General features: G+C 41.0%; 1 protein-coding gene across 1 annotated transcript; it reads right to left on the reverse strand.

The window, feature by feature from the left end:
• Positions 1–4,641: 4,641 nt before the first annotated feature.
• On the reverse strand, positions 4,642–23,054 carry LOC131229648 (probable carbohydrate esterase At4g34215). Its single transcript, XM_058225637.1, has 2 exons — positions 22,418–23,054; positions 4,642–5,018 (listed from the first exon to the last, which is right to left on the reverse strand). Exons 1-2 carry the CDS (start codon positions 23,024–23,026, stop codon positions 4,812–4,814), a joined length of 816 nt encoding a protein of 271 aa, XP_058081620.1. The 5' UTR covers positions 23,027–23,054; the 3' UTR covers positions 4,642–4,811.
• Positions 23,055–72,089: the final 49,035 nt, after the last annotated feature.

The following is a 72,089-nucleotide window of genomic DNA, read 5'->3' on the forward strand; positions in this document are numbered from 1 at the left end:
AGCGAATCAGACCGAGAAAGATTTCTTAAGAATCTTACTAGGTTGATTACGATCTCATGGTTGCTATATATGAAATGGATGCATTTTATTATGAACACCCCGCATTTATGGCGATTTCTTAAGAATCTTACTAGGTTGAATATGATCTCCCAGTTGCTATATATGAAATGGATGCATTTGATTACGAGCACCCTGCATTCATGGCCAGAAGTCTGTTTTGGGATTCCGCTTACTATTTTGAAAATCTATCCAACTTCTTAAAAATTATTGCCCCTATCACATAAATGGAACAACCATCTCAGCCTCTTTATGAAGCAAGTTATAAACTTATTGTATCTGCTGACCAATTTAGTATCCAAGTTATTAAGAAATTGAACGAGTCTTCTTTACAGGTGTACGACAATCAAAATCCAGTGATGGTTTCCACATTGTGTGGAAAGTATACTACAAAATACATAAGCAATACTATAAGTACATCTAAACCAAACATAACATATAGTAGTACATTAAATAAGTTACATGGTAGTACAATGACAAACTTACACTTTCCCAGGCATGAGACCCATCGATTGAACCCCACATGAGACCTTATGTGGGGCCATTGAATTGTCTTATAGCAGATTTAAGCTGTCCAAATGAAATGAGTTTTAATTTTAGGCCATCAGACGGCATTTGAGGCCATAACTCATCATGGATGAACCACACTAGTAGAAAGGAATTTGAAATTAACGCACAACATTAATACAGTTGTGGGCCATATGCAACTCTAGAAAATATTGAAATGACTCTACTATGGGTTCACGGCTATCAAATTAAAGTGAACAAATCAGATTAGCTGAGGGGTGACCCCAATTGTTGATTTAGCAGGGTCCACACCCCTATTCTCAAAAGGCCCTCCTGACTTACGTGACATGGTAGCGCTGTATGAGGGGACAATTGACACAAGAGCATTTTTATTCTCCGAAAATGCAAAAAGTGCCTACGGGACTAAATAAATAATGGCTTAAGATGTTAAGGTCAATATTTCTATGATGTTATAATTAGGGGTTATTTTAATTAATATGCCATGAGATTTTTATCGTTATAATACTACAAATATATTTATATTGTATGTGGTTTGGCTGGTTCCCCTTATGACATAAGGTTGTAGGATTTATTTGGGTCACGCTCTATGGTCTAAGAGGGGACGAACCTCGATTAGGAAATACCCTCACTGGTAATAAGCTTGGAACAGGCTAGGGCTCTGAGGAGCTCACCATAATGTATGGCTTGCAGGATTTAATTGGGTGTTTGTTTGAAGGCTTTCATCATGCGGTTGATTAATACCTGCAGTCCTTGTATGACTCGCAGATTCTCCCGCAATGCCCCCTAAAATGTCGATGTTATTAAAGGATAATCCCTTAGAGCACCATACATGGGATTGCTATAAGAACCTTAGGGGGCGTTTGGCGCATGGTATTAGATGTGATTAGGTGGGATGGAATTGCATTTGGTCTCGTGCCAATTCCACTCAATGTTTAGGAAGACTAGAAAAGCTTGAAATCAGATTAGATGGAATTGCATTGGGTCCTGCGCCAATTCCACTCAATGTTAGCAAGTTGTGTAGGTCCCACCATGATGTGTGGGCTATATCCACACCATCCACCCATTTTTCGAGATCATTTTAGAGCATGGGCCAAAAAATCAGGTAGATCTAAAGCTCAAGTGGACCCCACTATAGAAAGCAGTGGGGATTGAATACCTATTGTTGAAAACTTCTCTGGGGCCACATAAGTTTTGGATTTGCCTCATTTTTAGGCCCATGCGATAAATGAGGTTACAAAACAGATGAAGGGTTTAGATATAACACATATGTGTTATTCTCAATAGTTTCTAATGATAGTGGGTATATCCATTCAATGTACCACCGTATTACAAACATAGCATGAAATTAAGCTTATCCCATGGTAATAGGGGACAATCCTTCTCATATGTTATAATTATATTTTTTTGAATCCCATCTCACCTAATTCTTTCCAATACCATGCGCCAAGCACCCCCTTAGTTAGATGTCATTGAGCTGAGAAAAAGCCTTACTTTGATACCAACAAACGCATGGAAGAACGTGAAATAGCAATGAAGAAGATCACTATCTTCCTCAAGTAATAAAAGCCTTAATCCATGAAGTAGTTTCTTAAATCTATAAGAAAACAAGAGATAAAACTAAATTATATTGAATAATGTGTAATATCTAATGTGTATGAAATTTCGATTACACCACTAATAAAGAAAATAAAACCTTACTGCGAAATTATTAAAAATCACATAATTCTAACCCTAACAAAAGTTACCCAAAATAGTAAAACTCATCTAAAGCCTATTTTGTCAAGAACTAACAAGTACATATTGGAGGAGTCCTAGCATGATTATAAGTAAATGCTAAAAAAATATAAAAAAAATTAAAACTTTGAAAATAAGAAAATATGATTATATATATATATATATATATATATATATATATATATATATATATATATATATATATATATATATATACTATGCGGTTGAGCTCATGGGAACTTCCCATGAGGTCGAGCTGTGTGGGCCCCACCGTGATGCTTATCGAACATCTACCCCATCAGTCAGATGCACCATTCCATGGTGGGCCTAGGTTTCAAAAATCAAGTCAATCCGTGACTTGTGTGGGCCACACCACATACAGAAGTTAAGAGGGGCTATCCTCCATTAAAAAATTCATAATCATTTGTTGGGCCCACCGAGATGTGGTTTGCAAATCTAGCCCATCCATTATGTGTGTCCCACTTGGATGAGGGTTGGTTGAGACTAAGTTTCAGACGCATCCAAATTTCAGGTGGGCCCCACCAAGTGCTTTTATATGTTTTAGGCATGTCTTCACATGCTTTTAGATGGTATGGCCCACCTGAGTTCCGTATACGGCTGATTTTTGGGATATCCCATAATTTAAAGAGGACCCATCAAATGCACGGTGTTGATTGTCGACAAGCATCACGGTGGAGCCCACACAGCTCGACCTCATGGGAAGTTCCCATGAGCACGACCGCATAGTACCTTTTCCCTATATATATATATATATATATATATATATATATATATATATATTAAGTCTGTTTTTGTACTTAGAAGAGTGTGCTTTCTTGTGAAAGGATTGACACACCCTATTATGTGAGTCGGTTTATGCCTAAGACTTGTCATGATAAAGATTAATACATCATGCATCCTATAATAATATCCAGATCCTAAGTTATGGCTGATTTATTGTTCTCACATTAAACGAGAATTTCTCTATGTACGGATTGAATTTCTTTGATCTAAAACGGTTGGAGCTCAATTACATCATAGCTTATGTTAGATTGGGAGGCCCAATTACATATCATGGCTTACGTAAGATTGGGCCCTATAGGACTGACCTCAGTTTGATCTTCTTTTAGTCTAGCCATGATAGGAATGCACCTATGCCATGTTCTGCAAAAGCATGCCATTGCCGATGGCGATGGTACGATTCTGTTTCTTAAGTGCCCTTTAATTTTAAATGGTGGTGATTCGTAGAGTGTATATGTTGCATGTGTATAACAATCTAGACCGTCCAAGTCATCGGCCTCATCATCAATGTGGCATGTCCCCAAAGTCACATGATCCAACGATGCTAACCAATCTGAAATCGGCTGCGTAATTTGGACGGTTGATTATTCTATTTTCAAGTATCCATGTTATAGAGACTAATTTGATTGTCAGAACAGTTGGATGATGCTAATCCCTGTGAGTTATATCCATGTGGGCCCCACCATAATGTGTGTGTTTCATCCATTCCATTCATCCATTTTTACAGATCATTTTACGGCTTGATCCCAAAAATGAGAGGGATATAACTCTCAGTTCGACCACACCACAGGAAAACAATAGTGATTGGATATCCACAATTAAAATCCTCTTAAGGCCCAATGTACTGTTTATTTGACATCCAATCTGTTGATTGGGTCATACACACCCAGATGAAGGGAAAAACAAAGATCAGCTTGATCCAAAACTTTTATGGCCCCCAAAAAGTTTTTAATGGTCAACGTTCAGTCCACACTGTTTCATGTAATGTGGTCCACTTGAGATTGGAATATACAAAGTCTTTCTTACCATACCATAAAATGATCTAGAAAAATAGATGGACGGCATGGATGAAATACATACATTATGGTGGGGCCCACAGAGCACCGACCGTGGTGGGTGGCAGGGGAGTAGCCAATCCATTCCCAGGCGATGGGATGCCAACCATATGTCTGCGTGTGAGGCCATCTTGGTGTGTATCTTTCCTCAATCCGGTTAATTAGGTGTAACTCAGCTATAATGAAGAGAAGATACAAGAATCAGCCTGATACAAAACTCAGGTGGGCCACACCGTGTGAACGTTGCAGATTTTCCTATTGATGGGTCCATGTTAGTTTTTAATCGAACTACTCGTATGTGTATACCCGTAAAAATAATCGTTCTCACCTGATGGATGGATTAGATTTCACATACAGAACATGCATCCATAGGGCTTATCTATTTTGGCGCCACATGCATAAAACAGGTATGGTACGTGATTTCCAAAAATGATATGCTATGAAAGCCTGAAAACCTCTTATCTGATAAAGGTATGGTTTTTTTTATATTTTATTTTCCATTTGTTCCATAATAATAATAAGTCATGGATCCAACATGGCCCTTCAATATTGTCAGGAACATACATGCTATAAAATACAAGTGACCCATGTCTTATGTTGGGCCCAAAAATCAGGTGTATCAAAAGAAAGTGTAGATTAGAAGTGGGGATTTGCAAAATGGGTTAAGTAGGCAAGAGCCAACATCCTGCCAAGGAGGATCTGAGAATGTGTGTATAGATGTAGGTGGTCCTCATTCAATGGCAATCCCTGGGCATCGACCCACATAACATTTGGAAGAGTGATGCTTTTCTGAGCTTCTCTTACCTTCTCTATGTAAGGACCTTCACCTGATGCAAGAGCTACCTGCATGCATTCAAATGCAGTGGAGTCAGTGAAAATACTAGGCTAGTCTAATGATAATTACAAAAGGGTCTTTGTTATATATAATACATGGAAAGTGGGAGTTTGCAGTTTTGATTAAATGTCATTCATGTGCCGTGAGTGCACTCTTGTGTAGGGTTTTTAATGTGTTTGATATCTATGCTGATCTGAAGTAAGCATGTCGGGCCCAGAAATGGAGGGGATGGACATGCATCTTTTTTAGAACTCTGATAAATTCTCTCTCGTTTGTTGGTTTGTTTTGTTGTCAGATGCCTTTAATCCGGCATATTTGTGCTGCTCGACTGGTCGAGAGCTTGGCTCGACCGGTCGAGTGAGCCGCTCGACTAGTCGAGCACTGCTCGACTCAAAGTTCAGCATGCTATTATTTTTGGTGTCCGAGCTGCTCGACTGGTAGAGGGGGTCCCTCGACCAGTCGAGGCCTTGGCTCGACTAGTACAGGTTACGCAGATCCTGCGCAGACTACGTAAATTTGAGGCAATTTTCGAACTTTTCCAAAGGAGGTGTGTAAATAGAGTTTCCTAAACTATAAATAGGGGTCCCTAGGGCTATTCTAAAGTATTTTAAGGCTTTCTAAAAATTTTTCAAGGGTTCCTAAAAGGGTTTTAGGGTTATTAAAGGGTGTAGTAAGGGTAGGATTTGAGGTTGTTCGAATCGGGTAAGTCCTCTCTCTTGTAATTTCTATTTCATAGTGGATTTCTATCGCTTTGTGCCGTGGTTTTTTCCCACAAGGGTTTTCCACGTTAAATCTTCGTGTTCTCTTGTGAATGCTTAACATTATTAGATTGCTATCCTAGATCTAGATCTGTGTGATTCCGCAACACAAATCCCAACAAGTGGTATCAGAGCAATCGTTGGGGCATATATCTGAATATGAGGGATTAGTAATAATGGCAAGCACTAGGTATGATATTGAGAAGTACTCAAGGAAAAATAATTTTGAGTTATGGAAGATCAAGATGATCAGTTCCTTAATCAAGGAAGGCGAAGATGGTCCTCTTGAGGAGCGAAAGTCTACTATGACTGATGATGAATGAAATACTCTTGATGAGAAGACTTTATCATCGATTTGTTTATGTCTCACGGATAAGGTTCTCTACAACGTCATGAGGGAGAAAACTGCGGCTAAATTATGGACGAATTTAGAGGATGTCTATGCAAAAAAATCCTCTAAAAATCGCCTACACTTAAAGCGGCAGTGGTATAACTTCAAGATGGCAGAGGGTGGAGATCTAAAGGCTCACATCAGTAACTTTAATAAATTAGCTTGTAAATTACTGGTATGAAGGAAGTGATGAAAGATGAAGAATAAACATGTATATTGTTGAATTCTCTTCCGGCATCATATGAGTCATTCAAGGACACTATGTGCAGCACGAATAAAACCCTTGAGTATCGACACCATTATCTCAACCCTTCAAGGGAAGGCCATGAGAAAGCTTAACGTCGACATTGAGATATCTTTTGAGGCACTGATTACGAGGGGTAGGAATTCTGAACAAGGTAAAGATTCTTTAGGTTCTAGATCCAAATCTAGGGGCAAGGGTAAAGGAAAGGTAAAGTGCTGGAATTGTGAGATGGAAGGACATGTGAAGAAGGATTATGAAAATCCTAAATCCAAGAAAGAAGATTCTGAAGCTTCGTATATGGAGGTCAATGCTGCTACGTCAGATGGATCGAGTGGATGTGATGGTAATGCTTTGTCTATGTCTACGATCAGGTGGCTATACGATGATCGTAAGGACGAGTGGATGCTAGACACAGGGGCATCTTTGCACATGACTCCTTATCGAAGTTGGTTCATCAGCTACAGGGAGTGTAATGGTGGACAAGTATTTATGGGCAATGGCATTGCCTGTAATGTTGTGGCTGTTGGTTCGATCCGCATTAGGATGTTTGATGGGGTGGAGCGTAACTTGACTAATGTCAGGCACGTTCCTGATTTGAAGCAAAATCTGATTTCTCTTAGTGTACTTGAGGTAAAAAGATACAAGTACACTGGTATTGATAGTGCTCTTAAGGTATCTAAGGGGGCATGGGTAGTCATGAAAGCATAACGACTTGATCAGGTTTACAGGTTGATCGGGAGCACTTTAAAAGGTGGAGCTGCAATGGCTATAGCCGATTTCACTTCTGTATGTGTGTGGTATGACCACATGAGCGAGCAGGGTAGGAAGGCTGAGACACGTGGACAGAGATATAGAGCAAGTGGAGCAGCCACCTGTGTGAAGAATCACACGGCATAATCGCGGGATATCGGCGAGGTACATGGATGACTCCAATATCACTGGGGATTCTTCAGATGACTCTAGGTGAGCTTGGTGCTGAGAAGTGAAAGGTGATTATGGGCGATGTGATGGACTCGTTGTACCAGACCGACACATGGGAGCTGGTGGAGCTTCCAGTGGGCCGAGAAGCGGTTGGATGTAGGTGGATCTTCAGGAGGACATAGCATAGATACAGAGCGAGGTTAGTACGAAGGGCTATACTTAGAGAGAAGGGATCGACTTCTTAGAAATATTCACACCGACGGTATATTAGATCCGTAATTGGCGCTGGTTGGCTAATGTGATATTGAGATAGAAGGATGAATGTAGAGTTTGCACTTCTGCAAGGAAAAGTGAAGAGTAGATCTAATTGAAGCAACTAGAGTTGTTCGAAGTTAAAGGGGCTGAGAAAAAAGTTTGTAGGAGGTCGTGGTTCGACTTGTCGCCTAAGTAGTGGTTTGATTCCTTCATGGTGAGTCAGGAATTGATGACATGTAGATCGCCAATTATGACATGTCTGAAGTTAATGTACTGAAGACTCGGTTAAGTGAGACATTTAAAATAAAGGATTGGGGGGTTGTAAAGAAAGTTCTTGGCATTAAGACTGAAGGAGGAGTAGGCTTTGGTTATTGCAAACAGAATACCTTAGGTAGGCATTGATTAAGGATGTGATGAACCAGGCAAAGCCGGGGAGCGTTCCCTACATCTCTCTCCTCAAGTTTTCCTCAGGACATGTCCTAAAACAGATGAGGAAAAGTAGGATATCTTATGAGTCTTATTCGAATACGGTTGGCAGTGTATGTCATGGTCTGGATTAGATCGGTTATTTCACAGGCTATTAGTATTGTGAGCAAGTACCCCGGCAAGCAATATTGGATAGCGGTGAGATGGTAAGAAGACTACGTCTTTCCTTTTGAGAAGACAGGAGCAAAGGTGGTTGGGCACGTGGATTCAGATCCAACAGGCATGTTCACCTAGATCATTACTATAGAGAAGTTCAAATTCTGTGCAACTTCTCTAGGCTTGGCGATAACGCAAAAGAAGGACGGAGTGTGCACGAGAAGCATTGATTGAAGCTATGATATGATGCAGATATGAGAGAAGATGGTAGCAAGATACACGGTTGAAGATTGAAAGCATGGTGGAGATTGTTGTTAGATGCCTTTAATCTGGCATATTTGCGCTGCTCGACTGGTCGAGTGAGCCGCTCGACTAGTTGAGCACTGCTCGACTCAAAGTCCAGCATGCTATTATTTTTGGTATCCGGGCTGCTTGACTAGTCGAGGGGATGGCTCGACCGGTCGAGGGGGTTAGGCAGATTCTGCACGGACTGCGTAAATTTGAGGCAATTTTCAGACTTTTCCAAAAGAGGTGCGTAAATGGAGTTTCCTAAACTATAAATAGGGGTCCTTAGGGTAATTCTAAAGTATTCTAAGGCTTTTTAAAAGTTTTACAAGGGTTCCTAAAAAGGTTTTGGGGTTATCAAAGGGTGTAGTAAGGGTGAGATTCGAGGTTGTTCGAATCGGGTAAGTCCTCTCTCTTGTAATTTCTATTTCATAGTGGATTTCTGTCGCTTTGTACCATGGTTTTTTCCCACAAGGGTTTTCCACGTTAAATCTTTGTATTCTCTTATGAATGCTTGACGTTATTGGATTGTTATCATATATCTAGATCTGTGTAATTCCGCAGTACAAATCCCTAACATGTTTCACAATCTGAAGACAATCAAACAAGCTCACATGTTTGATTTCATTGTATATGGAATTTTAGACAGTGTAGATCTTTTGTCTTTTCAAGAAAATGAGTTGTCTTGTACCTGCGTGTAGGCATGCTTTGAACGGATGCGGATTGCGTCCTTACCCGCCTGTCTCTAGCCACGAATGGGTAGTGGCAAGCCCACCTTGATGTATCTATTTATCCACACCGTCCATCCATTCTATTAGATCATTTTAAGGCATGTGCATAAAAATGAGGCAAATCCAACTCTCAAGTAGATCAAACCAAATAATAAGCTTAGGTTGCATTAAATGCACAAAGCATTAAACGACAGTTGCATTAAATGAAAGAGTCATTTGTGTAGTCCACTTGATCGTTGAATCTGCCTCATTTTTGTGCCTATACCTTAGAATGATTTGAGAGAAGGGATGAACAGCGTGGATAAACAGATATGGGCCTGCCAACAGAACTGCCCGTTCGTGGCTAGAGATGGTCGGGGTAGGACGCATCCCGCGTCCGCTTTGAACAGGGCTAGACTATTTAATTAGTGATGTACCGTTTTCAAAATCGGGGTAGCTCATCTCTTCCATGGCTGCTAATTTATATAAAAAAAAAAAGCTAGCTATGAAAACCATTGAAATTCTGGTCTAGGATGGAGAGTATCTCTAAAACCATAATTATCAAGTGGTCCTAACCATTCATTTTTAGTGGCTATCAATTGCATAGTTAAATGTAAAATTCTGCATGGTTCAAATTCAAAGGGAAAATTAAAAAGATTAATCATCTTGGTGTAGATTCTGGGTCAATCTCCATCTACAGTTGGTCAGCGATTTAAACGATCAGGATTCTTGACTATGACATGCGTAGGTTGAAGAGTCGCCACCATCTTTTAAAGGGTTCTTAACTAAGGCCCTGTTTGTTAACGCTGAATTTTTGCACTTAATGCAGAATGGGGAAAATATTCTGTGTTTAGTGGTGTTTGTTAATACATCATTAACGCGGAAGAAGGAAAGCGCTAAGAGGTTTTTCACTAAATTCTTTCCGTGATAGGAGTCTGGCTTAATGGTGAACACGGAATGCGCTCAGTGAATTTTTCATTAAACAAAAAATTTTGCTTCCAAAATTACCCCTTTCCAAGTTACTACGACAATTTTTTCTCTTTAAATTGTTTGTGCAATACAAAATCACCTTTTAACCTATGAAACTTCACTATGCCCCTACCATAATGCATGTGTTTCATCCATTTTTAAAGATCATTTTAGGGCTTGATACCAAAAATGAGAGGAATATAAATCTGCGATAGACCATACCACAGGAAAACAATAGTGATTGGATATCCACTATTAAAATTCTCCTAAGGCCCAATGTACTGTTTATTTGACATCCAATCTGTTGATTAGGTCATATAAACCTAGACAAATGGAAAAAACAAAGATCAACTTGATCCAAAAATTTTATGGCCCCCAAAAAGTTTTTAATGGTCGACATTCATTCAATACTATTTTCCTGTAATGTGGTCCACTTGAGATTAGGATATACCTCATTTTTGGTCTCATACCATAAAATGATCTATAAACATAGATGGGTGGCATGGATGAAACACACATCATGGTGGGGCCCACATAGCACCGACCATCAGCCATTGGCTGGTGGCAGGGGAGTAGCCATTCTGTTTCCGCGGACGCAGATTGGATACTGACAGGTTGAGTAGCGAGACTTGCCACCGAAGTTACATCACCAAGTTATGTGGGCCCCATCATGACATATGTTTTGTATCCCCGCCGTCCATCCATTTGGAAATATAATTTTAGGTAAAGATCAAAAGAACGAGTCAAATCCAAACCTCCAGTGGACCTCACCACAGAAAACAGTGGGGAGAGTGACGCCCACCATTAAAAACTTAAATAAGCTACAAAAGTTTTTGATCAAGCTGATATTTGTTTTTCCCTTCTTTCATGTCCGTGTTAACTTGTGAACAGGTTAGATTTGGATTTCAAATAAAAATAATGGTGAGCCTTAAGAAGGTTCCAACGGTAGGCATCAATCTCGCCATTGGATCAACTACATATTTGGATCTACCTAAAATTAAATCTCCAAATAGATGGACGGTGTAGACAAAGCACATCCATCATAGTGGGCCCATAGAATTTGATGATGTCACTTCGGTAGCCAAATTCAACCTGTAAGTAGCTAATCCATGTCCAAGTAGGATGCGGATTGGTTGGTGTACCTCAGACTAGGTATATAGCTGCTGTATTGACATCAACAAGTTAATGGGTCCCATCATGAGGTATGTGTTATATCCAAACCATCCATCCATTTGGCAAGCTCATATTAAAGCTTGAGACGAAAAATAAGTTGCAAAAAGCGACGGGGGATTGAACGTCTACCATTGAAACCCTTTTTGGGGTTATAGAAGTTTTAGATCAATATGATTATTTGTTTTCCAGTTTGGATAGCATATAAATATAAGATGGGCTTATTTGAAGGTTTTGTTGCTACTGGTGTTCAATCCTATAAAATCTTCCTGCTAAGAGGAATTGAGGGCCTTATGATGATTTTTAGTTTTTTTATTAAGTATTTTAGTTTATTTAAATTAAATATAATGATTTTATTTTCATTTCATAAAAAGTAATTTCTTTATAATGTAAAACATTTCCAAATGAGAGATAGGGACAAATGTGTCAAATTAACATATTTCAGACATTTAAGATGTTTGTTAACAAATAGTTTGTTTAAGATTCAGTACTTAATTTTTAGACTTCAGCCATAATTATCAAACAAGTTTTTTTACTTCAGATTTCAGATTCAGGCTTTAGATTTTAGATTCAAGCTTCAGATTTCAAATTCAGTCTTTAGACTTTAGATTTAACAAATGGGGCCTAACTCTCCACACATTGCGCCTCTTTATGCACGTGCCACATACACTAGTATGTGTGTGAGAGAAAATGATAGTGTGGAAAATTGTCGTGCAAATGACTTCTATAAGCTCCACCATGATGCATTGATGACATTGATTCCCTCCAACCATAATGCATGCGCTTTAATGTTTATCTATGGGTCTAAAAATCATGCAAATTCATGACTTATATGGGCCACACCAGGAACACTTGAGCTTCTCCTTTTAGATCAAGCTTCATGGCTCAATGATAGACTGACTATATTTCCACACAGAGATTAGGGCTGTACACGAACCAAGTTAGTTCTGTTAGCTCGCTCGACTCAACTCAAAAAAGCTCAATTCGAAATTGAGTTTGAGCTGAGCTGATTTTTTGAGCTCAAAAAAGTTTTGAACCGAGTTCGAGCTTGCCCGAGCTCGACTTGACTCAGATTGAACCCAACTCGAATTGAACCAGTTCGGTGACTCAGTTACTTGATATTGATGTTGCTCACCAAGTGTTTGATGAAATGACCCCACGAAGTGTGGCTGGTGGCAAGGAAGGTATGTATATGAAATAAATATCCTTTTTTTCTTGATTTTTATGTTGCTTACAAGGTGTTTGATGAAATACCTATAAAACCACAGCTACTGTTTTACATACAATGAGATTTTAAAGTTGTAGTTCATGTGTTTGTGAAAATGCTGCACAGGCGAACTCGGCTGGATCTTGTCTCGAACTGGGCTCGAACTGGCCCGAGCTGCTGATCGAACCGAGCTGAGTTAGCCAATCAGGCTTGAGGACCGAGCCCACCCGAGTTCAAGCTGGGGTATCTTCCTGGCCAAGTCGAATTGAGTTGGGCAAAGCTCCACTTGGATCGACTCGTGGACACCTCTAACTGAGATTATGGGATCGAGTACCATGTAGTGTGGTTGTGTATAGTGTAGGTGTATGTATTTATAATAAAAAATAAAAAAAATAAAAAAATGGACATACCCTCTCACTCCCAAATGTTTTTGCTTGTGTGTCCCAAGTTGGCCTGATTTTTGGGCCCAAAGGTAAACTAGGATAGCACACAAGATAGTCAAGATGGATGCCATGAACATATCATTGTGGGTTCCACACAACTCAAGAGCAGTATGATTATAATGAAAAAATTTGCATTACATCATAATAGACATGTGTAGGTGAGCACACATGCAAAAATGTTTTAATTAACCACATTGTAGCGATAACAAGTGGTTGTGGGCCCATTATAATTTTTTAGGATATTCACTCCAACCATTATGCACACCCTACCATGTTTAACCATGAGCCTAGAAACCAGGCCCATATATACATCACACGTTTATCATGGATGTACTTTGCATATTTGTATATAAATAGGACTCACCCAACTTCCAACAAATATCACCATGACTCAAGAAAAGCTTGCTTTTGCCAATACTCAGTCAAAGCTTGAACAGGACTTGAGAAAACTCTGAAAAAAATTAATTCAACAGAACTCGAAAATAAATTGACAAAACTCAAACATGCCAAGACTTGACAATGTTTATCTATTTTTATTTTTTGAATATAAATATTATTGAAGGAAAATCAGTAAAGAACTTGAAGAAGCTTGTACTTTGGTTGATCCAAGATATGGCACTGTCACTTGAAACTTGCTTGATTGGATGATTTGAACCATGGAAAAAACAGTTATGTTCATTAGTTGGACTGCGACCATAATTTTAGCCCAAAAAGTTAAATAAAAGGCTAGAGTTATATTGACTATTCACGTAATGGGACTTCCCAAGGCAGTTTTTTCATGGTTCAAAGATTATCAAACAGGTGGAGAGTCTGATGAATAGCCTGGATCATCGTTGAGGGTTGGTGATGGTTAATGATTTTTGTCAAAGCAGTGAAAATTAAAATCTCTCTCTACACACACTCCTTTATTAGGCTCCGTTTGGTTCCACCTAATTAGAATGATTAATCATCAGAAATCATGATATTTTATGATATTTTGGCATAGCAGGCAAATAATTTCTAGGGTTTTTCAGATTTGGTGAGAGATCAAGCTTCAAGAAATGGTGAATGGTCTTATCCAGGCATGGTAGAAATGGGGGAGAAATAATAGATCATTGTCTTCATGGTAGGGCCACACCCATTTCTACCACACACGTTTGGTATCATGGTAAACAATCTACTTAGTGGCTAAAAAGTAAAAAAGCATGTTTTGTTCTAATATCATATAAATATTTATATCTCAAGTTTGTTCAATTCACCGTCCATCATGTAGGGCCAACCTTTATGTGGACCGTTCATGGTGTGGGCCCCACCTTTGATGTGAGCCATCCATCATGCATGGTCATAGATGTGAGTTTTTCATCATTAGGGGCCAACCTTTTATTTGCACTATCCATTATGTAGGGCCCAACTTTGATGTTGGTCATCCATCATGTGGGGCCATCATAAATGTTATTGTCCATCATGTGGGATTCACCTTCAATATCCACCACCTATCTTGTGGACTCTCCATCATGTGGGCCCCACCTCTGATGTGGGCCACTCATCATTAGGGTTGACCTTTGATGTGGACCGTCCATCATGTGGGTCCACCTTAATGTGGACCACTCATCATTAAACCCTACGTTTAATATGGATCGTCCACCATGTGGGGCCACCTTCAATGTGAAATGTACATCGTGTGGGCCCCACCTTCAATGTGGGTTGTACATCATTTGGACCGTCCATCATTTGAGGGCCACCTTGATGTGGGCCATCCATCATGTGGGGCCCTACTTCAATGTCCACCACCCATCATGCGGAGCCCACCTTTGATATGAACCGTCCATCACGTAGGCCCCACCTTTGAAGTGGGTTGTCTATTATACTGGCTCACTTTGGATGTAGGCTATTTATCATTTGGGACTGACCTTTCATGTGGACCATCCTTTATATGGGCCCACATTAATATGGATCATCCATCATGGGGGGCCCACCCTTGATGTGGACTTTTCATCATGTGGCCGCAACTTCGATGGGGACAGTCCATGTAGGGCCTCTTTTGCTAAGGATGGTGAGTGAGAGCCTCCTTTGACATGCATGGACCTTGATCGAGAGAGAAAAAGTAGAAATGTAATAAGTCAAAAAACTTAATAAATAAATAAATTATTTAAATAAGTAGCTTAATGCATCGATAAGTTACTTTTATAATGCAACCATAAGTTTCAACATTGAGGTCTTGGTATCGATTCCTAAGTGGGGTGTGGCTAACCATGATGTGTGTGGTAATTACATGCTAACTAATAATAATAATAATAATAATAATAATTAAAAAAAGAAGAAGAAGAAGAAGAAGAAGAAGAAGAAACTTTTATAATAGTTCTTACCAAACTAACTGAAGTGAAAAAAGTAATTTAATAGCTTAAAAAAGTTAAAAAGTAACTTATTTTGTGGTACCCAAATAGGCCTTTAATATGACTTACATAATCCATAAATCTTAAATTGGTAACTTTCATGAAACATTAAATGAAATGGTAAAATTTAGCCTGACTCAAACTTTTTCACGTAACTTATTAAACTTCTTCAAAATCTAAAACAATCTAAATGTAACAATAATCATAACTTGGTAGAAATAGTAAACTTTGACTAAAAACTCACCTTGACCCTTAAAACAACTTTATTTTGAATGACGGTTGAGAACCAATTGTCTTTGGCATCGGTTAATATATGGAACTAGTGAATAGCTTTCCAATGATATATTATACACGCAAAGTTGTGGCTACGGAAGCTATAGCACAAGCTATGCCCTTGATCAAATGGGTTGGCTTGCCCCAGTCCCAGTCGGGGCTAAGTCCAGCCCTGCTTTTGACTGCACTTGGTCTTAGTTTCAAGGACCATGGACTTGACTGGTCACATATGCCTAAAGGCCCAACAAATAGACCTGACCCAGTTCAGAATAGTGGGCTGAGTATTTAGATACTGAGACAGGCTCAGCCGAACTCAGATTCCTTAGTTCAGTGGCTGGCTTAGGCTTTGGACTGAGGTCCATAGTTCATAGGCTGGACTTGGACGCATAAAATGAGTTGATCTCATTTCAGTAAACAGTGATATTGTACTATAGATCTTGATTTCTACTAAATGATCATCGTTAACATGAACTCATTATCTCCTGGAGATCAAAGATCTGTAGTACATAGTGTTAACTAAAACGAGATCAACTCATTTTGATGTAGCAACTCATTTTGATGTAGGACGTGGCATGGATACATTCGTAGCATGGGGGGATCAAAAGAATGTGACATTGTAAATTAGCCATAACTTTTGATCTGGATATCATTACGGGGCACGCAACCTGTCAATCTTTCCTGTAGCGGGTCATTCGGGATGAACCAACTCACAAGGTGGGTCGCGTCAATTCGTTTTGCAAGAAAACACGCGTTGCCAGTTCATAAGTGAGATTTTAGAAAAATTTATTAATTTTAGTAATTCTATTATGTTTTCTTATTTTTAGAGTTTTACATTTTAAATTTTTTTTTTTTTTTTAGAAATTTCTCCTAATCATACTAGGACTCCTTTAGTAAGGTTTATCTAGATTTATTATTTTGGCCAAATTTACTATTTTGGGTAAATTTAATTTTAGTTTAATTAAAACTCTTAATTAGGGTTAGGAATTTTCTATTTTTGGTCATTACGGATTATGGTTTATTTTTCTTATTTATTAGTGTGATGTAATTGGGTAATCAGGGACAATTACACATTATTTAAATAAAAAAATTTATTTGGATTTTATTTGTTTTTTTCCTTGTGGATTCAAGAAAATACACTATGGATTTAAGGTTCTAATCACTTTAGGAAGACAATGATCTTTCTCATTATCCCTTCATGCTCTTCCCTACGTCACATTTTTAGGTGTATGCTAGATAGGGCCTACAGCTAAAAAAAACTAATAAGAAATTCTCCAGCTTCGCAAGTTATAGTGCTCCTAGTTGCATCAGTTCAATTAGATGATACAACTGATTGTATTGATAGTTTTCCCTCCCCATTAAGTCTAGAACACATTTCCAAGGCTACCATATAAAGATCGCCCTAATTCGATGGTCCAATCTATCCTTCATTTGGCCTTATTTTTTATTGTGTCTGAGCTATTAATGGAATGGCCAGGGTGCCTAACAAAAGTAAATCCTTAGAATCATAAGCAACCAAGATGGTACCTAACAAAAATATATAGATCAAATTGTTGGTTAGACCTATTTTTGTGTAAATGATCTTCACCATCCATATTAAAGACCCTTGATAAAATGGTTGATATTGGGCAGATTAGTGCAATGTTTACATGGTTGCCCACGAAATATGGGTTGGACCTAGTGGACAGTCTAGATCAATGGATTGGATAGTCAAAACATCCCAATGCAATTAAATGCAACTAGGAGCACTATAACCTACAGTGCTCTTAGAGCACTTAGGGATGTTTGAGGGAAGCATAGTTTCATGAAGCAAATTGGAAACATCTGGGATAACACCCATGAGGCCTGTATATGCTTTGGTATTCAGTTGTACAAGTGAGGCTTATGGATTAGTGGTCCATACTCCATAACATGCTTTTAGTGCAGGAACATGCCTTTTTAGGGCCCTGTGATGGATGGACCATGGGATAAAGACAATCCTAACATGTAGATTTGTTGCCTGAAAGTCGATGAACATTAAGAAAAACCCAACAATTATCCACATTCTACTCAAAAAGTCGCAAGACTGGTGGACAAGATTTTCCAATCTGCGCCACCCATTGTCCATTCACAGTTACGGCTTCAATGGGCCCAACCCGATCGAATAGTTCAAAATCCGGGCCTAACCGACCCAAGCGTGGTTAATTGAGAGAGAGAGAGAGAGAGAGAGAGAGAGAGAGAGAGAGAGAGAGGCAGGCAGATATTGGTAGGTGATCTAATGTCAGGTTAGGTGATTGGTGGGGTCCACCGGTTGGTAACCGGAGAAATGATAGCATGGACACAGGAGCACCATAATGCAGTGGTCTTGAGCATGCCTAACATACACTTTTCACATGCGTAGCAAAAGGTTACTGTTCAATGAGTGGGGTTCACTTTAGATGGGACAAAGTCCGAATGCTTCACTGGTGTAATGATCTTAGGATAGGTATTGAAACTTATTCGTTACCACCTCCAATGCTAAGGCCTTCCCATTCCTTAAGCCTTTAGTTTAGCCCAAGACTCTTAATCATTCCTCATTCCTATGCCAAGAGAAAGAGTTCTCTCACCACCTTAACCTCTAACCCTAGCCAAGCCTTCAACCCTTACCCCTTTAGCAACCTAGCCTAACCCTTAAGCTTTAGTTACTCTCTACCCCACGCCCACCCTCTGTGAGAATCCTATAAAGTGGGCCTTGTTAATTGACTGTCTAGATTTACCTAAAGGTTGGATAGTGTGATCGGGTGCACCAATGGGCCCTACTAAGTTGTGATACATTTTGAAATTCATATAAAGGGTGGAGTGCTACAACTGTGATATGCACATGATGTTTCATAAGAACTGGGATTACTAATTTGTGTGGAGCCTTGGAGAGAGGAGTTTTGATGGGTTCAAGCTCCTCACCCCTCTAACTTATATTAACAGGGCTGTGTCCCCAATCCAACACCACCGAGAGAAGTCTAATCCCATCGCAGATTCTCTAAAGGGTAAGGAAACGAATACTACGGCAATCCGATTCTACAATAATGGCGTGACAGAAAGGTAAGCCATCTACTCCCTTTGATCTCCCTATCAAATGCACAGTAAGATCCTATTGACATTCCGCAAAAGAATCTGGCATCCTCAACATTCATCCACGTTCATCCGTTCTACTATACCCATTTCACCATTCTTAATACCTAGCTGTCCTAGCAATCCAACAATCACCCATGTGTGCCATCAAGCAAGTCTAACCATCTAAACCATTGAGATCTCTTCTTAACCAAATTGAAGCGTCCATTCATCTCAAGCAATGGAATAGAGTGAGGATCAAGAGCTCCAATCATCTCTTTTTCTGTAAGATACCCTGATCCATAGCTCGAGTGGTAGACTGAGTGAAAAGTACCTTGTTTCAACACTGAGGTCTTGGTATCGATCCCTAGTGGGGGTGGCTAACAGTGAAGTGTGAACTGACAGTGTTGTGTACTAACAAGCTATAAATAAATAATAAAAAAATCTCTTTTCTGTAAGAGTGCCGGGTTTATTCCTCCATCAACTCACCTCTCTGTCAAGCTTCAAGTGGAGCACTAGCTTGTCATTTCATTCATTGCATCTCCATCTCATACTTCTCCAACCCCCTTTCTTTTTTAGAGGTTTTTAAGCATATGTTTTGTGGCTTGCTGGTTTCCCTCGATTGTCCCACATTCAAAACTTAGTCCTTTTTTGTTTCCTTTTAAAAATAAAAACAGTCCTTGATAGCAATTGATGTGAGGTACAACCATCCATTGCTATTTTTAAGTTAAGCCTCCCTCGTGGGCCTTGAATCTTGTTTGAGACCAACTACATAATAAAACTATTCTAAAGCTTGCAATCTATTAAAATCCCACGTATGCCACAAAGTAGAGACCATGTTTCATGCTGTTAGAGGGTGCTTAACTTCTTCCCTCTCTCTCATCGAGGTCCCTTATTTAGAATTTCCATGTTGCAAATCAATAGCATGGGTCATTGCACGACAAGGACTCTTTGGATTCCTTGATCTCGACAATTATGTAAGGTCTAGCTGACCGTTGAATTCTGAGCCATAAAGAGCCCGTAAACGGCCCTGGACACAATTCCCTAAAATGAGTAGTTGGTATCGATATACGATACCTATAACAACGTGGGCCTCACGGTCAGGAATGGGAATGCACCTGATCCGCCCCCGGATATATAGCCTTGAGAAATGCTCCAGTGCTCTCACAGCACTATTAAGTACTAATGCTCCTAATTGCAACAGTTAACTTGTAAAGTCAAATTGATTAATCTGAACCATCCATTAAGTTCAGAAAACGTGTTATGGGCTACCATGTAAAAATCACACGCAAACCGATCGAGTAATCAAATGTCCAGAAAATGTGTTATGGGCTATCACGTAAAAAAGAAAAAAAAAAAGAAAAAAAAAAGACAAAAAAAAGAAAGGCGTGATAAGCTATCATATAAAAATCACGCTAATAGAATAATAAAATCAGTCCTTGATTTGGTCCATGGTTGGGATAATTAAGGCTGCTTAACAAAAGTAGTTCTTCATAAACATAAGTAATCCATGGTGCTCCCAACGAATAGATGGATTTAATTGTTGATTTGGGCTTATTTTTGTATAATGATCTTGACCGTCCAAACAAAAGTCTAAGTACTTGGATGATTACTATTGTCTAGTCAGTATGATATTTACATGGTAGCCTAAGAAATGTGTGCCCGAGCTAATGGACAGATGATCAATCAATTAGACTGCCTCAGTGTCCAGTACAACTGAGGAGCATTGGAACATTTCTCTACAACCTTTAATCCTGACAAGAGGCAGAAAAGAAAGGTAAAGTATAGCGTGTTGATTTCTAATAGCCTCATTGAAGGAAGGACTCTATGGTCCCTGCCGTGCACCCACCGGAAGTTCCTATAGGCAGTAGCTTTGTGGCCCCACAGAAATGTCCATGAAAAATCCATTCTGTCCATCAGTTTGGCAAGCTCACAATATGACAGGAGTCCAAAAATGAGACAAGATAGAAAACTCAGGTGAATACATGAGAGGAATCAACGGGGATTGAAGGCCCACCATTAAAACCTTCGTACGGCCACAAAAGTCTAGAATCGCGCTGAATTACTTGGATGACATATAAACATCACGGTAGGCTCTTGGAATGTTTCAATGGTGGGCGTTTCCATTCTAAATGTTTTTATCATGTCGCCCACCTGAGTTTTGGCTGTCTCTCCAGTCTTATCGTGATCATGTGAAACCGATGAACAGACTGGATTTCTCACATACATCACGGGTGGGCCCCACATAGCTTCTCCTTACAAGAACTTTATGGTTACAGGGGCACAGACAATTCACGCGCGTCCGCTGTTGACCGTCTCCAATATCATAGTCCAAGTCAGTCTTTATATATTATATTTTCTACCGCCGTTGTAAAACGTGATCATTTCAACTAGTTCACGTGTTCGTGCATCTCCACCGTCCAAAACTTTAAGAATCTGATGATCCTAACCAATATTAGGTAAGTGGCCTTATCGATGCTATTACAAATAAAAAGAAAAACCATCATCAATGGAAAATCTATTGGCGAGGATGGAGGATAAGTATGGACTGAGAGGTGGACCCCATTTGATTATCATGATCATAGGACAATGCTATCATTTATATTTAATTAATGACAATATGTGCAACTAACAATTTTAGTGGGTATCAATGTTAGTGGGCCAAAGACAAAAAAGCAAAGGGAAAAAAATAAAATAATAATTGAGTCCGCAATCTTGACCGTCCAATGGGAGATAATATCATTCAAGTGTGGGTTGTTGCCTTTTATTTGGGAGATAATATCATTGAAGTGTGGGTTCTTGCCTTTTATTTTTAAAGACTGTTCCCAGTCTCACCCTAACATGAACGTGGGGTTTTATTTTTAAAGACTGTCCCCAGTCTAACCCCAACGTGAACGTGGGGTTTTACCTCCTAGGTAAAAGTGTTTCGTCAAAACAGATTTCTAAATAGCAAAGACCGAATGACATCATTCAAAATGAATTTTTGACTAGTAAAACTGAATAATTTCATCCCAAAAGGTATCTAATGAGTTAATTATTATAAGAATATAACAACATGTAATCAATGTAAGCAACCCAAAACATAAAAGAAAATTATCAATGAAAGCTATAAAAATTAAACCAAAACAAGAAACATGAGGCACATAAATTTACATGATTAGACAATATACTTACTTCCCTAGGATATCAATGGAAATTTTTTATTTGCTAAAAATAAGAGAAATAAAAATAAAAGACTAGGACAGCATAGGACCTGTACAAAGAGTGACTTACGACTGATGCACTATTTGATAGGTCAGGAAAAATTAAAATATTTATTAACGTATTTAGCATTTAGCAATAACAATAGTGGTTGTATATGATACAAGCCATAAGAAGCTCCTTTTATTTTCTTGCCTTATTTATTTATTTAATTGTATCGACCCTAACGGCTATTAGAGGCCATTTTAAGGGCCAATAATATATAATGTTTGCCACTGTTACTATTATATAATAACTTGTATTTTCAAGTACCTTGAATCTTTTAGGAAATAACTTGTATTTTTTAAGTACCTTGAATCTTTTAGGAAATAACTTGTATTTTTAACTACCTTGAATCTTTTAGGAAATAACTTGTATTTTTAACTACCTTGAATCTTTTAGGAAATAAAGTATATGCCTGTGAATCGAGACCCAAACTGACCTACATACGAACAGGACCCCACCCAAAGTGCCGGGACTCAAAACCCAAAATCCCTACTAATGAAGGAATCAAAGAATCAAACCTGGATTACTGGAAGCAGAGGCATCCCTAGATCGGAACGTACATCTTGGATGAGTTTCTCCATGTTCGACTTGTATGCATCCGCATCCTCCTCTGTTATGGTATCCGACTCACCTTGGTACCAAAGAAGAGCATTGATCATCCCTCCTTCCTTCACAGACTCCTTCGCCCTTCTAACCATATTCTCATATAGCACCTCACCTCGCTCCCACAGCTTGATCTTGGTCCCTCCAATGGCACATGGAACCAGACCCACAAGAGGAACGTTCCACTGAGATCTGATGGCATTAGCGAAGGCCATGCCAGGGCCCACACCACACGCCTTGTTGACATCGATATCAGCGTGGAGCGGTTCATGGGCCTTCTCCCATTGAAGCTGGGAGTTCAACCGGACGATGGATGGGTCTAACCGGGACTCGCAGGGAATGTACCCATCCCATGTACCGTTGTGGACCCCTCCTCTGCCGGCCATGTTGCTCTGACCGGCTAAGATGAATATGTGTTTATGTACAGGACGTGGGCCTAAGTGATGTGGGAATGGGCTGCTTTCAATCTGGCCGTTGAAAACAAGGAACAACAGCAAGACGAAGAGATACATGGCTTTCACCATTTGGTAGGTTTTTCTTTCTTAAGAAAGAGAAAACACGGGTGTATTTTATTTTATATAGGGAATTTGACCGTACTAGCCTCGGAGTTTGAGCAAATTACTTAGAAAGCTAGGACATTCCATATATGCTAAGAGTGACCTCCTGACAGGCCTACGAAACTTACTTGGACCAAAATGCCTTTATTTTGTTTCAGTAGTGGCATGGTTTTCTAGGGAATAAGAAGTTATGTCGTATTTAATGCCAATAAAATGATGCGTATGGAACTCTTTTTTGTGCGTGGGCAAGGTTCAAACTCGTGGGGCCCATATTAATGTATGTGTATAATCCATGTCGTCCATCCTTTTTGCCATGTCATTTTAGGACTAGGGCCCAAATATCAGCCTGATCTAGAGCTCGTGTGGGTCACATAATAGAAAATAATGGTGACAATGGAACCCATTGTTGAAACTTTCCAAGCTCATTGTGATGTTTATTAGAAATGGACATTGCCTAAGTCAGGACTTTTGGGCCCACGCCGAGCTGGCCGACAAGGTGGACGGAACGGATCTCCCCATTGTTGGTTATCCTTTCATTTAGTAGTAAAGGAAGTGAACATGTAACAACCGCGACCCATATAACATGGGAACCATGACCCATATAACATTATAACTATGACCCATGACAACCACGAACCATATAACATGAGAACCACGACCCATATAACATGATAACCATGACCCATGACAACTACGACCCTTACTACATTACAACCACGACCCTTACCACATTACAACCATGACCCAGGTATGGGTCGTGGTTGTCATGAGGAAAGGGTCGTGGCTATCATGAAGTAAGGGTCGTAGTTGTCATGCTATGCGGGTTATAGTCTTCATTTTATAGGCCTTGACAAGGACCAACTAGTGGGGCCTACACTGATGTATGTGAATAATATATGCCGCCCATCCTTTTTGTCGTATCATTTTAGGGCTAGGTTCCAAATATCATCCTGATCCGGAGCTTGTGTGGGCCACATAATAGAAAATAATTGTGACAATGACACCGACCGTTGATATTTCAGCCCTCATGAGCTCTAGATTAGGCTTATATTTGGGTCCTAGCCCTAAAATGACATGACAAAAAGGATGGGCGGCATAGATTATTCACATACATCAATGTAGGCCCTACTAGATGGTCCTTCCAAAGGCCTATAAAAGGAAGACTATAACCCATATAGCATGACAACCACGACCCTTTCCTCATGACAACCACGACCTATATAACATGGCAACCACGACCCATACCTGGGTCGTGGTTGTAATGTAGTAAGGGTCATAATTATCATGAGTCGTGGTTCTCATGTTATATGGGTCGTGGTTGTCCACGACCTATATAACATGAGAACCATGACCTATATAACATGAAAACCACGACCCATGACAACTACGACCCTTATTATATTACAACCACAACCCTTAACACATTACAACTACGACCTAGATATGGGTGGTGGTTGCCACGTTATTGTTGCGTAGCGCGCCAAGAACGCAGTGAACCGAAATCCAATCTCCAGTCTCACCCACAAATGATAAACAAGAAGAAATATAAACTAAGAAAAGAATCAAAGTATTTCAAACAAACCATAAGAAAAGATATACATGGAAAAACTCCAAACAAGGGTAAAAAACCACGGATGCAAACTTTCACTATGAAAAACGAAGATTACAATGCAATATACTAACCTCTCTCTTGGAAGTACAGAGAAAATCCTTTGCCCACACCTTAAAATAACTCTCATAATACCTAGAAAAGCCATAGGGACCCCTATTTATAGTTTAGGCAACTTCCTTTTCGCACTTTTGCGAAAACCGACTCAAAAATCTGCAGTCCGCATCAAATCCGAAAATGAATCTGTATAATCTCGATTGGTCGAGCAGGGTGCTCGATTGGTCGAGCGGACCCTCGACTGGTCGAGCATGGGCCTCGACCTGTCGAGTATCGTGGAACTAAAAAACCGATGCTCGCTGGACTTTGAGTCGAGCCAGTCACGACTGGTCGAGTGGGCCACTCGATCGGTCGAGCAGGGCACTCAACTGGTCGAGCGGCCGTCCAAATGTGGCTCCAAATCTTAACAATCTCTTACTTAGAGACACATCGCCATAAACCTTTGTCTTTTACATTTGGAGTGCACCACCTCCCCGTCTTCAAACCTGAAAACCAATCAAATTTGAACAGAGCTTCAGCTTCTCTCGTGTAACCACCTTGGTCAACATATCCGTAGGATTCTCACTTGTATGAATCTTCTCCAGAACAATAGATCCATCTTCCAGTAATGAACGTATGAAGTGATATCTGATGTCAATATGCTCGATCCTTGAATGAAAGGCTGAATTCTTAGCCAAGTATATTGCACTCCGACTATCACTGTACGGCTTGCAATCTGCTTACTTCTTACCCAACTCTTCTATAAAACCTTGCATCCACACCATCTCCTTGCACGCTTCTGTAGCCGCAACATATTTTACTTCCGTCGTACTGATAGATACTATCTTCTGTAACTGAGAGACCCAACTGACTGCAGTACTACCCAGAGTAAAGACATAACTTGTAGTGTTTCTTCTGCTGTCGATGTCTCCTGCCAAATCTGAATCTACATAGCCTTGTAGCTTGATTTTCGATCCACCATAGCACAACCCTACATCCTTAGTACCTACTAGGTATATAAGGATCCATTTCACAGCTTCCCAATGTTTCTTCCCGAGGTTGTTCATGAACTTACTAATGACTCTCACTGCTTGAGTAATGTCTGGCCTCGTGCTCACCATAACATACATGAGACTCCCAATAGTTGACGCATATGAGACTTTAGCCATATAGTCATGTTCCTCCTGCGTCTTTGCCCCTTACTCCTTAGATAGCTTGAAGTGGTTGACTAGTGGAGTGCTAACCGGCTTAGCACCTCCTATATTAAATCGATCAAGTACTTTGGCTATTTACTCTACCTGTGACAAAACCAGTTTCTTGTTTTCCCTGTCACGCTTTATTCTCATGCCTAAGATTTGTTTTGCAGCTCCTAAATCCTTCATAGAAAATTCTCTAGATAGTTGTCTTTTGAGATCTGAGATGTCCTTTATGCTTGAATCGGCCACAAGCATATCATCAACGTACAGAAGAAGGATGATGTACGACGTATCAAACTTTTTCGATTAACAATATTAGTCTGCATGACATCTCCTAAAACCGTTTCCTGACATGAAACTGTTGAACTTCTTTTACCACTGCCTCGAGGCCTGCTTCAGGCATATAAACTCTTTTTCAGTCTGCACATCTTGTTCTCCTTTCTTGGTGCCACGTATCCAGTCGGCTGATGCATATATATCTCTTCTTCAAGGTTCCCATGAAGAAAGGCTATCATAATATCTAACTGCTCTAGATGTAAGTCCTTTGTAGCCACTATACTCAAGACCATGCGAATCGTAGACATTTTCACTACCGGTGAAAATATTTCTGTGAAATCGATATCTGCCTTTTGTTGAAACCCTTTCACAACCAATCTAGCATTGTACCGTTTCAAACCATCGTGATCCTCCTTCAGTCTATAAACCCACTTGTTATGAAGAACTTTCTTACCCTTAGGTAGAGTGACTAGCTCCCATGTACGATTAGACTCAAGAGAGTCCATCTCATCATCCATAGCCTACTCCCACTTAACCCATGTATCTAACTGTAATGCCTCTTCAAAACACTCTGGTTCACCATTATCTGTTAGCAGTAGATAATGTAAGGATGGTGAGTATCAGTCCATGGGTTTCCTCTCCCGAGTAGACCTCCTTGTAACCGGTGTCTGTGGCTCTGCCTCATAATGCTCCTGTGCCTGATCATCTTACGGCGCTATAACACCCGTGTTCGGTAACTCTTCCAACTTTACGAATTCTTTCTCCTTGGCCTTATTTTCCTGCACACTGTCCTTATGCATCACTTTTTCATTGAAGATTACATCTTTACTTCTGATGATTTTTCTATTTTCTGTATCCCAAAACCTGTATCTAAAATCATGCTACACGTAGCCTATAAATGTGCACCTCTTGAACTTCACATCCAGCTTGTTTCTGTGGTCTGCATCAATGTGAACATATGAAGTGCAATCGAACACTCTGAGATGTGCAAAGTTCACTTCTTTCCCAATCCACGTTTCTTCTGGTAGCCCACCATCCAATGGTGCCAAGGGACTTCTATTGATGAGATATGTGGCAGTATTCACAGCATCTTCCCAAAACGTCTTAGGCAACCCTACATATAACTTCATGCTCCTGGCGTGCTTAAGGATAGTCTTTTTAATGCACTCAACCACACCATTCTGCTGTAGTATCCCTAAAATCATTTTCTGATATTTGATTCCATTTGCTGCACAATACTCTTCAAATTTCTTATCAAAGTACTCTCCCCCATTATCAGATCTAAGACATTTTACTATTTTACCTGTCTCGTTTTCTACTAGCATCATCAATAAAAGAAACAAAATAACGTGAACCATGAAGAGATGATACGTGTGCCGGTCCCCACACATCAGTGTATACAAGCTCTAAAAGATACGTTTTTGGAGCACATTCTGTCTTCTTGAAACTTACTGTAACACCTCGAATTTTTGTCAACTTGGAGTTAGGCGTCCTTATGCAATGGGTCGATCCTAATAGCTTATTAACTTCTCAAAAAAAAAAAATCCCAAAGTCCAAAATCCCTTCTTTACCCATTTCCTTCAAAATCTCACTTTTCACTACCTTATTCTTCAAATTTTTCCTAGTACTTTTATATTAGACATGAATTCTAAAGTTTAGGTTAGAAAGAACAATACTTAAACTAAAACTTACTATAAATAGTAAATAAATAAATAAAATAAATTTTTAACTATTAAATTTTTAGAATCTCATGATATAAATAAGTTATTTGGATAGATTAGCTTCTCCTACCCTAAAATCATATATTGCACGTCGCGTAACCCATTCCAGATTGAAAGATGCTCCTGTTTCAAATCTTGGATCGGCGAAACCACATCAAACGGAGTCGGGGGCCCAAACAACGCAAATCGGGGGGACCCGGGGTGGGTCTCGCACATTCCCGGCACCCCCGGGGGGGATGGCATCGCCCCTGGGGTGAGCCATCGCCCCAAGGTCCTGCAAGCGGTGATGCCCTCATTGGATCGGCGAGGCCTCGCTGGCCAGCGGGCTGCAGCGCATCGGGCGGCCCGTTTTCTGCATTTTTTGTCCAACTTCAAAAAGTCATCTCTCCCTTGTCATAACTCTGATTTAGGTGATTCAAAAGCAAGATTGAAGCTAAATGAGTATAGTTTCATGTAAAAATAAGTACAAAACATAATAAAATATTTAATATAGTTAAAAGTAGGTCATTGTGACAACTGTCCGAAAATCATTCGTTGGACAGCTGCTGCTTCTGGAATTTTTAGAATTTTTCTACAACACAAAAACTCATAAAATTTGGTGGAGACAAAGTAAACTTGATGATGAACTATTAGAAAAATAATTAAAATAATATACTAACTAGAAGTGTCAAAAATGGTGCACAGAATTGCCCCAGGACCTTATTTTGTCATAATTAGGGCGGAGTTTGGTTAAGTACTGAACTAAACAATCGATGAATTTATCTTGAACCACTTTCTATACAAACTGTAAGACTTAAAACTAGTAGAATTACTAACTCAACATTATCTAAAAATCTAGGATCAACTTCAAAACCCAGTTGCTCTCGAGAGCATCATGAAACTCCATATCGGACCTGGACTGCACGTTGAAAGTCCGATTACCCCAAAACTATATGATTATGACCGCCTTACTGGACTTGACAACCACCTCAGAAATCAAGTCCTAACAGTACCCAGAAACGCACAACTTGAGCTCGGAGCGAAGTGTGTGAGAAACATGAATATCTTTAGAAAGTGAACTGGGACTTAAGTGAATTGAGTTGGTTCATTTGCAGTCCAAATCTAAGGATTCTAACCTCGGAATCTGACTCAATTACACCCTCGGATCAGGAAAAATTGCCAACATAGGTCAGAGTACTTGTGGCCCTGATCGAGTACCCGTGACCGTCGAACTGAAACTGGTCCGCTACAGTCGATTTGCAAACCCGATCGGACTGAAAACTTAGCCTGACCTAGATCCATGGCCAGGGAGCTTAAGTCCAACGTCATTCAGCAAAGGGGCCTCCAGAAGTGCTCCGTTGGATCGGAACAGACATTATTTGGCTGTAACCTAAGTATACCTTGGCCCTGAGGCCATTCACATCACTTCTGAGCCTATGTAAAGGGCTTAAACCCTCTCTCTCTCTCTCTCTCTCTCTCTCTCTCTCTCTCTCTCTCTCTCTTTCCATACGAATTTGGAAAACCCTAAGGGAGAGAAGAGAGAAAAGAGAAGGAAAGAGAGAGAAAGTGAGGGTGAGAGTTGGAGTTCGTTCCTGGGACTAACTCCCGCCGCTCCACGTGCTTAACCACCATTCCTGTATCGCTATACGGGCGATTCTGATTCCGTTCTTAGCTAAGAAAACCTAACTCTAACCTGTTTTAGGGTTTCAAATAGTGTAAGTGATGAAATAACTAACCTATTTCATGCTATAGTTTGCCATGGTGCTGTAGACAAAGACGTAATGTTCAAACCGAGCTCGGTACGAGTTTACCAGTGAAAGGTGCGGACTATAAATGTTTAGGTTATGGTTTTCAAGGCTTTCAATGTCAGTAATGATTTATGACTGGCTTGATTGCTATCACATGTGCTTAGATACGAGGGTTTCCATATAATACACATATATGTGAACTATGTTGATTTTAAATACATTCCATGTATTTGTTGAAATGTCTGAATGAGTATGGAATTATGATTTGTGCTTGCCATGATTTCTGATTAGGAATACTTGATTGTTGTACGTAGGACAACTCCTATATGGAAGGATTTTCTATAATATGTGTTATAACAAATATATTACATGTATGTAATATGTGTAGTCTAAGTGTTTGATAAAATGCCTGAATGAGAAAATGCTTGATGTAATGTATCTAATAAGGGTGTTGAGATAGGATTTTCGATCCCCTCATACGTAGTTACAGTTTCTTGTGTGAAACCTATCTTACTACTATGTGATTATAGATGAAATACTTCTGTGTGATAACATGTATATGATGTGGTTGTTTAAATGCTTAAGTAAGATTTATATTTACACTGGTTGTCATATGCTGTTTTGGATTATTATATGTCAGTGTGATTGTTTGGAATGTGAGTGGGGCTACGATGTAGTCTAGGCAATTGGTAACAGGTCCTAGGTTGGTGACTGAGGTTGTTTCGCCACACCGGACGTGTTCAACGAATGCAAGTTGTACGTCGTTTGACAGCAATGGTTAGGCCACGCGGAATGCTTACGCACTCCATGTCGATCAAGTCAATGTGTGCTCGTACCAGTCGAGCTCGTCAAGTAACCCGATTGACCTAATGTATGTTCACCATGTATGGACGTTACTACTTGAATCTAAGATACCAAACTCACCAGTGAAAACCCGTTAAACCATGGTACCTCGATCCGCTAAGACTCATGAGCGAGACATGGTGGTATGGGACACCGTGGTCGAGCTGTTAGCCTTCGCTGGGGTGACGAGCCTCCCCGTAGTGTCCAGTGAGCAACCCAAACTCGTGAGCCGAATACGATGATATGGGATACTGTTGCGAGCTGTCGGCCTACATCTAGGTGACGAGCCATTCGTAGTGACCTCGAGCATACTCTAAGACTGCACAGAGATGATGAGTCTTTCCTTAGCAACTAGAGTATAAACTATGCCTACATTGATCAGGTGACGAGCCTTTTGTAGTGACCTAGAACCGCAACATCGTATGAGATTTGTTAGGACCGACGACCCTAGAATGGATCATTGTTTGGGAATTGATATAAAGGAGGTACCTTAGCTTCCCAATTCTGTTGTATGAATAAACCTAAGTAAGCAACCTGGCAAATCACGTTTATGTACCGCATTACGTTTACGTTTGGCGTAACAGGTCAAGCACTGAGGAAGTGTTTCATGTCGCGATCGTGAGATAAAGTTGCTGAGGGAGCGCAGGCGAGGGCATGCATCATTATTTCATATTATTCTTACATTAACAAGAGTACGTAGGACCTGATTGTTGTATTGCGTTATCATTACTGCTTGACTGAATTGATAACATGTTAACCTTTGCTTTATTGTTCCACTGAGTTGATCACTCACTCCCACGTTATGGGACGGTGTTTTAAACACCAACTAGACCCTATTATAGTTTTAGATGATGGCGCAGCTTATGAGGCGGAGCTGGACTTTGAGGATGATGAGGAGGCATTCTCATATATGTAGTATTGCGGTGGGTTTCTATAGACCATGTTCTGATCAACGAGTTACAGGGATGCTGATTAGATGCCATTATACTTGCTATTTTGTACCTTTGGAACACCCATGTATCTTCATTTTGTTCATTTTTGGAGTATACATGTATATATTTAACCTGGAATCATGTTCATACTCTGGAGACTTACAACGGTTTATATATTTTATATATTTATTACAGTCTTCCGCTTGCGAAAGTTAATTATCTCTGGAGTATGATATGCTGTTTTGGTATAATCCCACTCATGTTTAATGCACTAATATGAATAACATTCAATCATCATTATCTATGTTGCATAAGTGATGTATTAGAACTTGGGAGCTGAGCTTCTGCTCGACCCTCGATTTTCAGGGCGTTACACTTACCCTCTTCTACTTGCCATACATGCAGTCCTCACAGAAATCTAAGTCAATAGACTTCAGTCATGGTAGCTTCCCTTTTGACAATATCACTTTCATCCATTTCTCACTCATATGTCCCAACCTTTAATACCATAACTGCCCATTCACTCTAGTTGATGCGACTGCGAGTGAACTATACGATCCTGAAGTCATGTATAAAGTACTTTCCTTCTTGCCTCGAGATATCATCAAGGCACCTTTTGTAATCTTCCAGGAATCACTGGTGAATGTCGTAACATATCCGGTATCGGCCAACTGCCCCACTGAGAGCAAGTTCCATCTCAAACTCAATACATGTCTGACATCCTTCAATTTCAACATTGTTCCATCCTTTTGATTTATATGAACGTCTCCCTTTTCAACAATACTGCACGGCCTATCATCACCCATGTAGACTCTCCCGAAGTCACCTGATTCATAATTACGCAGAACTTCCTTACATGAAGTGGCATGAAATGAAGCACCCGAGTCTATAACCCAAGACTCATTCCTCGCATCAAGAGACAAGATCAACGTCTCTGTGTCACTCTCCTCAGATAGATTCATTGAATCCTTCCCACATTAAGAACTTCCTTCTTGTTTCTTAAGCGTTCTACAATAACATTTCATGTACCCCTTCTTGCCATAATGCCAACACCCGTCTTTGTCTTTCGGTCCCTTGAACTTCTTCCTCGACTTAGAACGCCCGTGTTTATTGCCTCCTTTGTTCAGCGATCTTTTCTCTTCCTTCAACGTTTAGAGCATTCCCTAAATCCCCTGAAACTCCTGATGACTTTCTTTTAGATTCTTCGCTGAGAATTATACCGGTCACATCATCAAATTTCAGCTTTATCGACCCTGAAGAATTACTCACAACAATCACCAAACCATCTCAACTGTCTAGCAAACTGGACAAGATAAATAACGCCCTGACTTCATCTTCAAAAACAATGCTAACGGATTCTAATTGTCTCGTGACTGTATTGAATTCATTTAGATGTTCAGTCACACTCCCACCATCCGACATCTTTATGTTGAATAGCTGTTTCATAAGATGAACCTTGTTGGACGTTGAAGTTTTTTCATACATCGTAACTAGGGCTTCCATTAATTATTTTGTGGTCTTTACCTTAGATATATTGAAGGTGACGCTCTTAGACAAAGAGAGTCAGATCGTTCCTAAAGCCTTTCGATCCAATAAAAACTATTCATCATCTGTCATCTTTTCTAGTTTCTTTTATTTTCTTCATAGAGGAATATAGAGTTCCTTCTTATACAGATAATCCTCCATCTGCATCTTCCAGAAGACAAAGTTTGAACCATCAAACTTCTCAATTCTAGTCTTCCCTTCTTTCGTCATCGCTCCCAATAGAGCTAAACCAATAGCTCTGATACTAGTTGTTGCGCAGCACGCTAACAACGCAGTGAACCGAGATCCAATCTCCAATCTCACCCACAAACGATAAACAAGAAGAAATATAAACTAAGAAAAGAATCAAAGTATTCCAAACAAACAACAAGACAATATATACGTGGAAAATTTCCAAACAAGGGTAAAAAATCATGGATGCAAACTTCCACTATGAAAAACGAAGATTATAAGGCAATATACTAACCTCTCCCTTGGAAGTACAGAGAAAATCTTTTGCCCATACCTTAGAATAATTCTCATAATACGTAGAAACTCCCTAGGGACCCTTATTTATAGTTTAGGCAACTTCTCTTTTGCACATTTGTGAAAACTGACTCAAAAATTCGCAGTCCACATCAAATCCGGAAATGAATCTGCGTAACCTCGACAGCTCAAGCAGGGTGCTCGACTGGTCGAGCGGACCCTCAACTGGTCGAGCATAGGCCTCGACCGGTCGAGTACCGCAGAACCAAAAAACCAATGCTCGTTGGACTTTGAGTCGAGCTAGTCCATGACTGGTCGAGTGGGCCACTCGACCGGTCGAGCAGGGCACTCGACTGGTCGAGTGGCCGTCTAGATGTGGCTCCACATCTCAACAGTTATATGGGTCATGGTTGTCATAAGGAAAGGGTCGTGGTTGTCACGAGGTAAGGGTCATGGTTATCATGTTATGTGGGTTATACTCTTCATTTTATAGGCCTCTGCAAGGACCATCTAGTGAGGTATATATTGATATAAGTGAATAATTTATGCAGCCTATCCTTTTTGTCGTGTCATTTGAGGGATAGGACCCAAATATCAGCCTAATCTAGAGCTCGTGAGGACTGAAATATCAACGGTGGGTGTCATTGTCACCATTATTTTCTATTATGTGGCCCACACGAGCCTTGGATTTGGTTAGTATTTGGAACCTAGCCCTAAAATGACACAACAAAAAAGGATGTGTTGCATAGATTATTCACATACATCGATGTAGGCTCCACTAGTTGGTCCTTGCAAAGGCCTATAAAATGAAGACTATAACTTGCATAGCATGACAACCATAACCCCTACCTCGTGACAACCATGACCCTTTCCTTATGACAACCATGGCCCATATAACATGGCAACCACCACCCATACCTGGGTCGTGGTTGTAATGTGGTAAGGGTTGTGGTTGTAATGTAGTATGGGTCGTAGTTGTCATGGGTTGTGATTATCATGTTATATGGGTCGTGGTTCTTATATTATATGGTTCGTGGTTGTCATGAGTTATAATTATAATGTTATATGGGTCGTGGTTCCCATGTTATATGGGTCGCGATTGTTACATGTTCACTTCCTTTACTACCAAATGAAAGGATAGCCATTAGTACAATAGCCTAAGGCTAATAATGAGGAGATCCGTTCCGTCCACTTTGTCGGCCAGCTTGACATGGGCTAAAAAAGTCCTGACTTGGGCAATGTTCACTTTTAATAAACATCACAGTGAGCTTGGAAAGTTTCAACAGTAGGTTCTATTTTCACCATTATTTTCTATTATGTGACCCACACAAGCTCTGGATCAGGCTGATATTTAGGCTCTAGCCTTAAAATGACATGGCAAAAAGGATGGACGACATGAATTATATACATACATCAATATGGGCCCCACGAGTTTGGTCCTTGTCCACACACAAAAATAGGTTCCACATACATCACTTTATTGGCATTAAATACAACGTAACTTCTCGTTCCTTACCATTCAACTACTGAAACAAGAATAAGGGTATTTTGGTCCAAGTAATTTTCATAAGCTTGTCTGAAGACCACTCTTAGGATATATGAAATGTGGTTGCTTTCTAAGTAATTTGCCCAAACTTTGAGGCTATTATGGTAAAATTCCCTTACAGAGAGGGAATCAGATTGCATACTGAGTTACTCAGTACGCTCTTATCGTACTAAGTAAACCACATGGTTTACTCAGTACGCAATCCGCTTCCTACAGAGAGAGAGAGAGAGAGAGAGAGAGAGAAGTATCCTTGATACGTACGAACCTTAATAACGTCTTGATTCATCTACTTTGTAATACTGGGGACTTGTTTCATTGATCTAGACTGTTGGTGTGATTAAGACCATTCTAGATTAGATTACCCATGTATGGATTTTATTATGGACGGTTGTTTGTTTCCTTTCTAACTATTTATGATTTATCCAATATTTTCAATATATCATTTCGCAGAATTTTTTATGATCCACTCCACTCTTGGCTGTTTCTTCATATTATCGGTCTCGATCAGTGAATCATAGGCCTACTTGTTCAAACGGCGCACAAAGACACTCACCTTGGGGTGCGTGATGCTGTAATTCGTTCTTATCAACAAAATGGGACTCAACGTTGCGAGTCCTAATTGCAATAAATTACAAACAGTGAAGGGAAGCTATTTGATATTCCGACTGTGTATGAAAGTTGATACGCATGCACTAAAAAGTTGTACACGTGGCATAAATTAACTCAAAAATTAAACCGACTAAATTGTTGATCTCGCTGCGTGTTGAATTCCCAAAATCAGTTTGGTTAATGCTATCTTCTGATTCGTGGACACTTGTTTGTTTAAATAAGACCATTGGATATTGCTCGTTTCCAACCGTCCAATGGTTGTCCACCAACCTGATAATTCTACAATCAGATTAGACTAAACTTTGGGTCATGATCTAAAGTGGGACCCATAATATTGTTAGTTTAACTTGAGTACTTGTAGTCTAAGTACACAAGTTTTTATTAAATTTTAATTGTGTGTATCATCCACCGCACTTTATCAGAGTTTTTAAAATAATAAAACAAAAGAGAGAGACGAAAGGTTCCAGGCGGCATAAGAGAGAGAAAAACGGGAATGTTAATCGACTGATCGCTTCATTAGACAAAAGGCTGCTGAAGTGATGTGGTAAAACACCGCTGGTTAGATACCAATGGTATATGCTCCCTTGGTGTAAATGCTGTCCGCTAGATCCGTTAACTGATTTTTCTCCGTTTCCGCCGTGAACCCACTCGGCCACGAAATCGGATTGTCATCCTGAGTAAATTCAGTTGGGCCCATCGTGAATTTATGTGATTTATCCACACCTTCCATCTGTTTTTCCATCTAATTTTAGGCGTTGAGCCCAAAATTGTAGCTTATAAAAATCTCAAGTGGACCATACCACAGAAAACAATGGAAATAATGATTTCTACCGTTGAAACCTTTCCAGGCCCCACAGTGATGTTTATTTTTCATCCAAACTGTTCAAAAGATCAAAAAAACATGGATGAAGATAAAAACCAAATATAATCTTGATACAAAACTTCTGTGGCCCCCAAGAATTTTTCAACAGAGTAAATTCAATTCACACTGTGTGGCGTCCAATCGGTGCAGCAAATGCCTCCTCCCATGAAATTGGGACACGCACAAATTGCCTCGTCCATAAGTCAAAGTGAGGACACCACGAGGGGATCCTGACTGTGGGCCCATCTTGATGTATATTTCTTACTGTGGGTCCCACCTTGATCACAAACTTACTGGGTTGAAGACCCTTCTATATTACCACAAGGCTTCAGTGGGATCCTGACTGTGGGGCCCACCTTGATGTATATTCCTTACATCCATGCCTTCTATCAGTTTTGAAAGGTCATTTCAGGGATTGATCCCAAAACATGAAGCAGATACAAATCTCAGGTGGACCCCACAGAGTTTACTGTGTACACAATCCGCTTCCCTTGGCCACATATCGGTAAACTCCATTTTCAGGTTTTTTTTTTTTCCCTTCATTCTCTCTCAATTTTCTTACTACCCACCTTGCATCCTAATCTCCATGCACTGATCACTGTATTATCTCTCCTTTCTTTTATTTCTTTCTATCTAGGCTCTTGGCGACGCTCACCTACTGTTTGTCCAAATCAGGTTCATGCGTGTGATACATGAGAGGGGACTCCATTTATGTTGATGATTCAATCCATGCCAACCAATGATGGGACGCATTGGATCACATTTTCTTGGGTATGCGATGTCTGCACCTACACTAAAAAAGCATTGTTCCTCTTAAGTGGGATCCATTCATTTACAATGTGGTTTTTTTTATTATTTTTATTTTTTAAGGCCCTTTTCTTAATGTAGATATATGTTGAAGGTAAGCCAATGGAAGCTTTGAAACTAGCGAAATGCCTGCGGTGCAACCCGCACAATAGAAAAGGGAGCAATTTCAACCCTTTTGAACATGTCAATGACACAAAAACACATCGCAAAATCCAAGCGCGACCTACACAATAGAGAAGGGAGCAATTTCAGCCCTTTCGACCTGCACAATAGAGAATGGAGCAATTTCAGCCATTTCAAACACGTCAATGGCACAAGAACACATCGCAAAAGTGCAAATAAAAGCAGTTGTTCTTTCTTCTGTTAGACTTAGTTTTCTTTTAGCATACATTAGTTATAAACTATTGTTTATATTTAGGAAATAATGCCCCTAAATTGTTTCTACTGACTTTCATTGACAAAGTCACGAAAAAATGTTCCTTATAGTCTCTCTCTCTCTCTCTCTCTCTCTCTCTCCCCTGTTTAGGTATGTTGTAAGTGAAATTCTCTCATTCAAGCCATTCTCATCAAGTAAATGAGACTAGGATGACTCTGTTTTTACTGGCCCGAATAATCAAAACTGTCTATATTTTTTTCAGGGACTGTGATATCCAACATATAACAAGGCATAGACAAGGCCTATATAAGAAAAAACTTAAATTGTGCGCTCAACTTTTGGTGCTACCAATGAAAAATGAGAAATCAAAGATCACTGCAATCTGAGAGCCCTAGTAGTGTATTTTTCATGATGGCCCATGCAAAAGTGATTTTAATACCATTTGGATAGCTAATTTGATTGTCCACATTTTTCAAAGCACCAGAGTGGACAATCTCTCCATCTGCCTAATGGCTAGAGAGAAATCCATGTGCAAGTAACTGCCACATGAGCTTATGGATACTTGTTTGTTCATGCCATTTTAGCATGTGGACCCACCAAATAATATAACTGGACTGTCCATCAGGTTCACCCTATTTGTAATGAACCTGAAAATGAAAAAAGAAAAGAAAAAAGAAGCAAGGCAAAGGATGGAAGGATTGACTGTTAAAACAAGAAATGATCCATCTTGAATCAAATACCAAACTAATGGCATTTTCATAAATATGCTGCTATCGAGAATCAAGATACCACCTATAAGGGTCATTTGGTAACTTATATTATAGAACCTTATTATAGAAAAAAAAAAAAAAAAAAGTCTTTGCCGCATCCCACTCAGATATGTAAACAATCTACATTCTTCAACATTCAATCCACATGTACAAAAAATTCACTTCTATTCCATAATTGACACATAGAAAAAAATTGAACAATAATAGTAATAATAATCCATGTTCTTTCCACACTAGTCTATCTATATATAATACCAACCATTCAAGGTAGGCATAAAAAAAAAAAAAAAAAAACCGAGGCCATGCCTATTATATGTATCTAGCGAAAGAAAATGCATAAAAAAAGAGAGCAATCTATCTAACCATTTAGACGACCATAAAAAAGACAAAAAGAAAAAAAGAAACGAAAAAAGAAAAAAAGAAAAAAGAAAAGAGGAGGAGGCACCATGCCTATCATTTATATCTGATTGAAGAAATTACCCAAAAAGAAGTATATATCCAATTATTCGGGTAGGTGCTAAAAAAAAAAAAACTGGAGCCACACCCCTGGCTAAGCCGAGGGACCCTCAGATGCCTAAGTCAGGCTAGGGAATCTGGGTCTATGTTGAATGTAGAGAGAGGGTACGAGATATTGTGTACCTATAGCAATGGGGTCCCCTGGTATTTATACCCGCGGGTTGGATGATCTGTGTCCATTAATCTCAGTACAATTCACTCAATCAGTGGGATATTGTGTTCATGGAGATTTCGTCCGTAATCCATGGATTATGTAGCATATCGTGTCTTAAGAGAGCGTATCCGCGGGCGAGATATTCGGTCATGTCCGTGTATGGTAATTTCCTAGTTTGGCACTTGGAATATCCACATCTGGTCTCAACCTCGGCCTTACTCAGCCCGAGGCCGAGTGATAGTAATTGGGACTGGTCGAATACCCTTTGCTTTGGCTCTGGACCTCAGACTAAGATGGCCTCAGCTCCAAGCCTCGGACCAAGACTAGTACGTAGATTGACCTTTGTCAAGTTATTAAACGAGAATAGCGGCTCGGAGCCAAGATGTGCCGAGAGGGGACTCGGTCCTGCTTATCATTCATACATTCCTGAGGTCTCCCCTCCAAGCCCTAAGGTTCGTGGCTGGTTTGACTTGTCGAGTTGGATTTCCACAACAAAAGCCCCCTACTCTTTTAGTCCGAGCTCAGACTTAAAGAGTAAATGCCTGGGGCAACGAGACGACGCCTTCGTATCCCTGCTCATGATGTCGATTGGGAGGATCGGCGCGCAATTAATGCGATTCACACATCTTTGATCTCGGGTGCGGCGCATCGGCCGCATCCCTTCGGCTTCCGTCCTCTCAGTAAAGGACACGTGGCGACGATTACGTTTTGCAGACGGCGGGAAGAAGGAAATGGAGCCACATGTGTTAGAGGAGCGAGGAAGCGCCTGCGTCTTTAATGACATTAAATGCTGAGAAAATTCCGACCTTGAAGCACGGGTTCGGAAGTATCACACTCCCCCACGTGTCCCTTTGCACCAGTACCGAGTTGTATTAGCTTCTAGAACGGTCGCTTGCAATGAGGCGGCTATGTAAACCCCTCATTTCCCAGCTTTCACACTTCTCGCGTTTTCATTTTCTCTACTCCCTCCTTCCGAATCGCTTTTCCCCAGAAATCACCCTTGCCGAAAATCGCCCTACACCGGAAATCGCCTTTTACCGGAGAAAGCATTTTTATTGTCGGATAAAGGATTCCCGACCATCAGAGGGGAGACTCAACCTAGCAGAAGACGTCAGAAGAAATCGCTTGCAACGCTGTGAGTCTTCTAACACTTAACCCATTTTTCCTTTATGTCGAGCGGCTCTGATGAGATGAGTTCAGTCCGAGGAGTTGGTTCAGAGTCCGAACCAGAGACTTTTGTCTCGGGATTCGAGGAGTCCGAAGGTCCTCTTGAGGCCGTACCCCTTAACACTTCAGCCCCGACCCAAAGAACCGCAAGTTAGAGGGCTAAAAGTAGAGGTAAGAGGCCAAAGAGGACACTCATAGATCCCGCTGGGTGATCCAAGACAGGTCCTTTGGGAGGAAGATCAAAACTATTAGTCCCTGAGGGCTCGATCCTGGTCGAGTCTCAGATGGCTCAGCTTCGTAAAGATTACCAAATCCTTGACTCAATTCATATTCGAGCCCCTATCCCCACAGACCAAGCAGACTCTCCAGCTGAGCAGACTCTCCAGCTGAGGGGGAGATCGCCATTTTATCTGTGCCCTCCAGTGTGGGCTCTAATTTCCCATCCATCCATTTTTTGCGTGAGCTGACAGCGCAGCTGAGAATTGCACCGGGGTAGATAGTGAACTCTTGGAGAATCCTCGCCACCACTTTTATCCTCTGGCATTGGGCAAGGAACCAAAGGCTGGCGCTGGAAGAGTTCTTATTCTTGTACATGGCCAAGTTCGATAGATCGGATAAAGCCTAGTGGTACTTCTCGGCTAAGTCTCCATGCATCCCAGGTTTGGTAACTCAACTTCCTTCTTCCAATAAGGATTGGAAGGGGAAGTGGTTCTGGGCATCGGGGGAATGGGAGGCCCCTGCCTCTGAGCTGGACAGACTGTGGGTTCAAGTCCCTACCAAATTCACCAACCCAGGTTGGACACTTCTTTTGGTCGTATTACATCCTTGATTCTCCTTTCATGTTCTAACACCTCACTTTTGCTTACAACTCAGTCGAAGGGGGCCCCCGACCACTCCGCCTTATATAAGCAGTAGGTTGACTGGGTCCGAGTGATCCTTGTAAACCAGTGTGCCTAGTTTAACCTTATTAACTAGGAGAATTTGGTATCGTCAGGCTTTTGCAGAGTCCGGCCCACTCTCTTTGCCTTAGGTAAGCGGGGTTAGGGCCTTCGGAGATTAATTCGCTGACCATCCATTCTATGGACCTTACTAGGCCGATTCCTCTTTTTCTTTTTACAGGGATGGAAGCAGGTGGTTCAAAGAGGAGAAGGCCCCCCGCGCCCTCCGATGGATGTCATCCTCTCCTCCGAACTAAGGACGAAGGTGACGTCGAGAAAGAGGAAGGCTTATGAGGCCGAGGCTGAGGCTGCCCCAGCTGTCGGGCCAGCTGGAATTGAACTTACCATAGCCTCTTCTGAGGCTGTTCCCGCCATTGCTTCGACTCTTACCCCTGAAGCACGAGCTCCGGAGGCTCCTGCCCGAGCCGTGCCCATTACGATTTCGTCGCCTTCAGCAAAGGAGCGAGCCCCCGAAGTTCCGCCTTCTATGGTTGTGGGCCCTTCTGGGGCAGGGAGAGAAGTAGTGGAGGAGACTCTCGGCACAGTTGCCCCCGCGCGATCTGCAATCCCCCCTGCTGAGGCCGAGCCCATGGTCGGCCATGCTGATGCCCTTGTCAGGTATGCGAACACACCCGAGGCGGCTACCCAAGCTTCCACAGCTAGCGGGGTCGGAGGAGCTTCTGCACCCTCTTCAAGGGGAGGAGCTTTAGCACCCTCTCTAAGGGAAGGAGCTTCCACACCCTCTCTAGGGGTCCTACCTCCTGGTTTTCATATGGCTCAACTAAACCCTTGGGCAGCTAAGCATGTGCCAGAGGCACAGATAGTTGACACGCTCTCCCACAGCCATGTCAACTTCATAAACGACTATGCGGCTGTATGTTACCAGTCGCTGCTAATGACGCTGGAGGTGAAGGAGAGGCTGAAGGAGATGGAATGGCTCGAAGCAGAGCGGGCCAAGTTCGTGGTGGAGAAAGCAGAGCAAGATGCACGATGGTTGCGCTTGAGAAGGACCTGGAAGCTTCAGTTGCAGAACAAGAGGAGCTGAGGAGGGCTGTTACGGACGGTCGGGCGAGAGAGCTCGTGCTTCAGGGTGAGGTCAACCATCTCCAAGCCCGCCTGGACGTGGCTGAACCCTAAGTCATTCGTCTTCAGGAGTCTATCAGACTTCTGAAGATAAATATTGAGGATGCAATGGATGAGCTTTACGACTGGAGAAACAACTCGATCTGGTGAAGCGTGAAGCCGCTGAGGGGTTGATTCAGCAGCGGGCTGTTCTCGAGGCTACGGCTATTGCTGACCGAGACAATTTGTGAAGTGAGCTTGAGGCCCGAGCTACTTCGCAGGCTACTGCGGCTGTGATTGCTTATAAGGAGTCTGCCGAGAGGGTCAAGGAGCTAGACAAATTGTATTACTTCGGCTATGACATAGGATATGATGCTTGCCTAGCCGAGGTCTGAAAGCTTCATCCAACTCTTGACCTTGGTGCTCTCGCAGCAGGTGATGCCGGTGGTGCCGAACCGATCGAAGCCGACGAGCTCGAGAACGCCCCTCCTGTCGCCGAAGTCACCACCGACGCTCAACCCCCCAGCTCAGTAGCCGGTCCCTCTACTCAGAGGGAGTGAGACTTATGTTTTCTTTTTTCTTTTTATGTATGTATACAATTCTGGATGACAGATTTTTTTGATGATAACTTTTTTGACCAATGATGATTACTGGCCGATGGCTTGTTTGCATGTGTTGATTGTCGTGATGATTCTTAGATGTTAATGTTTAAGGATCGACCCCTTGAGGGGCCAACCATCATGAACGACGTGCTCAGTCGTTTTCATAGATTAGTCGTTGCGTGATAAGCCGACTCCTTTTTCAGGGAATCGGGTCATCTTTGGGCTTTTCCCCTGTGTGTGAGGGGATCCCTATGTAGATTTTCGTGGGTTTAACACCCTGACCCTTTCTTGAAGGAATCGGTCCGTTAAGTTAACCACTACTTATGAGAGGTAACTTCTTCCGTTTGTAGATAATTTAAGACAAATTATGCAAGTAGACGATGCAGAAAAGGAACTTTTATTAGAGGCCCTAAGAGGCCAGTAGCTTCGAGCAATATATTTATTGACGGCTTCAGTGGCCAGTAGTCTTTACGGATAGTAGATCTTCAAGTGTTCGACATTCCAGGGATGGGGAGCTATTGTCCCTCGAGGTCTTCCAAGTGATAGGAGCCTGAATGGGTTGATCTGATCACATGGTAAGGCTTTTCCCAGTTGGGCCCGAGCGTCCCGGCCCCCGATTTAGCTGTATTTTGGAAGACGCGACGCAAAACCAAGTCCCTTGGTCGGAACCGCCTTGTCTTGACCCTTGAGCTGTAGAATCGTGTTACTTAATGATGCCTAGCAGCAACTCGGAGTCGGGCGATATCTCTAGCTTCTTCGAGCAAGTCGAGACTTGTTGCAATCTGCTTTGCATTCTGATCTTCCTGGTAGTTTCTGACCCGAGCCGTTGGAAGGCCAATCTCAACTAGAACAATCACCTCCGAGCCATAAGATAGCGAAATGAGGGTCTCCCAGGTAGATGACTGGGTTGTAGTCCTATAGGCCCAAAGGACAAATGGGATCTCTTCTGGCTAGTTACCTTTCTCTTTTTCCAACTTTATCTTAAGATGGTGCTTAATGACTTTGTTCATGGCCTCCACCTGTCCACTGGACTGCGGATGCAGAGGTGAGGAATAAGCGATAGAGATGCCGAGCCCCTTGCACATGCCTCTAAACTTATCATTGTCGAACTGCTTGCCGTTGTCAGAAACGATGGTGCGCAGGATTCTAAATTGACAAATGATATTCTTCCATACAAAGTCAAGCACTTTTTATTTGGTAATCTTGGCTACCAGCTCAACCTTAGCCCATTTAGTGAAATAGTCGACTGCGATAATAGAAAACTTCACCTGTCCTTTCCCTGTGTGCAGAGGTCCAATGATGTTGATCCCCCATTGAGCGAACTGCCACGGCCCGCTCATGGGGGTCATCTCTTCTGCGGGCTGCCTCGGTATTGTTGCAAACCTCTGACATTTGTCACACCTTTGGACATAGTCTTTCGAATCCTCTTGGATAGTCGGCAAGAAGTACCCTTTGCGGAGTATCTTCAGAGCTAAGGCTCGGTCACCGGAGTGATTATCGCAGATGCCCTCATGGATCTCTCGTTTCACGTAATCCACTTCTTTGGGTCGAAGGCTTCTGAGGTAGGACTGTGAGTACCCCTTCTTATATAAACCTCATTCAGGATAATGTATCAGGTTGCTCTGATCTTCAGCCATCGAGCCTCCATCTTGTCATGGGGGACTCACCAGATTCAAGGTAGTCGTAGATTGGGTCCATCTAACTTGGCATAGTCTTGACAAGGTTGACCGCTTCTCATTCTACTTGGTTGATGCTTGGGCTCTCCATGAATTCTACGGGAATGATCCGAGGAATCTTTCCTTCCGTGGCCGAGGCTAAACTTGCTAGAGCATCGACCCAAGAGTTCTCTGCTCTCGAAACCTGGTTGATGGTGCAACTTCAGAACCTTTCGATTAATTTCTGGCTTTCTACCAAATAAGCCACCATCCTAGTTTCGTACTCGGTAGAGATATGGTTTACCACAAGTTGAGAATCACATCGCACTTCAAGGGACTGAACCCCGAGACTCGCGGCCAGCCTGAGTCCTGCCAACATAGCCTCATATTCTGCTTCGTTATTGGAGGCTCTAAAGCCGAGCCTAATGGCATACTAGATAGTTGTAGAGTCGGGTGCGACTAAGACAATTCCCGCCCCAACTTGCTTGGCGTTGGAAGACTCGTCAACATTAAGGACCCACCTCTGCCCTGACTCTAGATCTTTGGCAGGCGATGAAACTGGTGGGGTCGGCGAGGCTTCTTCTGCTTTGGTATTGTCACTCAAGATGGTGAACTCGGTTATGAAGTCAACTACAGCTTGGCCCTTGATAGCAGTCCTCGGACGATATTGAATGTCGAAATCCTCGAGTTCCACTGCCCATTTTGTAAGCCGTCTGGAGACATCTGGTTTCTGAAGGACTTGCCTGAGGGGAGAGTCGGTCAGGACAACGATGATGTGTGCTTGGAAGTACGGACGAAGCCTATGCTAAAAAAACCAAGCCGAGCGCCAACTTTTCAATGCTCGGGTATCTAGTTTCAGCGAGCACCATTGCTTTGCTTGTGTAGTAAACGGGATACTATTTATTTTCCACCTCCCTGATGAGGGCAGAGCTGACGGCCGAAGCCGAGACCGCCAAGTACAAGAGTAGGGGCTCACCCTCTTCTAGTTTTGACGGTAAGGGAGGCGAACCCAGGTATTGCTTCAGCTCCTGGAATGCCTGCTCGCATTCAAAAGTCCACTCAGCCTTCTTATGACCTATCAGTTGCTGGAAGAAGGGGAGACACCTATCGATGACTCTGGAGATAAATCGTCTGAGCGCTGCTACTCGGCCAGTTAGGCATTGGATTTCTTTCGTTGTTCGCGGGGAGCTCATGTCGAGTAGCGCTCTTATCTTATCAGGATTCACCTTGATACCTCTCTGGCTGACTTGAAACATAAGGAACTTACCAGAATTGACTCCGAAGATGCATTTGGTTGGGTTCAGCTTCATGCGATACTCGCGGAGGATTGAAAACATCACTTCAAAGTCTGCGAGGTGGTCGAATGCTCTGACGCTCTTGACGAGCATGTCATCAATGTTAACTTCTATTATTTGTCCGATCTACTTGGCAAACATCTGATTCACCTATCTCTGGTATATTGTCCCAATTTTTTTCAGGCCAAAAGGCATGACCCGGTAACAGTAGAGCCCTTTGTCGGTGACGAAGGTAATCTTTTACTTGTCTGGGGGATGCATCGGGATCTGATTGTACCTGGAATAGACATCCAGGAAGGAGAGGCATTCGTGACCAACCGTGATGTCGACCAGTTGATCGATTCGAGGTAATGGGAAACTATCCTCCTAACATGCCTCGTTCAAATCTAAGTAGTCGACATAGACTCGCCATTTCCTGCTTTCTTTCTTCATTAGGACCACATTGGCGATCCAGTCTGGATAATGGATTTCTTCAATGAAACTGACGCTGAGGAGCTTAGAAAGTTCATCGGCTATGGCTGCATACCTCTCAGCATTGAACGCTCTTCTTTTCTACTTAACTGGCTTATGATCCGGATCCATATTCAGCCTGTGGACCATAACATCGGGAGAGATTCTCGGCATATCTTCATGTGACCACGCGAATACGTCTCTGTGCTGTTGTAGGAAAGTCAGCATCGGAGATCTCTACTCGAAATTCAATGATGTCTCGAGTTGAACAGTTTTGCTCAGGTCGGCTTCCTCGAGTGTAACAATCTCCAAGTCCTCGGGGGAATCTTCTGTGGTGTCGAGAACGTTGACGGTGAGGGCCTTTTTTGACCATTTTCTTACAGTTATTACATAACATCTCCAAGCTTGACACTGGTCTCCTCGAAGGTACCCGACCCCACCTTTGGTGGGGAACTTCATCATCAAGTGGTATATGGACACAACTGCCCTCATTGCATTAAGGGAGGGTCGACCCAAAATAACATTATGCACCGATGGCATATTGACGACCAGAAAGTCCACTAGAAGTGTGACTTGGTGTTGTGCTTCTCCCACTGTTACTGGGAGGGAGATGACTCCCTTGGAGATTACCTTATCCCCGGTAAAGCCATGTAGAGGAGTCTTCATAGGTCAGAGGCGTGACCTACCGATACTCATTCAATCGAATGCCTCAGAGTAAATGATGTCGGCTAAGCTCCATGTGCCAACCAGGATGTGGAAGACTTTGTGGTTAGTTATGGTCATAGCCACCACGAGGGCATCATCGTGCGAATGTTGGATTCCGCGTGCGTCATCCTCTGTGAAAGTCAAGCTGCAGGGGTTGACACGGAGCTCTTTCTTTGGCCTTTCGGCCAAATTGACATAGTTCTCTGGGTCTGAACTCCGAGAGTGGACTTTACGAGCTCTGTTCGAGTCACCTCCACTAGATGAGCTACTATAAATAGTTCAAATTTCCGCAGGACAATGCCAAATAAAACTTATAACTGCGAATTAAAAAGAAAATGATAGTCAAAGTAAATCACAATGCAGAAAGTAAAATAGCCTCAAAATTCAGATCTTAAGTGGTTGATACAAATGTTGTTCTAAGGACAACCTTACACCAAAAACTAGAGTTTATGGTAGGACAACCTTATTTCTAGAAAGATCTTTGTATCAAATCTCAAACCGAAGAGGAATACAAAAATAAATACAAACTGAATTGAAATAAATTGTAATCAAAAATGTATTGTTCTAGGGACAGCCATACACCATAAAAATGGCAGGGCAACCTTGCTGGAACAACTTTCAAATGAAATTGAAAATCAAGCTGATAAAGGAATAGCTGAAAATAAATTCTAAACTATTACAAAATTTTCACAAAGCTTGAATTAAATGATTACAACATTCACCACCATACATACATCCCACAAAAGAATAATTAATGATTAGAAGAATAAATCATTCAACCACAACACAAGGGTTTATAGTGGTTCGCCTGTGTGTTCACCAACTGTTAAAAAACAGCCACACAAAATGCTACTCCACTCCTAATATCCTCACACAGGGGATATTAGCGTTCACTAACAAAATAGGTTTTCCCAGGTTCACCCAAAACCTTTACAATTGTGTCTTTGTCTGTGGGCTTACACAATTAAAAAAATCCCACTTCTGAGTTTTCCTGGCTCTCCTCAGAAAACCAATACAACAAGATTTTTCTGGCAAATCTTGAAAGAAACCAAAATAGAAAGGGATTTACAATTAAATGTAAAATACCTGATTATCTCCTTCGTTATAGCAGCCCGGTAGAACCAAATCAGAGTAGATGATTGAATGTCCAAGTTCAATGTCCAGTACTCAATTACAATGGTTCTAATTCTAATAGATTTTAAATTAAACCAAATAGGGCTTGCCTTAATTGATTTTGATTCCAAAGAAAGGGAATAACAATTCCTCTTATCAAATCAGATTGGACTAACCGAAACAAAATCAATTAAAATAAAGCTAAGGAAAGAGAATATTAAATAAGCACACTTAGCTTAGATGGAGCACGAAATTATCTCTCGAAGTTCAACGAAGATTGGCTTGAATGGATTAATTAATTCGATGATTTCTTCCGAGATTCATGCACTATTTATAAGTAAGAAGATCGGGTCTTCGACTGTCTATAGTGCTCTTCGACTAGTCGAAGCAATAATGATATTTGAAAAATTCGGCGGGATATGCTTTGACCGCTCTACGACGGTCGAAGGTCTCTTACGACGGTCGTAGTCACGCGATCGGTCGTAGGTTTCTTTCGACCGGTCGTAGGTCTCTCACGCATTGCTCGAATTCGAGTCGAAGATGTTCGATCGTCGTAGATCCGGTCGACACTGCTCCTACGATCGGTCGAATGCATTCTGGACTAGTCGAAGCCTAATGAAATTTATCCGTAATTTGTAACAAACTCACGATTGATCGAGGAATTTCTTAGATCGGTCGAAGCAAGTCTAGGACGAGTTGAAGAAGGCCTAGGACTAGTCAAAGAACAGACCAATCTCATGTAAAATAACATTCGACTTATGTATCCAAAATGACCTACTTCTAAGGTCAACCTATGGTCAGTCAAACCTCAATCATGAAGTATGGACATTGAAACATTAGGAACAAGTGACCTTGAAGAATGAGCCTTGAAGTCTTGATGTAGAACAATCTTAAAATCTTGATGTAACTCAATCTTGAAAGGGTCTTGAGTTCTTTACCAACTGCCTTGTACTCTTCAGCTTGAGTCTTGTCTTGTGAGCTTAGCTTGTTCATGAATGTTGATCCTTGAGAGAGCTTCACTTATGCAAGTTATATATAACATAACAGTGATTTTGGCACCACAAATTTGACAACAGACAGGGATATAAACTATAGCACTTACAATCTCCCCCTTTGTCAAATTAGTGACAAAACACATAACCAAGATAAACAAAAGTAAAACAACTGGTTAATACCTGCAAATCAATATTCAATATTCAATATTCAACATTCAACCAGTTTTCATTCAACAAGCTCAAACATACTCCCCTTGACTCCCCCTGAGTAACATAACCAATGCTACTCCTCTCACAATCACATTAAGAACAAACCATTCTCCCCCTTTTTGTCACAATATAACAAAGGAGAACTAAATAAAGGAATATATGAGAGTAAACATGAGGAGGTAAGAGAATATAGCAAAAGAGTGATAGAGATACTCAGCATAGCATCACATAGAATAAATATCCAGCATAAAACATAAATAGAATCCAACTCAAAATCAGCCAAGTGCTAAGTTATAAAGTTATTACAGACCAGAAGTCTCATAAAAACTACTCAGAACTAGAACTTGATGACGGAGCAGGAATAGAGGGATCAAGTTGGTGCATGCCTTTGTTCAAGCGCCTAAGATATTTACGCATGTACTTGAATTGCAAATCATGAGCAAGACATGCTTTCCAACTTAACATTTATATTCTCAACTTTACCCTCTAATGCACTCAGACGTGCATCAACATCAGATGGTACAAAATCTGGATCATTTGCTGAGTCAGAATCCAGTTCCTCAAAAATGTCATCCATATTAATGTCAACACCAGCTTCTTCATGACCACCACCACCACCACCACCTTGTTCAGGAAGCAGATCCAACTTCATCTTATTGATATTAGTATTGTTGAAGATCAGATGATGGATTGGTGCCTCATCAACAGGCATATCGACTAACATATGAGTAGCCAATACAGTCATAAAATAGGCAAAAGGAATGTCACTATAACCAGGATGGAGTCTGAACTGAAGAATGAAATGACAGATTAAGGATGGCAAACAAATCTGAATACCATTGGAAATAGCATGGATAACACAAACCATAAACGAAGTCAAGTCAGATTTATTACCCGAACGAGGATACAGATTAGACACAAAGATTCTGTGGAGAATTCTGTATTTGGGTAACAAATACCTTGCGGGAAGCGCATTCCCTTTTTGAGTCCATTGAACATCCATGTTGCACAAGTCTCTAGTGAGCATGCGTTTTTCAGACATTGAGGGTTTATCAATTAAGTTATGGATAGGAATACCCTCATCATTCATAGGAATTTCTATAAGGGCTGAAATTAAATGACGATCAACATCAAAAGGCCCTTCTCTAGTAGAAATTTGAAAAGTTAAATTATCCTGTGAAAAAGCACTAATACATGTAAACATGGATTGGGCAATGGACCGGTATGCAGGCCCACCCCAATGCAATAAGTTAACCCAACCTACAGCTTCAAGCATAGGAAGGATGTCAAAAGGTGCAATATGATTAACATCAACAGGATGTTCAACAATAACATTACGTGATCTAATGTCCCTAACATATGATGGATCATCATTGGGAACAAGAAGATGACGTTTAGAGATAGCGGTCGATCTGGAGGAAGAAGAAGGACCACGGGAAGTAGTTTTTCTACCTCTAGAAGCCATTTGCAACAAGGATTTCAAGAAAATAGGAAGTTGCAAAGGATTGAGAAGTGGGTTTACTCAAAACAGATTTTTCAAAATCCAAACCCCAAATCTCAATGATTTTCAAAATAGAAAGCTTTAAGAGAGAAAAGGAAACAATCTAGACATAAATCTGCAAAAAAAAATGGGATTTGGAACACTAACCTTGAAGAACTTGAAGAATGGGTTCGACAAGTCGAAGCTCGGCTCCAAGGAGAAGAAAGAAGAAATGAGGAAGAAAGGAAAAAAATTTCCAATTTAAGTGAAACCCGAGTTCCACGACTGGTCGTGGGTTTCTACGACCGGTCGTAGGACGACTGGTCATGTATACTCACGACTGGTCGAAGAAACCCCAAAAATTCAAATTACTTGCAATTTAAACAAAAATTAGAATTCAATCTAGCAAATATATACACTATGATACAAGAAGGCATAAATTATCAATTTAAAATGCACATGCCAAGATCAAATTTCATCTTTTTGAACTTGCTTTTATCGAGAGGTTTTGTGAAAATATCAGCTCGTTGATCTTCAGTAGGAATATATTCTAGAGATATAACTTTTTCTTCTACTAATTTCCTTATATAATGAAATCTAATGTCAATGTGCTTAGTACGAGAATGCTGAATAGGATTTTTTGAAATATTTATCGCACTGGAATTATCACAATGTAATAACATAGAATCCTGTTTAATTCCATAATCACTTAGCATTCGTTGCATCCAAACAAGCTGTGTACATGCATTACCAGCTACGATATACTCAGCTTCAGCTGTTGAAAGTGATATAGAATTTTGTTTCTTACTAAACCAGGAAACTAGACAATTTCCAATAAAAAAACAACCACCACTGGTTGATTTTCTATCATCTAGATTACCAGCCCAGTCAGCATCCGAGTACCCAACTAATTGGACATTGGTTTCATGAGGATACCAGAGACTAAGATTTACAGTACTTGCGACATATCTAATAATTCACTTGACAACAATCAAGTGAGATTCTTTTAGATCAGATTGATATCTTGCGCAAATACCAACACTTAGGGAAATATCAACTCGTACTTAAATATAACAAACTACCAATCATACTCCGATAAAGTTTTGAGTCAATATTTTTACCATTAGAGTCATTTGATAGTTTCAGGGTAGTACTCATAGGAGTATCGAAAATTTTGCCATTCTCAAATCCAAATCTTTTTATTAGATTCAAGACATACTTAGATTGAGAAATGAATATTCCTTCAGGTTGTTGCTTTACTTGCAATCCAAGGAAATAAGTCAATTCCCCAACCATGCTCATTTCGAACTGTGATTTCATCAAATCTGCAAACTCAGTAGTCAAGTCAGTACAAGTTGATCCATAAATGATATCATCAACATAAATCTGCACCATTAAGATATGATCATTATGTTTCTTAACAAACAGAGTTTTATCAACAGATCCCATTTGAAAATTATGACTTAAAAGAAATTTCGTTAGTTTCTCATACCATGCCATAGGAGCTTGTTTTAATCCATAAAGTGCCTTTTTAAGCCGATATACATAATTAGTATTTTTGGAATCTTCAAAACCCATTGGTTGTTCAACATAGACTTCTTCATGTAAATTGCCATTTAGAAAAGCACTTTCACATCCATCTGATAGATCTTTATCTTTCTAAAACATGCAATGGATATAAATAGTCTGATAGATTCAAGACGTGCTACTGGTGCAAAAGTTTCATCGAAATCGATCGCTTCAATTTGAGTATAACCTTGTACCACTAGTCTAACCTTGTTTCTAATTATATTTCCACACTCGTCAGACTTATTTTTGAAAATCCATTTTGTTCCAATGATGTGTTTATCTTTAGGTCTTGGTACGAGATACCAAACATCATTTCTTATGAATTGGTTGAGTTCATCTTGCATCGCAACAATCCAGTTCTCATCAGCAAGAGCTTCTTTTACGTTAGATGGTTCAATTTGGGATGTAAAACATACATAATTACATATATCCTCAAGTTGTCTACGGGTGCGAACACCGGTGAGAGGGTTTCCAAGAATTTGTGTGGTTGGATGATCTTTAATAGTCCTCAACTCAGAATCAATCCGATTCGATGAAGTATCGGGTTTATCAATGATTAGTACTTCATCATTATCGAATTAGAACTTGGTGTGTTTAAGTGATCATCAATGACAACATTAATGGATTCTTGAATCACACCAATCCTTTTGTTCAGAACTCTTAAGCTCGATTGTTTAAAGAATATCCTAGAAAAATACCTTCATCACTCTTCGTATCAAATTTTCTCAAATTTTCATGATCACGTAAAATATAGCACTTACCTGCCAAAAACTCGAAAGTATTTAATAGTAGGCTTTTTATTGAACCATAATTCGTAAGCCGTTTTATTATTATCTTTTCTAGTGTAGACTCGGTTAATAATATAGCAAGCTGTGTTGACTGCTTTGACCCAAAGATTTTTAGAGAGCTTCATGCTATTCAACATGACATTAGCCATTTCTTGAAGCACCCTATTCTTTCTTTCTACAATTCCATTTTGTTGTGGAGTTTTGGGAGCAGAGAATTCATGTAATATGCCGTCGCCGGTCCAGCACTTCTCAAAATTGCTATTCTCAAATTCAAATCCATGATCACTACGAATTTTACTGATTTGAGAAGATTTTTCAATTTGAATCCTTTTGAGAACTTTTCTTACTTCTTCAAGGGTTTCGATTTATCCCTTAAGAAGACTACTCAAGTGAATCGTAAAGTCATCAACTATTACCAAGATATACTTTTACTACCACGACTTTCCGTTCGGTAGGTCCTATCGGATCCATGTGGAGAAGTTCAAGTGGTCTTGAGTGGTATTTGAATTCACCTTTTTGTGTGAGTTCTTTGTTTGTTTGCCTATCCGGCACTCACCACATATTTTATCTAATTTCAAGTTTGGGTAAACCTCTTACAAGTTCTCGTTTGCTCAATCGATATAAATTTCGATAATGTACATGTCCAAGACGTTTGTGCCATAAATCTGTCTCGTCTGTATGGACCATGTAACATGTTTGATTAGATGAGCTGGATTCACTAATAATATAGCAATTTTCAGACGTTCTACGTCCAGTTAATATTACAGAACCCTTATTGTTTAGTATTTCACAGCTTTAATTAGTAAACCGAACATTATGGTTATTATCACATATTTGTGATATACTAAGCAAGTTATGTTTTAAGCCTTCAACATATAAAACATTTTTAAACACAAGAAGATTAAAAAGTTGAACCGTACCTTGGCTTATAATCTTGCAGTTGCTACCATCACCAAATGTGATTGAACCATCAGTCATATCTTTCAGATCCGTGAATAAAGCTTTGTCACCTGTCATATGCCTGGAGCATCCACCGTCTAGGTACTACTTTGAATGACTTGTTGCTTTGAAAGCAGTGTGAGCAACCAAGCAGGTAACTTTAGGAACCCATTTCATAACTGTTTTGGGTTTAGGAATATAGTTGGTCTTCTTTTGTGTACATTTGTAGGAATGACCTATAGAGTTAGATTTTAAGAGCTCCTTGAGTAAATCAACTATCTTTTCAGCTAGTGGATTTCGTTTCTGATTAAAGTTGACATGGCCGCTTCTAGGTTTTTGAAAAGTTTTTGAATTTCTAGAAAAATCTTGATAAGTACTTTTCCCTTTTGAGTTTGAGGACTCTCCTTTAACAAACATAGGAGGAGTATACTTTTGTTTAGGAGGTAAATTTTTATCATAGCCCAACCCGGATCGATCGCCACATTTTCTTGATCCGGATAAAAGTTTCTCTAACTTTGGATCACCTTGGGCATATTTCCATGTGTCCTTTAAACTCAGAAGAGAAGATACTTCAGTTTTAAGTTTCTCAATTTCAGATTTTAAATCAATAATTAGGGAGTTTTTGAATTCCAAATCGCATTTTGATTTTTCAAAACAATCAAATTTGTGATTTTTCTAAGACAAGTGATTCAAAACAATTTTTGAGTTTAGAAAACTTTTCTTTTTGAAGTTTAAGTTTGTCACAATTTTACAACTTTCCTTATATAGGGCATTGTAAGCGTCTTGAAGATCATCTTCATTTTCACATTCACTATTCGGATTTTCTTCACTTGTAGAGTCATTATCTGAAAATGTGAATTTGGCTAGAGTCATAAGAGCTTTGACCTCATTGCCCGACTCGGTTTCAGAATCTTCTAATTAAGAACATTCAGAATCAGATGATTCATCCCATGTAGCCAACATACCCTTCTTCTTAGGTTTGTCCCTTTTAGGACATCTATTTGCTAAGTGCCCATATTCTTGACAGTTGTAACATTGACTATCTTTCAAAGATTTTTGAGATTTGGGTCTAAACTTCTTTTTATCATTTGATTTTTGAAAATCAACCCTTTTCTTGCTTTTGAAAATCTTGTAAAATTTCTTAGCTAAAAGAGCCATATCATCTTCTAAATTTTTCTTTTGAATTACATTTAGAAGATTTTAGTGCGATAGATTTACCTTTAGGAGCTTTAAAGTTTAACTCGTAGGTTTGTAGAGAACCAACTAGTTCTTCTACCCTCATATTATCCGTATCACGAAGTTCCTGGATCGCGGTTACTTTAGAATTGAACCGTTCAGGAAGTGAGCGTAATATTTTTGCACACACTTTACTTTCTGGGATTTTATCGCCAAGACCCCACATTGAGTTTACAATGTCATTCAATCTAGTGTAAAAGTCCATAAACATTTCATTTTCCTCCATATGAATTTCTTCAAATCTAGTTGTGAGGAGTTGGACTTTAGATTTTTTGACAATTGTAGTACCCTCGTGTGTCATTTCTAATATATCCCAAGCTTGCTTTGCAGTATCACAGGAAATGATTCTTTTGAACTCATCCGGTGATAGTGCGCAAGTAATTGCATTTAGTGCTTTAGCATTTGTACTACTCTCACTTTTCTGAAGAGTGGTCCATTGGTAACATGGTGTGACTTTCATTGATTTTGAACCATCAATCCCAAGAACTTCCATGATAGGAGGATTCCATTCGGCACCGTGGCTTGCCACACATTTTCATCCATTGATTTGAGGAAGATCTTCATTCGGCTTTCCAATAAGCATAGTTGGAGCCATCAAAGGGTGGAGGCCTTGTGGTGAAAGGCTATCAAAATTTGACATCTTAAATAGCTTAAATCGTTAGCTCAGGAATTAAATCCAAGAATAAAAAAGAGCTATTAGGCTCTGATACCACTTGAAAAGGCCAAGCTATATGTCCTAGAGGGGGGGTGAATAGGACAATGCCAAAAAAAAACTTATAACAGCGGAATTAAAATGAATATGATAGCCAAAGTAAATCACAATGCAGGAAAGTAAAATAGCCTCAAAATTCAGATCTTAAGTGGTTGATACAAATGTTGTTCTAAGGACAACCTTACACCAAAAACTAGAGTTTATGGTAGGACAACCTTATTTCTAGAAAGATCTTTGTATCAAATCTCAAACCGAAGAGGAATACAAAAATAAATACAAACTGAATAAATTGTAATAAAAAATGTATTGTTCTAGGGACAGCCATACACCATAAAAATGGCAGGGCAACCTTGCTGGAACAACTTTCAAATGAAATTGAAAATCAAGCTGATAAAGGAATAGCTGAAAATAAATTCTAAACTATTACAAAATTCTCACAAAGCTTGAATTAAATGATTACAACATTCACCACCATACATACATCCCACAAAAGAATAATTAAAGATTAGAAGAATAAATCAATCAATCACAACACAGGGGTTTATGGTGGTTCTCCTGTGTGTTCAACAACTGTTAAACAACAGCCACACAAAATGCTACTCCACTCCTAATATCCTCACACAGGGGATATTAGCGTTCACTAACAAAATAGGTTTTCCCAAGTTCACCCAAAACCTTTACAATTGTGTCTTTGTCTGTGGGCTTACACAATTAAAAAAAACCCCACTTCTGAGTTTTCCTGGCTCTCCTCAGAAAACCAATACAACAAGATTTTTCTGGCAAATCTTGAAAGAAACCAAAATAGAAAGGGATTTACAATTAAATGTAAAATACCTGATTATCTCCTTCGTTGTAGCAGCCCGGTAGAACCAAATCAGAGTAGATGATTGAATGTCCAAGTTCATTGTCCAGTACTCAATTACAATGGTTCTAATTCTAATAGATTTTAAATTAAACCAAACAGGGCTTGCCTTAATTGATTTTGATTCCAAAGAAAGGGAATAACAATTCCTCTTATCAAATCAGATTGGAATAGCATAAACAAAATCAATTAAAATAAAGCTAAGGAAAGAGAATATTAAATAAGCACACTTAGCTTAGATGGAGCACAGAATTATCTCTCAGAAGTTCGACGAAGATTGGCTTGAATGGATTAATTAATTCGATGATTTCTTCTGAGATTCGTGCACTATTTATAAGTGAGAAGATCGGGTCTTCGACTGGTCTAGAGAGCTCTTCGACTAGTCGAAGCAATAACAGATATTTAAAAAATCCGGCGGGATATGCTTTGACCGTTCTACGACTGGTCGAAGGTCTCCTACGACTGGTCGTAGGTCACCTACGACTGGTCGTAGGCTTCCTTCGACTGGTCGTAGGTCCTACAAAGCTTCGCTGGAATTCGAGTCGAAGATGTTCGACTGGTCGTAGATGTAGTCGACACTGTTCCTACGACTGGTCGAACAGATTCCTGGACTAGTCGAAGCCTAACAGATTTCATCCGGAATTTGTAACAAACTCACGACTGATCGAGGAATTTCTTAGACTGGTCGAAGCAACTCTAGGACTAGTCGAAGAAGGCCTAGGACTAGTCGAAGAACAGGCCAATCTCATGTAAAATAACATTCGGTTTATGTATCCGAAATGACCTACTTCTAAGGTCACCCTATGGTCAGTCAAACCTCAATCATGAAGTATGGACATTGAAACATTAGGAACAAGTGACCTTGAAGAATGAGCCTTGAAGTCTTGATGTAGATTAATCTTGAAATCTTGATGTAGCTCAGTCTTGAAAGGGTCTTGAGTTCTTTACCAACTGCCTTGTACTCTTCAGCTTGAGTCTTGTCTTGTGAGCTTAGCTTGTTCATGAATGTTGATCCTTGAGAGAGCTTCACTTATGCAAGTTATATATAATATAATAGTGATTTTGGCACCATAAATTTGACAATAAACAGGGATATAAACCTCCACTAGATGAGCTACTATAAATAGTTCAAATTTCCGCAGGTTCTTCTACTGCTTTGCTCGACCGTTGTTCTTTCTGGGCTAACCTCTCCTCCTTGGTGTACCGGCGCAAATGACTCTTGTAGATAAGAGTCTCGATCTCATCCTTGAGATCCACACAATCGCTCGTGTTGTGGCTGTAGTCGCGATGGAATCTGCAATACTTGCACTTGTCCTTGTTCTCTGCGTCGATCTTCATGCAAACAGGCTAATTCAGGAGTCTTTAGCCTCTGATATCCAATAGAATCTGCTCCGTAGAGGTGTTGAGAGGTGTGTAAGAACAGAATTTTCCGTCGGGACTAGCAAAATGCTGGTTGGGGTGTGTGTTGAGACTCTATTGCATAATTTTTGCCCATTTACATCTTGGTTTTATGAACATGAATCAGCTTAATGTTCTAATTTACTCATGTATGTGTTGCAAGGTGAATTTAAGAGCTTGGATTGAAAAAGGGTGCTAAAAAGCATGGATTTGATGCTCAAGAATCACCAAGGCAAGGGATGGATCTTAGGAGACCAAGATTGAAGAATTCACATGCCAAAGATCCAAGAAAACCAAGTGAGGAATGAAAAGAATAGAAGATTTGAAGTGAAGAATCCTGAAATCGTCCTGAAAAGTGTATTCTAAAGCTCTGAAGTCTATTTTGAAAAACTGCGCAGCAGGAAGTCTGTTTTAAACGAACTATGCAGCAAGAAGTCTATTTTGAAAAAATATGTATATTTGAGGCATTTTCTAGGGTTTTTCAACTTTGTACGAAAATTGGAGTTCCTTACTTATAAATAGGGCTTCCTAGGGCATTCTAAAACATCATTAGAAGCATTCAAGAGCAATATTTAGGGTTTTTAAAGAGTTTTTAGTTTTATTAAAGCTTTATAAGTTATTTTTTTTATTTTTAAATCTTTTCTATTTGCATTTTTTTCTTTCTTTCTTGTTGCTTTTTATTTCTGCAATTTAATTATGTTTTTCTAAGTTCCTTCTAGCCCAAGCTAGAAGGGAAGCACATGGGTTTAATAATTCTTTAAGTTATGATGATTGATTGTTTTAATGATGAGAAGAATGGTGTATGCATGTTATCTATTATTTAGGTTTTGTTTTTTATCCTCTTGTAAGATCCATATGTTTCCATCATATGAGATCCACATTGATGGATAGGCTTACCCTAGATCAATCAAATTTCCTAGATAGGAGAGGTTCTCAACCTGTTATATTTCTTTGATATTCATTATCCTATAGATATTGAATACTTAAAATCACTGGCGCTTGAGAATATATGTCAATGGTGCAAATCCATTATTTTCTAATCTTTTATATCATTTATTAAAATATTTAAACTGTTTTATTTTTCGATTAGGTTGACCATAGTGCTCAGATCCTAGTTGTGTTATCCAAGTCATCATGATTTTGGAACATTAACCTATGTGTGGAACTTTGAAGCTTGGGTGTTATTTTATTCAGTTGAATTACATCCATTCAAAAATTCTAAAATCAAATCATCAAATTAATTTTTATTACTTAGTTTGTTTTGCATTTGATTTTTTTCTTCTCACAATTCATCTCCTCGTGGGATCGACCTTGTATTCACGGGATACTGCTTACGAACCTCTGCACTTGGAGGCAAGCAATTAAGTTTTTAGTGCCATTGCCAGGGAGAGACTGAGATAGATCAGATCTGTGCAAGATAGCTAAGGTAAGTTTTCTTCTAAGGTAAGTTCTCTTCTAAATGTGAGTGAAATCTACGGAAAAACCTCTGGTTTCACGTTGCTGTGTATGTGTTACGAGTTTTGGATCGTATTATTACAGTTATACCCTTATCCTTTATTACAACTTTCGCAGTCAGTATCTCCTAGCTACACCATGCAAATAAGAAGAAATTTTGCTAACATTTGTTATTTTTCATGCTATTCCTAATATTTAAATTTGAGCCTTTATTGCTTATGGACGATCGAGATACCACTTCAATGGGTTATATCACTCTGGATATTAATACGATGTTTATGTATGTCTAGTTGCAATATTATCCGATAGTTTGGACCTGTGTCCTAAGATCTTCAAATTGAGTGGTTTATCCCAATGTTTGGATGGTCCATTTGACGGATCCCGATACGGTGGGGGGCCAGATGACCTGCTAAAAATATGAAGACTTGATGGTTGGTACTCTAACGGTGTACATAGATATATGTGCGATCGATTTTGTAAATGGATGGTCATAAAGCGGGTTTCTTGAGTGATTAAGGGTAAGACATATATACCATACATTTGAGTTACTTGTTCACATATGTAAATTCCTCAGATTTCAGTTCTAATGGTGGATTAAATATATTCAAAAGTGATGAACAAAATGAACGGATCAGAATCTTGATCTGATAAGTATACGGATGGATGTAGAGATCAAGTAGCTAATTTACTGTGATCTAAGGGCTGAAACTTGATGTGTACGGTTAATTTATGATAAGTAGGCCTGGTATAGAATTTCACATGAAACGAATTATAAGAACCATGTAAGTTGGAATTCAGGGGTATAGGTCAATGACATTTTCGTAATTATTGTTGATCTGTGAGTTTTGGAAAATCTAATGGTTTTACATGATCGTATGCACGTTTCTAAGCAATTCTTACAAATGGATGTATATCTAAATAATTATGGATGGGGAGTTATTCGTCAATTTATTTAAGGGAAAACAAATGCGTTAAATCACATGATAGAGAACCTTACCTTGAAATTGACGGTCAGATTGCTTGATCTATGAATGGAGATCATTCCTAACGGTTAGGTTTGTGTCAGGGCGAGGATGTAAGGCTAAGATAGTTAGATTGGCATCATACACGTGACATATTAAGTAAATTTCTTGACAACGCTCGAGAACTTTCAATACTCAGGTATTGAAATGTTCGGGGCATTACAATCTTACCCCATTAAACATAATTTTGCCCCCGAAATTTAGTACTTCTCGTCCTTCAGCATCTGGACTTTGTTCTACAATGCTTTATATTTTCCTCCTCGGCTCCGAGTCTGTTGGGATAGCCTTATCGGAGCTGACTCGGTGTCCAGCAGTGAAGAAGATTGGTGTTGCCCGCTAGGTTCAGGCTCCACCACTATTGCCTTTTTCTTCCCTCTCGCCATTTCCGATAAACCCTACTAGCTTTTCGTTCGAGTTTTCCATAGACGGCGCCAAAAAATGTTGATGTCAAAATCTGGATCACCCCCCACTCAATGCGGTGAACCTTCGATGGACCCTGACCCTGCACAAAAGGGTGAGCATATGAGACCCTGGCTAAGCCGAGGGACCCTCAGATGCCTAAGTCAGGCTAGGGAAACAAATACATCATGGTGAGGTTTATTGAGCTTTTCCAACGCCTTAGGTCACCACCCAATCCAAGTTTGGACTCTTTGAAAAGAGAGGTCCCTCAATTTCAAAGCTTTTTCATTGATCCCCTTTGTTATCCATTCATGAAAGGCCCTAAGATTGAGAGGATAAGATACTTTCATATCAGAGATATTTTAATTTTGCTACATCCATGATGGGTCCAAATAGACCAATGTTCCATATTAAAAAACCATGAGTGTAAGACCCGTATCCTATCCCGTACCGTTCCGTAGGCTTCCGCAGTCCTCCCGGTCGAATTTCGGTGACCCGCGATCTGTTATCGGCGTATGCGTGCGATCATGAGTCATGTCCCGTATATCAGAGTCGGCTCAACTTGAAACTTGTACCCTTGCGATCGCACCGTCGCTACAGTTTTGACACCGCATCTCATGCACCGAGACGATACCCGGGCCAGGAGATATGGGCCCGCGTTCAGTTCAAGGAAAACGTCATGTATTTACAAAACCCAAGAGAACATCACATCAATCCCATCAATCCCATCAATCAAGTACACATTACTCCCATCACTCACACCCATCCCCAAGTACAACTACCCTCCCCAAAGTCAACTCTCCCCATCACCCATCACTCACTCACCATCTCTCTCCCATCACTTCTCTTACATCATACTCTCTCTCATCTCTCTTATCACTCCCATCTCTCTCATTCTCCTCAAGCAACTCCAACATCCATGGTTTCCAAGGAGAGGAGAGCTAGTGTGGCCCACCTTCCTATCTCCCACCTCCACCATCCAAGCCTCATCTCAACCGTTAGATCACATTCTTTGGAGCTATAAAACGCGTTGATGGAAGAAGAAAGAAGAGCTCTTGAGGTGGGTGATCTTGTATTTGTCTTTTATGATTTAAGGGCCTATATTGGTGGGACCCATCTTGATGAATGCTTTGTATTTAGAGAGGGCCCATAGTGGCGGGGTCCCTCACCTTCTTACCGATCTTCTCTCTCTCTCTCTCTCTCTCCCCTTTATTTTGTGGCCCACATACATGGACCCACCTTGATGCAACCGTCCATTATCTGGACGTGTACCCATACGCTGTATTGACAACAGCAGGTTTTGTGGGTCTGTATCATGAGGTATGCGTATGGGACCCACCCCACGTGTGGGGCTACACCATGATGTACGGGTTTTATAGCCACACCGTCCATCAGAAGTGGGACCCACGTGAGGAACGTGTGGTATCCACATTGTCCATCTCAGACGGTGGGACCCACCATGAGATGTGTGTTTCCACCCATGCCGTCCTAAGCTCCTGGACGATGGGCTTTTTTTAAAAAAAAAAGAGAGAGAGAAAAACGTCAGCTTGATTTAATATTTTTTGTAGGCCACTCATGTAGGCCCCACCTTACTGTATGTGTCTAATCCACACCGTCCATTCCATTTCCCAGCTCATTTTAGGCGTTGAGCTGAAAAATGAAGTGAATCCCATTTTCTGGTGGGCCATAGCATGGAAAATAGTATTCTTTTACCGTTGAAAATCCACCTGATGTTTTCATCCACTAAAATACCTCGAATATTGGGCTCATTCAGACTATCTTAAGCCATAGAATCCAACGGCTGGGTCGGATTCACCCGATGCGGGCCTTACCACAGAAAAACTGCGAAAAAACTCTATTTTTCAATATATATATATATAAATATATATATATATACACACACATACAAATCAGCTGCTGCAGCAGCAGCAGTAGGACGCTATGTGGGCAAAAATGGCCAGGGATGTGGGTCCCATGCTTAGGCCCCACCGTGATGTGTGTGGAACATCCACACCGTGCATTTGTTGGGTCCCATTTGGACAGTGGGCCACCCCAGAAATCAGCCATGTACGTAACTCAGGTGGCCCACATCAGAGGAAATAGTGTGATTAAATGTTTGCCATTGAAACCCTTTTTGGGTGTCACGGGAGTTTTGGATCCATATGAAATTTGTTTTTCCTATTCATCTTGGTCCGTGTGACCTTATCAACAGATTGGATGGCATACAAACGTTATGGTGGGCCCCACATGGGACCATGTATAGCTTGTGTTCCACGCATGTGGAACCCACCATACGATATGTGTTTTATCTATGCCTAGCCCCCTGACAAGGGTGCTGCGCTGGTCAGGCCCCACCGTGATGTATGTGTTGGTCCACACCGTCCAGAGGGCTGGATGGTGGGCCACCTTGTGAAGTATGTGTTATATCCTAACCGTCCATCACTGGACGTGGACCCCACCATATGGATAGTGACATCCACTAGTTCAAATTTCTTAGGGGCCACAGAAGTTGCTGACTAAGCTTATTTTTTATTTTCACTTCATCTATCTCCATGTTAACTTATGAATAGGTTAGATCTCAAATACACCACAGCGGGCCACACCATGATGTGACCAGCCCTTTGATCAGGTGGGCTACATCGTAAAGAAATAGGGGGATTTGTATGTCTATCATTGAAACCCATTTAGGTCAAAGAAATTCTGGATCAATGGGGAATTTGTTTTCCCTTTTGATCCAGGTCTCTATGACCTTATGATTGGATTGGTTGGCAAATAAACTTTATAGTGGGCCCTGTGGTTTATTTGACCGTGGAAATTATTATCTCCGTTGCCATTTATGGTATGGTCCAAATGTTCCTCCAATATGATTTTGAGATATATGATTAGGCCCATCTTGATTTATTTGTGGCTCGTCCGTTGATGCCCACCTTGATATATATAAGGCCCATATGATACGACCCATTTGATGTATTTAAGGCCCGTGGGTTGAGGCCCATTATGATGTATTTGGGGCCCATGGGTTAAGGCCCATTGTGATGTATTAAGGCCCGTGGGTTGAGGCCCATTATGATGTATTCAAGGCCCACGGGTGAGGCCCAGCTGTATGTATGGCCCGTTAAGTTGTGTATGAATTCCTTGTATGGGCTACTCCTTGGGAGCAATGTTGGTTAAATGGCCACATTGTGGGACAATGATGGTTGAACGTCCACATTGTGACCTCCCCTTAGGCCTTATTGACTATTGTGACCGATTACTGATTTTGATTATCAGGGTCGAGGCCGATTCCAATTGCTAATTATCGATTTTAATTATCGAGGTCGAGGCCGATTCCGATTGCCAATTACCGATTTCGATTATCGGGGTCGAGGCCGATTCTGATTGCCACTCGATTTTGGCAATCGGGGTCGAGGTGATTCCGATTGCCGATTACGATTTTCATTATCGGGTCGAGGCCGATTTCGATTGCCATGGCCGATTGTTCGATATCGAGGTTGAGGCCAATTCCGATTGCCGATTCCGATTGTCGTGATCGATTTGTCGATTCTAATTATCGATCGATTTCGATTGTCGTGACCGATTGCCGATTCCGATTTGTCATGGCGATTTACCGATTCGATTATCGATCGATTTCGATTGTCGTGACCGATTGTTAATTTCGATTGTCGTGACCAATTTGTCGATTCGATTATCGATCGATCCCGATTGTTGTAAGCCCCGTATCCTAGACCGTACCGTTCTATAGGCTTCCGCGGTCTTCACGGTCGAAGTTCGGCAACCTTCGACCCTTAACCGGTATTTGCGCGCGACTCTAATTCTCATGTCGTCAACCCGAGTCGACTCAACCCAGGACTTGTACCTTAGCGACCGTGTCGTTGCTGTGGTTCAGATGCCGCAACTCGCGCGTCGAGGCAATACCCTGGTCGGAAGATGTGGGCCAGCGTTCGGTGCGAGAAAAACGCCGCGCGTGCGAATTCCGAGGGAATCTCTATAAGGTGTCACATCAATCAATCAACCCATCAATCCCATCATGTCAAGTACACATCACCTTTCACCCTTTCCCAAGCAAGCCCAAAAGTCAAAAATTTTCTTACAACCCATGTTTTTCTTACAACTTTTGCCCCAAAAGTCAAAAAGCCTCTTACATTCCCATCCCTCTCTCTCCCATCCATCACTCCATTACACATCACCCATCCCTCTCTCTCTTTACAACTCCCTCTCTCTCTCTCTCCCTTTACAAGTCTCTTCCTCATTTTCAAACTCTCCCTAAGCAAAAAAATTTCATACGTATGAGCCTCTCCCCTTATATCCCAAGCTTCAAGTGTGGCCCACCTTTCCTACCCCTTCATCTCTCATCTCAACCATCCATTTCTCATCTTCCTCCATCAAAGAGAAGCACAAGGAGCTAAGAAAGCCAAGGGAGCAAGAAGATCAAGCGGTGGGTGCTTTGATAGGGTAGTTTTTGATATTTTTAAGATGGGCCAAGTGAGGCCAACCGATCAATGGTTTGGATCTCACTTTGGACCCTAAGATGTGGCCAATGGCCCACTTGGATCATCATGATCATTCCATGATGGGGCCATTCTCCATGGACCCCATCATGATGTTTATTTTCTTGCATATTTAGGGTCATCTAGACCGTCTAATTTAGTGGAGAAGGGATCTCCACCGTTGGATTTAATTTTAATGGGCCCACATGTAATGGGACCCACTTGATGTATGATTTAGTGCAAGGGAGGGCCCATAGTGCCGGGGTCCCTCCATCACGCGGGTCTCACTCTCTATCTCTCTCCCTTTTATTTTAATTTTTTTGTGATGATAATGAGATTGTGTGGCCCACTTGAATGGACCCCACCATGAAGTTAGTATGTTATCCAAACCATTTACAAGTGGGGCCCACTTTACATGTATTGTACCCACACCATCCATCAGTGGTGGCCCTCATGAGCAGGCCCACCTTGCTCGGCCAGAGAGTCCAGTGTCCAGGGACGCTGGACGTTTGCTGAAAAAACCACAAATACAAGCTTGGTTCCAAGCCAATGGAGGAGGCCCACTCATGTAGGCCCCACCTTGATGTATGTCTTCAATCCACACCATCCATTCCTTTCCCAAACCCCTTTTAGGCATTGAGCCGAAAGATGGGATCAATCAGACCTTCGGGCGGGCCATACCATACCAAATGGTGGTTTTCACCATTGAAACCTCCCCTGATTGTCTATACGACGAAATATGCCCAATATTGGGCTTGTTTTGCTTGTCTAGAGCCATGGAGGGCCATTGGACGGAGTGGATTGTTTGGATGTGGACCCCACCTGTGAAAACCACAGAATAACTGAAATAAAAAAAAATAAAAAATCATAACACAGCAGGAACGCTGCTGTGTCAGAAAGGGCAGCAGGCGCTGCCTGCGCGCCAGCGCCCAGCGGACGGATGGGCGGTCGGGCAGTCACCCACGGCTGTAGCTGTGGGCCCCACCTTGATGTTTATCTGCCATCTAATCCGTTCATAGGGTGGCCCACTCCCTGACGTGGGCCCACTCCAAAAATCAGCCTAATCCAACACTCAGGTGGCCCACACCGTAGGAAACAGTGGGATTGAACCTCTACCTTTGAAATCCTTTTGGGGTCCACAGAAGTTTTGGATCAGGGTGAAATTTGTTCCCACCCTCCATCTAGGTCTACTTGACCTTACCAACGGGTTGGATGGAAAGCAAACATTACGGTGGGCCCCACATGGAGCCCACAGTGATTTATGTATTTTATTGCCACCGTCCAGGCGGACGGTGGAGCCCACTGTGATGTTGTACGGTGGAGCCCACTGAGATATTTGAGCGGTGGAGCCCACTGAGATATTTGAGCGGTGGAGCCCACTGTGATGTTTGTGTGTTTAGGTGCATGCGTGTGTGGGTGTGTACGTGTGTGTGTGTGTGTGTATATATATATATAATATTATATATTATATTATATATAATATTGTATGTAGTATATATATAAATTATATATTATATTATATATAATTTTCTGCTGGTGGGAGGCCCATCTCAGCTTACTTGTGGCCCATGATTGAGGCCCACTTTGATTTATATGTAAGGCCCATGGGTCGAGGCCCATTTGATGTATTAGGGGCCCATGGGTTAAGGCCCATTAAGATGTATTAGGACCTATGGGTTGAGGCCCATTTGATGTACATATGGGGCCCAATTGGCGAGGCCCATTTGATACACATAAGGCCCATAAGATTAGGCCCATTTGATGCATTCTAAGGCCCACGGGTTACGGCCCATTGCAATGCACATAAGGCCCATTGGTGCGGCCCATTGATGTCGCTCACTTGATGAATATGAGGCCCATATGATACGCCCCATTTGATGTATTGAAGGCTCGATAGGATGTACCTAAGGTCCATTGCAATGTGTAATCCTAACATGATTTATGTAATGATGTTTACGATGGGCTATACCTTGGGAGCAATGGCGGTTTGACGTCCCCATTGCAAGTATAGTGTTGGTTAAATGTCCGCATTATGACTTCCCCTAGGGCCCATGCGTGTGATGTGTAGGCCGTCTAGGCCCATCTTCGTTATAAATATCATCCATCCTATATAACATGTTTAGTTCCATGATTCATGATCATATGCATCATACGTATGCTTGATATGAGAAATGACTGATCATACCATATGCCTTTGGGCAGATTATTTAGGGGCTCCCGTACAGGGGGTGTTGCCCTACATGAGCGCACGATATGCGCAGGATTGCTACATGATTGGATAGTGTGATTCATGCATTCGCATTGTGTGATATGGTCACTGTACGCCCTAGCGACATCAGGGTCGTAGCCTCCACAGACGTATCGTGATTGGCAGGATTGGATACCGAAAATACTATTCTACATGGGGTGCGATAGATATCCCTGGGTGAAAGTCCCTAAACCCTTATGGTACCAAGAGGTTGCTCCAACGTCTAGACCGAGTGGGTGCATGAGCGCTGAGTGCCGATTACTGGGGTTGCGCTTTCCACCGTGTCGTGGTCGGTTAGAAGGGGTGCGGCCTTACCCGCCCGAGAGTAGGGGTAATGCTAGGCTGAGTCGACCGGCTCGAGGAATGGGTCTGCTATTAACGAGCCGAGCCCGATATTGGCTAGCGGATAGTGAGGTCTTTTCCACTCACCCTATTGCGCGCGATGGGGCGACAATCGGCTTGGAGTGTACTAGACCCGGTGATATTTCAGATTTGAGCCATATTGACATGTGGACTTAGATGAGGATTGTATGCTTGAGTTGCATTTCGTATTTGCATGGCCTTGGTATGGCCGACATCATTCTTTACACCGCATGGCCTTGTACGGCTAATGGTATTCTTGGCATTCATCAACATGTTCCGCATTATACTGTATAGCCGCATTACCACCTTGAGCATACACTTTCACTACCCTTTAAGCTTTCCATAAGCTTATGCACGACCGTTGCGTGCGGGTGACGTTGGATCACAGCAGCGTTGAGGCTTGAGCACGTAGAGATCTTTTTGGAGCTTTTAGTCTACCTTCATTGTATTTCCCTTTATGCTCATTGTACTTGTAAAGTTTTTTTATCATAGTGGAAATGTGATGGAGTTTTTGGTTGTTGTTTGTGGGTTATGTCTTTGGTTATACTTATTACGAATCAAATTGATGTTGATAATCCTCCTCATAGCATCCTAGGATCGGAACCTGGCGAATGGGCGTTGGGAGCCGAGAATGGGGTACTACGGAGGTCGTCACCGGATTCGCGATCGAAAATTTTGTGAGCCTGGTTATCGATTGATTCCTATTGTCGTGACCAATTTGCCGATTCTGATTGACGTGACCGATTTGTCGATTCTGATTATCGATTGATTCTGATTGTCGTAACCAATTGCCAATTCCGATTGACGTAACTGATTTACCGATTCTGATTATCGATTGATTTCGATTGTCATGACTGATTGTCGATAATCGATAGATTTACCAATTCTGATTAATTGATCGATTCCGATTGTCGTGACCGATTGCGATTCCAATTTACCGATTCGATTATCGATCGATCCCGATTGTCGTGGGCGATTTCGATTGCGTGACCAATTTACCGATTTTGATTAATCGATCGATTCCGATTGTCATGACCGATTATCGATTTCAATTTGTCGATTCGATTATCGATCAATCTCGATTTTCGTGGTGATTGCCGATTGATTGACGTGGATCGATTTACCGATTCGATTAATCGATCGATTCGCTTTGTCGTGACCGATTGCCGATTCCAATTTGCGATTCTAATTATCAATCGATCCCGATTGTCGTGGTGATTGCCGATTCCGATTAACGTGATCGATTTGCCGATTGATTATCGATCGATTTCGATTGTTGTGACCAATTGCCGATTGACGTGGCCGATTTCGTCGATTCCGATTATCGATCGGTTCCGATTGTCGAGGCCAAGTATCGATGCCGATTTCGATTTGTCGAGGCCAATTCGATTGTCGGCGATTGTATAGGCCGATTCCGATTTGTCAAGGCCATTTGTATAGGCCAATCCAATTGTCGAGGTCAATTCGATTTGTCGATGCCCATTATGATGTATTCATGGCCCATGGGCAAGGCCCATTGTGATGTATTCGTGGCCTATGGGCAAGGCCCATTGTGATATGTATTAGGCCCATAATGCATGGCCCATTTGATGTATTCGAGACACATGTGTAGGGCCCACATGTCATGTATTTGAGGCCCATGAGCAGGGCCTGCCTATTGTGTATATGTGGCCCTTGAGTAAGGCCCATTACGTTGTATATCAGGCCTTTATGTGAGGCCGTGGGCCCATTATATGTTTGGCTCTATGTGGGCCATTCCTTGGGGGCAATGTTGGTTAAATGTCCACATTGTCAAGGTCGATTGTCAATGCCAGTTGTTGATACCGATTATGAGTATGTGACAGCATAACATCATAATACATGCCCATATGCATCGTCTGCATGTTTGTTATGAGATGTGGTTGATTATTGCATATGTCATTGAGCATGTTGTTATGAGACTCCCTGATAGGCAGAGGTTATCTCACATGAGCGCGCGGTATGCGCAGGATTGATGCATGACTGGATTGTATGACTCATGTATCTCGCATTATTATTACTGTACATCCTAGCGACATCAGGGCCGTAACCTCCATAAGCATATTGTGGATGGTCAGACGGGACACTAAAAATTTATTCTAGCATACGAGCGTCATAGATGTCCCCGGGTGAAAATCTCTAAACCTCTCGTGGCTAGGAGATGCCCCAACGCCGAGACCGAGTGGATACATGAGAGCTTGAGTGCCGAATACGGAGGTCGCGTCTCCCACCGTGCCGTGGTCTCGCTTGGGAGGGGGTGTGGCCTTATCCGCCTGAGGGTAGGAGGCATTACTAGGCTAAGTTTGACCAGCTCGTGAATGGGTCCGCTATTGACGTGCCGGATAGGTATTGGCAGATTATTGGCCAAGCGGATAGTGAGGTTTCTTATGCTCACTTGAACTGCGCGCCTAGGAAAGGGGTAGTGCCATTTGGAGTGTACTAAACCCTGATGATCCCAGAGATGAACTGTACTAATATGTGAATTTAGTGAGCAGGAGTTGCATACTCATTCATACATTCATTCATTCACTATCCACTGGGGTTGGTTGTGCGCAACTATTTGTTACGTGTGCCTTCGCAATGGCCAGGATTTCGGTTGGGGCGCACGACTAACCTGAGATTAGGAGTTTACCACATTGAGCCTGACTATCCAAATTTAGGTATGGGACTGGTTTGGATAGAAGTCTCTTGTGATGGACCCCATAGCCTGCGATATTACGTACTATCATCTCGTCTTCACATTCCAGTATGGTCATTCCATTTGCACTACATATTGCATGACATTCGCGGCATGCGGCATTTTAAGTTACTGCATTTCTGCATTTATATGGTGTAGATACGGTTGACGCTATTCGTGAACGCATCAGGAATTGTATATTGCATCACATCCTTGGCATCTGATATTTGGCTTTATATGACTCCTTATTTGCATAGCTGTTCTATATTGCTTAATCTGTTATCTTATGATTTATGATCTTGTCATTATTTCTACTTACTCTGATAATTCATGATCTTATCAGTCTTTCTGCTTATTTCGATAATGTACGATTTATGAATTATCAGTATTTTTGATATTATATGATGATGGCATTGTATTGAATACTTAGCACTTATCTTGTGCACACACTTACACCACCATCTAAGCTTTCTATAAGCTTATGCACGATAGATGCGTATAGATGATGATAAGTTGCAGCAGTGTTGAGCATAGAGCGTGCAGCGGTCTTCTGGAGCTTGACATTCGATTTACGTATTTCCCTTTCTGTATTGTATTAAAATGTTTATATTAGTGGATATATGATGATGATGTTGTCTTTGCAAATTGGGTATACTTGTGATTATGCTTATTACGAGTTAAATGTACAAAAAAAAATCCTTCTTGTAGGATCTCAGGATCGGAATCTGGCGTATAAACGTTACGAGCCGAAAATGGGATACTACGGAGGCTTTCAGCACCAGATTCGGCGATTAAGATTCCTGTGAATCCGATTTCCGGGTTTAGGGCGTGACAGCACATGACATATATACATGTGGGCATTAGCACATGTGGGGTGCGTGAAAGTGGGATTTGGCACGTATGGGGTGTTTGAAGATGGGTGTCTCATTTATGGCACATTAGCACGTGTGGAACATGTGCCACACATGCGACTCGGCCCTGCTTATCCTTCATACATTCTTGAGGTCTCCCCTCCAAGCTCTGAGGTTCGTGGGTGGCTTGACTTGTCGAGTTGGATTTTCACAACAATATATATATATATATATATATATATATATATATATATATATGTATGTATGTATGTATGTATGTATGTATGTATGTATGTATATATTGCTCATTTCATATGCTTTCTTCATAACAAAATTCACACTTA

This window comes from Magnolia sinica, chromosome 16 (assembly GCF_029962835.1).
Source record: "Magnolia sinica isolate HGM2019 chromosome 16, MsV1, whole genome shotgun sequence".
NCBI classification, from domain to species: Eukaryota; Viridiplantae; Streptophyta; class Magnoliopsida; order Magnoliales; family Magnoliaceae; genus Magnolia; species Magnolia sinica.

Bases quoted from the DNA above. Each gene is read 5' to 3' on its own strand.
- LOC131229648 (XM_058225637.1), bottom strand. From the start codon at position 23,026: ATGGTGAAAGCCATGTATCTCTTCGTCTTGCTGTTGTTCCTTGTTTTC. The intron at 5,019-22,417 runs GTTTGATTCTTT...GAATGCATGCAG, and splicing joins CTCTGCTTCCAGTAATCCAG to GTAGCTCTTGCATCAGGTGA.